Below are 72089 nucleotides of genomic sequence, written 5' to 3' on the forward strand. Positions count from 1 at the left end.
ATGACTTGGCCAACCAACCTGGTTATAGAAACAGCCTTTGGAAAAGAACAATATCCCCGTAATATGCTTTGAGAATTAATCAACGATGCAAACACAATTTCCAGAAAGGAAGATTATATCTTCCAAGTATTCGTTTCAAGATGTTCCCCTTTTAAATGGTATTGGACAAGTTCATCTATTAGACAAAGGGGGAAATTTTGACAGCTACTTACAGCTTATATATCGATCATTTAAAGAGAAATCTTATTCTTTCCGGTTGGCATTGGAAACTAACTCGGGCAAACAATAGATTGAAGAATCACAAAAAAGCTTCAAAGAATTTACCACCACGGCACCTGAAACAAATTGAGGGACGCATTAGCATCAGAACCTGAAAGACAGAAAAAGAGTTGACGCATTACCGTTGAGAGAGTGCAGAAATATCAAGCACGGAAGATCCCATCATGTTACTATGAATCTGATGAGGGCGGATTTGGCCCTCCAGTAACATTGTGACACTTGGCACCTCATGCCAATTAAGTGCAGCATCTTGACAACCAGGCAGCTTGCCACAAGCAGCTCGCCACAGATAACTCGCCATAGGCAGCTTGCCACAGGCAGTTCGCCACAGGTAGCTCACCACTAGGCAGCTCACCCTCATGTAGCCTGACGCCTCAGAACAACTAGGTGACACTCGGACCACTTTGGCAACAACTTGCCTTTGCTAAGTTGATGGTGTCCCCCTAGGCGTAGCCCGGCACATGCACGGCCTGGCACAGGCGCAGCCCGGCACAGGCGTGGCCCGGCACAGGCGTGGCCCGGCACAGGCGCGGCTTGGCACAGGCGTGGCCTGGCGTAGGCACGACTTGGTGGCCTGACCCTGGCGCGACCTGGCCTTGGCACAAGCTGGCAGCCTGGCCCTGGCATGACCTGGCCTTGGCACGAACTGGCAGCCTGGCCCTTGCGGCGGCCTGGCCCAGGCGCGACCTGCCGGCCTGGCCTTGGCACGAGCTAGCAGCCTGGCCTTGGTGCGACTTGGCCCTAGCGCGAGCTGGCGGCCTGGGCCATGCGCCAACCTGACAACCCCGAGTAGCTGACCACCGTACCCCACATTTTATGGGATTGTGACTCATAACGGCTATATTAGCTCACCCACTCCCCGAGTCAGGCGAAAATGGGCAACCTTACCAGTTGATGGCTTTATCCCCACCTAACATGAAAGCATGTCCCATCACAACGGGAATCCAAGAACTGCTTCACCTAACCCACGAGGACTCCAATGTATAAAGACCTCACACCCCAGGGGTGAAGGTATGCAAAAAAGGAGATGGTAACCCCTGCTCTCTAGCTCTCCCATTCTCTAATATCATTTTCAGCTCGCTACTAAGTGCTGACTTATCCATCGGAGTGACCTCGCCGGGTAAACACCCCTGGGTTCTCTGATTCAGTTCTCGCAGGTCCCTCAGCTCCTGCCGCCTACAAAGATGAGCAAATCATCACCAACAGGGAGTAGCCAGTTCAGTTCCCGTCGCTGCAGGTAGCCAGATCATCTCCAACAGGGAGCAGCTAGGTTGCGCTACGCTAGGGAGCTCCACTTCAGCCCCTAAGTCACAGGCCACTTGGGAGTAGACGAGCTGACGAGGTACTTAGCCAAAGAAAAATGATACGTGACCGGAATCCATTCCATCAGAACCTAAGCAGAAAACGAAGAACAATGAGAAATGAAAAATCAGCATTTACTCAGGATTTAAGGAAAGAAAAGAGCTGATAAAGATCTTACTCTTCTTTTAGTTGTTTGTGGGGATTGAAGAACATTTGAGGAGGATCGATGGATGGAAGGATATAAAGACTCCTGACAAGAACTGATTGGCAAAAGAATCAAGAGAAGAACTGAGGGCGTAAATACACGCCCTAAAGCCACAATCTACTCTGTGAGGGAAAACTAGCAGTTTAACTATTTGGCACTTAAAAAAATTAGGCCGTATTTGATTTCACTTCTAAAAAGTAAGAAAGTACTTCTTTTAAGTGCAAGGACCACACATTAATTGATAAAAAAGTATTTATGTGTGTTTGGTAAAAAAGTCATAAAGAAGTACTTTTTTTTAAAAGAAGTACTTATAGAAAAAGTGACCTTTGGCTTTTTTTGAAGCTTTGTTTGATAATTAAGTAAATAAGTACTTATTTAACCACTTAAGGCTGTTTGGTAACCCACTTTTCAAATCATTTATTATTTTTTAAACATTTATTGGGGTGGGGATGTTTGGTAAGCTACTTTCCCCATAAGTGCTTATATTGGCACAAATGACAATTTTACCCTCCATTGTAGATTACTCAGGTCTCTCCCTCTCCCTCTCATTTTCTTCACCAGAACTGCCGGAACCACCGAAACTGTAGATTGGACAATAGAAAGACTCCTTTGATTAACAACCTTCACAAAATTCTCAAATTCCCATTTCCGCCTCCCAAGTCTCTCTTGAATCCCTGTCCTTCTTCCATTGTCTTCTAGCTCTATCCCTAGTTAGTCCATTTGATATCTTAGTATCTGGTTTGCCTCCAATTTCATGCCTGGGAGGATTCCGTTGCTTTCATTTCCGCTCTTGTTGAAGTGCACTAGCTTCGAAGGAGAAACCTGGAAAGTCCAACCTTGTATCCTACTATCCAAACGTCCTCTTGACCCTGCTATCAATATTCTCTAAAGCTAAACTTTCTATAAACTGAAGGCTCTCTACAACTTTTTATCATGAAATCGTAAGATGGACAAAAGAAATACGCTATAGAGAATCGTTCCACTTGTCTATTTGCCATGACTCGGTATTGGACACTCTTATAAAGACCATTGCTCCATGCCTGCATCGCAAGAACATCTGGGTTCAACAACTGGGATTGTATGATATTCAGTATTACAATAATGAAAGCGAATTGGAGTACCTCAAATAAGTTGCCAATATTGATAACTATAGCTTCCGGATTGGGTTTTATAGTGATCCATCATCTCCCATATTTCACTAGCTGCAGTCCTCCAACTTGATCATGACACAAAATTGTGAGGAAGTCATTGTCCGTATGTGGCATCAACCCAAAGATCTCAGTAGAGATTGGGTATGGAGGATATTTGTGCAATCAAAGATAACAAGTGCTAAGCAAGCAATTTTCCACAAAAAAAATGGATTTAGCACCCAAATTCGCTGATGGACCTGCAACTAAATGTCGTCGTTGCCTGTTATTGTAGGGTTTTGAATGGAAGAAGAAGATGATAAACTCGAGTGGGGGTAGTTGTCATTAAAGAAAAAAACAGGGACAGGTTTGTCCCATTCGAATGAAGAAGGACTTCTTCAAAAAGTGCTGAAAAAAAAGCCACATCCATGTCACTTTTTTAAGTATTTTTTTTAATAATAAGTACTTCTTACCCTCTTTTTTATCAAACACCCATAAGTACTTAAAAATCACTTAATGTGTGGTCCCATGTTTTAAAATAAGTACTTGTTTAAATAAGTACTTCTTTTAAGTGTTCTCAAACACTACTTGAGTACTTCTTGGAGAAGTGCTATTTTAAAACGTATGGGACGATTTTGTCCCTAAATAATTTATTTAATACCCAGTTTGCCCCTACGTGAGGGTTTTCTTCCCTCTCCTCTTATTCGAACCTAACAAGCAGAGGGCAATGATTCCAATTGCAGGTCCACTGGTGACGATCGACAGTGCGAAAATACGGCCAGTAAACCTACCGTTTTTCCCTTTGTTTCTTTTTTCTTTTTTGCTTATTTCATTCGATTTGAAGCATTTTTCTTCAGTTTTTTAACGCCGGAAAAGGCATTCTTCTCTTTGTTTGTAGATTTATGATTGGGCAAGTTTACTGGTGACACCCAACCATTCAGCCACCGACTAATGAAGGTGAGTTCGCCCAAACTCCTCCCCTCCATGTTTGGTGTTATTTTCTTGTTTTTTTGGGTGAATATTTGTCTAGATTCGTTTTTTCAGATTATTCATCAAGTGAGAAATCGAAATACTTGCTTGTTTTATTTTGCATTGTCTATGTGTGATTCCTATGCATGAATAGATTTTTTTTTGCACTTTTTTTGTTAATGATGCAAAACATATGCTGAAATATGTGGGTTACAGATTTTTTTTTCTTGATTTTTTGTATGAATAATTAGTTAAACGAATTGTGATTGCATTTTTTTATTTTTGATATGTATAGTTGTGATGTTTTTTATATTTTGTTGTGATTAATATTTAGTTAAATGTTTACATGTATTTTTGATTTGTGATTGCATTTTTTTTATTTTTATATGAATATTATTATGTTTTGTATATGTTATTGTGATTAATAATTGGTTAAATGAATGAATTATTTTTTGAAAACTTGTGATTGCATTTTTTATTTATTAAGTGTAATGGTGAAGCTTTCTTAGTAAATATCATTTGGTGATGTTAAATTCACATTGTATTTTTTCATGAAATTTTTTTGTTCATATTTTAATATTTTTTGAATAATTTAAATTTTCCTATTTTACCTTTTTAAATTCTCATTGGTATTCGTGTTTTTTTATTAATATGTTAGTTTATTTTTCAATATTTGTTAAATTATTATTATTATTTATTATATTATTATTATTATTTATCACGTCAGTGTAAATATAGCTTGTAGCTATAGCCTGCTGCAACCTGTAGCTTTAGCCTTACCTGAGCCTGCTACCAACTATAGCTTGTAGCAGACGCATCATTGCTCACTGGCTCTTTCCTCCACGCTTCTCTTTCACAGTTTGCTTGTTCTACTACAACACCAAATGAGAGAGAGAGAGAGAGAAGTGGAATGAAGAACCAGAAAAAATGGTGGAGGCATACAGGATGACACAGGAGGGCGTGAAGGCTGCCGGGGCAGAGGCGTCTAAGAGGTCGTTCAAGTAGCAAGCAAGAGGCGTGGCTGACCAACGGTGCACTTTACACTTCTCTTTGACAATTTAGTGGTTGTTGTCACTTACTTCATCTTGTATGCTAAAAAGAAGCCTGAAAACTTCCATTGTTGATGTGGCCAAGGTTGCCGCCGCGAAGGCCAACCTTGCCACCACCCAAGTGAGAGAGAGATCTGAGAGTGGTGCCGGCAATTGAGATAGAGTGAGAAGAATTTTACTTTGATGTTAGAAAGGGTAAGTTTTACATCGATAATTCGATGTATTTTTTATATCAATTATCAGTGTAAAGATATTTCAAAATAGAGTTTTAAATCGATTTATGGTGTAAATATATACACTCTATTCAAACATTTGCAAAATTGAACCAGGACGTAAAAATTTACCCTATTTCGATTTTACACCTAAAACAAACGCGGCATTAGATGGATTATGGAGGAGTCTAAGCATTTGATTAGAAAGACAACATTTTGGTGGATGTTGTTCTAATTCACAAGTATATCCTAGTAAAAATTAAATATTTCCCCCTAATCAGGAAAGCTGGCTTGTGGCATGTTTGTATGTTGAAAAATAAAAGGAAAAAGGTTTATTTCTAGTTGGAATTTCAAAATGTTTTGCTTGATTCAAATCTATGTGATTTACCGTATGTTTTTCTAGGGGCTTTAAGTATGACCTTTGTCTAGACATTGAAGATAATTTGACTATTATTGACTATGGCCGAAATTCTGCTTTTGCAAAAAAAAAAAAAAAAAATATTAATCATTTGCAATTGTAAGAAATAAATCTTTGCAAGGGGGTGACTTTACTTCGGACAAATGATCTAAAAGTTTTAGGTAGAATGTGCAAATGCCCATATAGAATTTTAGTAGTGTCTATCAATTTTCTGAGTATCTTTTTTCTGTCCAAGGTTTAGTGGGTCAAAGATCTGGATCTGATCATAAATCATTAAGATTAATAACAAATGGTTCCCAATTTTCCAAACCAGTCCCTTTTAGATTTTTCGGTAGTTGGATTTTGGAGGAAAATGTGTGAAAATTATTATGGATGGGATGTTAGTTTTCCAAGCTATGCTAGATTTAGAATTGGTGCCAAATGGGATATGATGATAAAAAAGAGCTAAAGAAACGGAGAAGATCAAGTGTGGGAGACATTGAGGCCTGATTGGATTGGGTTAGTAAGTAGAGATTACTGGAATTAGATTCCAAAGAGTAAAATTGGATTAGAGAAGGGGATCGAAACATCAGGTTTTTTCATAATTTTGTTAATTTTAGGAGACAGAGCAATCAATTTTTTTGGGTCAAAGAATAACAAGGGGTTTGGACTAAGGATCACTCCAATATAGCTTGGATTTTTGTTAACTCTTTCAAGGTGTAATTTTAATCTAGAAGAGAGCTAGTTTTGTATGTATTCTTAGATTGTTTGGCTATCATTTATATGTCCGATAATGAGATGCTAACTACCCTTCCTATTAGGGAGGAAGTTCAAGATGTTGTTATGTCCTCAGGATCACTAAAAGCTCTTGGTCCAGATGGTATCTTATTGTTTTTGTATCAAGAATTTTGGGGCATAATGAGGTAAGGCATTTTTGAGTTTGTCATCGAACTTTTTAGGCCTATTAGCCTTTGCAATGTGTTGTATAAGATAGTTATTGAACTTTTGGAAAATAGATTAAAATTCCTTCTTCATATATAAGTGTATCTCCCCTTTCTAAGGTGTTTTTGTTTTGGGTAGGCAATCATAGGATAATGTTATTAATTTTTGATGAATAATAATAAATTTATTGATTCAGAAGCAAATTTAGAGTGAGTTCATACATCATCCCAACGAGAGGCATGAGCTGCAGCCCCTCCTTGAATCTTACAAGTAAACTAGGAAAAAAAACAAGAATCACAACTGAGCCCAAAATAATTCTTCCCTATTTACCTCTTGCTTAGCTAATATATCTGACAAAGTATTTGTTAATCTCCCCACCCATTGTACAGTGACCAACATATTCCTTGTCAACCAATTAAATTTCTTTATTTCATTATTTTATCGCCACATAGCCTCTTCAGAATTTTTCAACCAACCCACCACCACTTTGGAATCCCCCTCGATTATTAGTTGTTGTACCCCCAACTGGTTTGCAAATTGCACCCCTTGTACACCAGTTAAAAGTTTTGCCCTGATGGAGTTCCCAAATCCCAAGGGACCTGAGTAAAGCAACAAAATCTCTCCCTTCGCATTTCTCAAAGCACCCCCCATTCCGAATAAACCTGGATTACCAATGCTACTTCCATCAAAGTTCAACTTTAGTGAGCCTTCGGATGGAGGACACTAGCTTGTAATTGATTTGTCCTTTAGAGATGAACACCTCGCTACTGCTGACCAACTTCTCCAAAGGTCATTAAAGGAGAGCTGATGAAAGATTTCCAAGGTTTTCAACCAATGTATTGCCCTATTTAACACAGTCTTTCAAATCCTAGTTGCTCCTTTCCTTTTCTTGAAAGATTCTAATATTTATTTCTTCCCAAAGAGTCCAAATCAAGGCAGTACAAGCACATCTCCACATAATTCTCCCTATTTTTGTAGGCCAATAAAAGGTAGAATGGTTGAAGAGCATGTGAACTTCTACTGGTAAACTCCAACTATCCCCAAACAATGAAAGTAGCCAAGCCCAAAGGTGTGCAGAAAAGTGACAAGATATTAATAGATGGTAACAATTCTCACCGTGAGCTTTACAGAGGATACACCAATTAGGAGAAATACAGAGGAAAGGTCTTCTCTTTTGTAGGTTATCTAAAGTGTTTACTTTCCCATAGAATACTTCCCAACAAAATGCCATAATTTTTGGGGGAACTGGCCTATACCAAATTTCTTTTGACGGAAAGGGCTGGTGAGTAGAAAGTTGAGAGATGGACTTGAAGAAAGAAGCACAAGTGAAGGTTCCATTGGGTCTAGGAGTCCAAACCCTCTTATCTGGCTTGAAGGGATCCAAACAAACCTGATTAAGACTACCAAGCAAAGCAAAAAGAGAATCAATTTCATCATCCCTAAGTCCTCTACGAAATCCAAAATCCCAAGTAGGACCTAAGGGTGTTCCCAAAGGTGAGATAAATTTTGAGACCACCTCTTTTTTGTACAAAGAAGTAGAAAATAGCGAAGGGAACAAATCCTTTAACAGTGTGTCTCCTACCCAAATATCCTCCCAAAAATGGGCAGAGTTGTCAGAACAAACTTCATACCTGATAAAATTTAGGAAAGGGTGTTGTGAATAGCCTTCCAAGGTGATGCTAGGTTAGCTTGCCTTGATACATCAACATCCCATCCATTCTCTGACCTCCCATGAATGCTTCCCACCACCTCATGCCACAATTTCTCTCTTTTCAAAGGCCATTGCCATAACCATTTCCCTAACAGAGTTTGATTTTTTCTAGTTACCCTCCCAAGTCCCAAACCCCCTTCTTTACTTCTGCACACAATTTCTCAATTAACCAAGTGATCATTTTTTTCTTGTCCCGGCTCTCATAAGAAATCCCTCATCAACTTTTTCAGTTTCCTAACCTCCCTAATTGGTATCTTAAAAGCAGACAAATAATAGGTAGGTAAGTTAGCTAAGGTAGATCTTATTAGGGTAATTCTCCCCCCTAAAGCGATATAATTCCTCTTCCATGAGGCTAATCTCTTCTCAAACTTTTCTATCACTAGGGTCCAAAATCTATTCTCCCTAGGATTTGCCCCTAAAGGAAGCCCTAAATATGACATAGGCCAAGTAGAGGTGGAACACTCAAGACACTCCTCAACAGTCTCGACCTCCCCTACCTCCAAATTTATACCCGGTATGCAACTCTTTTCCAGATTTATTCGCAAATTAGAGATACTTTCAGAACCTTTTATTAGCTTCTTTAGGTTTGCTACCTTTTCGCTAAGACCTCATTCACAAAAGATCATTAGGTCATCTGCAAACTGAAGGTGAGTAATGGAAACTTGGTGTCTCCCTATTCTCCAACCCCTAATGGCATCTTCGCTGCCAGCCTTAGTAATGATCCTACTAATCACATCAGTTATTAAGGTAAAAAGGAAGGGTGAGAGTGAATCTCCTTGCCTGACACCCCTGCAAGCTAGAAAAAAGTTCTTCACCATACCATTTACCAGAATAGAGTAGTGATAAGTACTGATACACCCAAAAATCCAATTACCCCACTTGTCCCCAAACCCACAATTTTGCATAACCTCTAATAGAAACTTCCAGTCCACCAAATCATAGACCTTTTCAAGATCCAATTTACAAATGAATCCTCTCTTACTAGACCTTTTCATTTCCTCCACACACTCATTCGCAATTAAGATCTGATCTGTTATTTGTTGCCCTTGAATGAAAGCCCCCTATGTTTCACTAATGATAGAAGGGAGGACTATTTTGATCTTCAATTAGAGCACTTTAGCCAGAATTTTATATATGCTTGTCACCAAACTAATAGGCCTAAAATCTTTTGGGTGGTTGGCATCAATCTTCTTATGTATCAGGGCCAAAAAGGTGGCATTAATTCCAGGGATTATAGTGTGATTGTTTGCAAATTCCTAAAAGACTTCAACTAAATCATCTTTCACCACCTCCCACCAGTCTTGATAAAAGCCCATAGTAAAGCCATCTGGACCCGGAGCCTTGGATCTATCCATTAGGAAGACAGTTTTCTTAATATCTTCTTCCTCGAAATCTCTTTCCAGCCACCTTGCCACTCCGTCATCAATTCTTGGCCAATCCACCATTTCCATGATTGCTCTCTCACTCAAAGGTCTTCTATAAATCGATTTGAAGTGGTCCACAAATTTTTTGGCTATGTCATCCTAGTTGGTAATTACCTCCTCTCCTATCTCTAGCTTGGTCACAAGATTCTTTCTTCGTCTCCCATTTGCCAAATCATAAAAGAATCTAGTGTTTCCATCGCCTTCCTTAATTCACTTGTGTTTAGATTTTTGTCTGCAACTGATTTCTTCCCTCAATAACACCTCTTCCAAATCCTTTTTCAATTGTCTCCTTAACACTCTGTCCTCTTTGGTTAGTCCATTTTGAGATTCCTTTACATCCAAGTTCTCTATGCGAGAAATTAGGCACAGTTTTTGCTCCTTAATTCTACCAAACTGATCTCTATTCCACTCTTTTATTTTGGCTCTCAGCCTTTTTAATTTCTTATGGAACTTGATCCCCTTCCATCTTACCCCCCTTTCCTCCTCATCCCACCATTCCTTCACTTTTTTCACAAAATCTGGATGGGTGAGCCACATATTTTCGAATCTAAAATGTTTGGGTCCTATAGAAAATGAAGCAGTACCTATTTGGATAGCACAGTGATCGGAGGTGCCCTTGGGTAACGCTCTAACAACCAAGTTTTCCAAACTATTCTCCCAGGCAAGGTTAAATAAGAACATGTTCAGCTTCAAACACAAAGGGGTTTCATGAAGGTTGGACTAAGTGTAACTGGCTTGCAGTAGAGGTATTTCCTTCAGTTCACATTCTTCAATAAAACTATTAAATTTCCTCATGCTTGTTGAAATTACTTGTTGGGGATTACTGGTTTCATCAGAGAATCTAATGACATTAAAATCCCCGCCCAGGCACCAAGGACCATCCCATATCCCCTTGATTGCATATAGTTCCTCCCACATCTCATTCATCTCTCTCTATAAGAATTAGGGCCATAAACATTGGTTAAGACCCATACACACCCATTTTCTACATTCTTACACTTAATGGAAACTGAGAATCTGCCTATCAATTCTTCCACTACTTCCACTACATCCTCCCTCCATAGTGTTACGATCCCCCTCGAGGCTCCCCAAGAAGGAGACAAGCTCCAACCTAAACCTCTAGATCTCCAAAAAGTCCTCACCCATCTCCCATCTAATTCCATCATTTTGGATTCTTGTAACATCACAATATCTAGTTTTTCCCTTTGGAGTAGGTCTTTGATCACCTTTCTCTTTCTTGCACTCCCTAACCCTCTTACATTCTAGCTAATAATTTTCATCGAGACAAAATAGCAAAAAACCCATGAAAAGGCCATAGTCTCCTCATTTTAGGCCCTTCCTCCTATCCTCTCTACCACTGAATTCTAAATCTCCCTTAATGTCTGAAATTAGCCTTTCCACTTTAGATCTTTTTTTCTTATTTATTCCTCCCCCCCCTTCCTAATACAACAATCATCATTTTTCTTTTCTCCATCCTTTCTAGCCAATGCTTGAGGAAGAGTTTTACCCTGCTCACACTTATTTTGGCTACAACATCTTTCTAAGAGTCCTTCCTTCTTTTTTTCTTTCATCATTTTACAAATCAGCTCCCAAATTCTGTCTGCCTCCCCCTTACTACCTTCCAACACCCTCTCTCCTTCTTCCACTATCACCCTCTCTCTTGCATAAGAACCTCCTGGATGGGAAGCTGGGATATCTGTTACAGGCATAGCAAACAAGTCAGTACCTATAAAAGAATTGACACCCATACCTGGTAGGACGGGGGTAGGACTAGAATCACCAGAATTGAAGTGTTGATAGGCGGCAAATGGTTTTAAGGCCTTTCCCCTTTTTGGACAAGGTTGTGAAGTAGACATAGTAAAAGAATCACTTCTGATGACCTACCCACTTGGAAAACCTTTCTCTGTGTTTCCGACACTGGAATACCCACATCCATCCTCACGGCCGATTCTTGTCCCTCTCCACCAACATCCTGTAATTCATTAGACTCAGGGTCAGCTCCCTCGACGAAGGGAGGAGGAGTTTTCACAACTTTAGTACCATTTTCTTCACCATTTCTAGTCTTCCCGCCACCTACCTCTTTAGTCTCTTCCTCTAAAAACAACAACTCTGTATGCAAACTTTCTATTTCAAGTAACTCATTGTTGCTTTTCGAAGACAAACTTCCCAAACTTAACGTTTTGTCTCTATCAGAATCGTCACTGCTGTTTTGTTCACACAACCAATCTTCAAACCCTGTTATGTTCAAATCACTAGGCTTCAGGTATCTCGGGTTGTGCCTATCTGGTGAAAGACGGTTCGCCAGGTTGGATGGAACCCACTATAGAGAGCCTCGAGACTGAGAGTCTTGAGATTTTGCGCCTAATCTGTTCGATCGAAAGGAGGGATTCGGGGTAGAAGAAGATAGACGCTTAGTCTCATCTATCAGCTCATCCCTCCTCCCAGTCGCGTGTTTACTTAAAGTGTCCCTCGGCCCATCTATCTTGTAATGGGCCTTGGGCTCAAGACTATAGGAACCCAACTTTAAAACCTTTACTTGAGTTAACTTCTCCGGACCACCACAAAAGGGATCCACTCGATTGGGCCCATTTTCTAAGTCTTTTCGTCCCACGTGACCCCTTAAAAAGTCACGCCCCCTATTTTAATGGTCGAGCCAGCAACCTTCCCTGTCTGAGGTTGTTGGTTCAACCCTCTCCCTTTCGCCACTGGTAAGTTTTTGTCTGTTTCCCCTGACACCACCTACGCAAAGGATCTGCCATTTGTCATATCCTTATCTTTCTTTCTCCAGGTTTGACCTTCTAACTGCCCCAAAGCTTTTTGGCTTCCCATAACTTGTTGGCCCTTTTTAGTGAAACATTCCTTCCCATTTGAATTAACCAATCTCACAAGTCTACGTAATGCTTCTTCTTCCTCCTTCTCCCCTCCTACCATACGAACCTCCTTCCACAACCTTGCTTCAATGGAGGAAGCTAACAACACAGAGACAAAAGCTCCCCTTTGTTCGTACCTCTATCTTTCGTGGAATGTCTTCTTGCTTCACACCACTTAGTAGGATTGCTACTGAGTCAAGATCACCCCAAAAAGCTCATTTCAAGATTCCTCCACACAATACTGTGAGACAGTTTTGTATGCCCTTAGCTTCAATCAAAATGATGTACTTTATGAGTTTATTGTAAATGAATAAAAGTGCATATTTGATTCATGTTCCCTTGGTATGTTTCTGTGTAATACCCTTAAACTAGACACTTAATGAGACTCGTGCTAGTTTAGAATGTTCATAGCCAGTGGGTCGGTCTGGGGAGATCTATCCTGACAAGGCTGACACTGTGGTGCCACCAAGTCGGTTGGGGTGGCTTGTCTCAGCTACCGGGGTGAGACCCTAGGCACATATAGTGTGGGATTAATTGAATCTTTGAACTGGATCAGATTTCCAGCATTGCCATGGACCTTGGAGATTGATGGGCAAAACTGGAAAGTTACACCCGACCCCTAGACTCGATTATGATACTGCACTAGGTGTCGAATTAGGCTGTCTTTGATATACCAATCAGTGAGATCCTTAGCGGGGGTCAAAACCTGGGTATATTGGGACAGTCTAAGAATTCATCTGAGTGGGTGATCATAGTGACAGGATCAGCCCCTTTGTCGGACAAAGGTAATGATCGGGGATGCACTCTCACCGATGGAAACCAAGACTGCCGGCAACCGATTTCAATCGTTGAGATTTGTTTTGCAAAATATATTTTATATGAGATATAAAAGTATATATATATTATGGTTTCGAAATGTTTGCAAAAGTTTTTAATTCCTGGGATCCATACTTAAGAGAGTGCAACACTGTTCCTTGCAGCCGAGGGAGAGGTCCTCTCTTGTCGGGCAGTGTATGATCATTATAGGCTGAGAGGTTGAGTGTAAGGCCATTGAGGATAATACCTGATGGGCTAATCTTGCATCTGCCCACAGTCCCTGGGTGTTACAAGGTGGTTTGGCCCAGGGACCACTTAGGGTAAGTGTTGGGCCTATAGAGCCCATCTGATGGGTTTCGGGGGGTACACTGTCCATAACAGTGTATTCGGACAGGCCTTGTAACAAAGGCTGGGCTGAACCCATGTGGCTGATGTGTAGATCAATGTTTGGGTCCCACGCCATACAAGAAAGCCCAACTAGGCAGCAGTTTGGAAGGTTTAATGAATACATAACCCTAAATGGGCCTTAAGCCCATTTCGAACTGGGCTAATTTGATTAGTTTTTAAGGGGCGAATTCTGAGATAAGATCAGCTGATAGGATTGGGCCCACACCCTATCCACTCAGAGAGACCAAGATCTAAATGAGATTTAGATTTGGAAACTTCCTAATTAGATTAGGAACTGGCTGATCTAATCTACAGATATATCCCTTATCTTAAAGGGACTTCTAATCCAGATATGATTTGGGTTAGCAACTCCTAATGGTATTAGGAGCTGATCCCTTTAAGTCTATAAAAGGAAGAGGGGGCGGCAGCCTTTAGACACACAATCACCAGCAACAATCTTGTCTTCAGAGCTGAGATCACAAAGGAGAGAATTCTGCACCCTGCAAATTCTCTAGCCGCCTCCTTCCTGCAGCCGCCGCCTATAGCAGTTCGATCTCCATTGCTTGGGAGAAATCAATATCAGATTTTGATTCCAATCTTTTGGAGAAAAGATTGGTAGGAGTTGTATTCACAAGCTGTCCAGGTGATTCTTGGGAAGAATCAAATTCTTAGGAAGGACACTGCTGATTCTGCTCCACCTTGCACTACGCCATGTTCAGTGGGAGCAGATTTTGGTTTCTACCTTGGGCGTGAACACCTCCGTTAAGAGATATTATTTCTTTGTATCAGGTATTATCTCTCTCTCTCTTCCTTTTGGTTCAGATCTGGTTCAGTTTATGGTTCAAGAATGATCATTGAAAATATGATTTTCTAAATAGGGAATTCGATTCCCAATTGAAGGGAAAGAAAAATTTTTTGAAATTCGCCCCCCTTTATTCCGCAATCTTGGGCGTCCATTGATGGATTTCCTATCCCTTCAGTGGTATCAGAGCCATGGTTCAAATCTTGAACCATTCTGTTTCTAATCTGAACCTGCGCAAATAGGGAGAAGGCGGTCTACCCAATTTGCGCAGATATGGGTTTTGGGAAATTTGTTCCCAAAACAGATGGGCAAATAATCTGAAATTATTTTTAAATAAATCTGATTATTATTTAGAATAGTTCTTTATAATTTTCTTGATTTATGGGTTGTTCGTACGAGAGGAGATCGAAATCTTGGTTTGCGCAGGGAGAACTGCAAGATTTGCAGTTTATTGAATTTATTTATTACATTTGGTCTGTAAATATTTTTTTTTTATTTTTTAGACTCAATGTATAGGCATTCAATCTGATGTAATAATTAATAGAAATAAGATTTCTATTTATTTCTAATTTTGGATCGAAGATGGCGGCGCAGAGAAGGAGATTTCGTAGATGGGAGATTCACTATCTGCGATTTGCAGTTTGAGAAACTGCAATCTGTGATCTAACCTCTGTTTTGTAGGTTGGAGTGTGCGAACAACCCTGATTAACTGATTTATGTTTTTCTTTTATCAGTTATTTAATTTCAGATTATTTAATTGAATTAAGGATTTAATTAAAAATCAAACCCTAGACCCATTCGAACCAAGATTGGTTCAAACTGTTTGGACCAATTCTAGGGTTTAATCAAGGCTGAAAGTCAGGCCTAATTTTCCCACTAATGGGCCTAAGGATTGATATTTAATTAAATGGTTAATTCGGCCCAGCCTGTAAAGGCCCAATTTTAAATAGTTAAAACTACAAAAGCCCATTTTAAAGGATAAAGCTATATGGGCCGAACTGGGTAACCCTGATTCAGCCCATATACCTAGATAATATTAATGGTTAATATTATGGAATTTTAACGGGCTTCCAACGAGCCTTACAGATAATTAATTGATTGGATCAATTTATCCCTGCATGAGATGTATGGATGTGTGATGTGCTGCGTACATGGGCCATAAGTACTTGGCCCATGCTCATTCGGCAGTGGCGCTTGCGCTGGCGCTTGCGCACATCATGGCTGAATGCACATCATTGCCATGGTGTCCCTTTTTGGTCATCAAGAGGTCACGTGCGGAACCCTAGCCGATTTAAGGACCACCGAAATCTGGCTTTATGAAAGTCAGTGGGAGCCACTTTGGTTTGACCTAAATCAAACTAGGGCGTAATTTTATTCCCTTTAGCTAATATGAGTGCATGTGATAGGGAGATTCATATGATGAACTCTCTAAAGGCCTTCCATCATTAGCATGAGGATGGGTCCTTCAGTAATGAGGAAACACACCAGAAAATGGGTTATCCATTTGTTGTTGGGCTTGTCTGAATGTTTCATAAGATGATAGAGGCGTCATAGACCGATATGGGAGGGGCTTCACCAGAAAATGGGAACTCTCTCACGGTACCTTGGCGTTCACGAATATGATGGGTAAGCACTCACTGGATAGAAAGGTTTACCTGAAAACAGTTCTGAACCTTGTCTGATAGAGGCCAAAGGGAAACTCATATGATGAGTGGATATGATCCTTCATAGAAAGGTGGTGGGGTTATGCAGCTGAAACAATTGGCTCCATGCACCCTATGTGATTTCCCACATTTCCAGAGACAACCCGTAGTCTCCGTCACTGAGAAATGAGGGAAATCTCAGAGATGAATAAATGGAAGTGGATCGTAGATTAAAATCCATATCTATGAAATGAACATGAATCAAATTAGGTTGTGGACTGATGTTTTCTCTTTAATCAGAAAATGGCAAACGGATCTTTTGCAAAGCTTCTTGATGACAACAAGCTTAAGGGCCCAAACTACACCGACTGGTACATGAACCTTATGCTGGTCCTAGTTTCAAAAAAGCTAGACAAAGTGGCAAAGAATCCTGCTCTGGAGCATCCGGGAGACAGGGCTTCTGAGGCCCGAAGGAGAGACTATCAGGAATGAGAGGAGAAAAACTCCCTAGCTTAGTGTTATATCATTGCTTCCTTGGACAACCTGATACAGAGGCAGTTCGATCAGATAGAATTTGCCAAGGACATATTGGACAGCCTGAGGACGATGTATGAAGAGTAGAATTGTTCTACTCGGCAAAAGGTCTTGAAGCAGTTCATGACCACTCAAATGTCCAAGGGCCAACAAGTTCACGACCATTGTCTTCGGATGATGGGTTACATCAACGAACTAGAGGCTCTTGGATCTGGACTAGACCTCGCAACCCAGATAGACGCTATCCTTAATTCTTTGCCTCATTCCTTTAATCCGTTCATCATGAACTATAACATGAACAAGCTGAATGTCAGCTTGCAAGAGCTCAGCAATATGTTGCAAAGAGCTGAAGAACTGATTAAAAAGGATGAGCCTGTAGTTATGCTTGTTGAAGCTAGCAAAACGGGCAAGAGAAAGAGGAAGGCAAAGAAGCCTCAGAAGAAAGCCACCAAGGGCAAAAGGCAGAAGAAAGACAAAGCATCAGATGCATGTCACTTCTGCAAGAAGACCGACCACTGGAAACGGAATTGTCCTACCTACCTGGAATCCAAGAAAGGTAATTTCGAAACTTGTGTTATAGAAACCAATTTATTGATAGCTTCTGCATCCTGGTGTATTGACTCCGGGGCTTCAACTCATGCGTGTAACTCACTGCAGGGGTTCATAGTAAGCAGAAGGCTGAGTGAAGGAGAAGTCACTCTCTATTTGGGGACTACTGCAACTGTTGCAGCCGCAGCAATAGGAACCGTGGAGTTAATTTTTAGAGAAGGAAAAATTGTACTCAAAGATTGTCTTTATGTACAAAACTTAAGAAGAAATTTGATTTCTGTTTCAAAACTGTGTGCAGATGGTTATTCTGTCTTCTTTAGTAATACGATTATTATTAAAAGAAATAGCAGATTCATCGCATACGGGGAACTGGAGAACGGTCTCTATGTTCTACATCATTCTCTAGAAACTAACATAACCGAAACTACGTCGGCTGAAATCCCCAAGAAAAGAGCCCGTGATACAGTTAATCCCACGTGTCTGTGGCACTACCGACTTGGCCACATCGGTGTTGACCGAATCACAAGGTTGGTAAAGGATGGTCCTTTGGATTTTCTAACTGTAGAAGATCTTCTCACCTGTGAGCCTTGCCTGCAAGGCAAGATGACGAAGCGGCCATTTAACGGTAAGCCTGAAAGATGTACAGGCACACTTGACCTACTACATACTGATGTATGTGGTCCCCTGAGTGTTAGGACACGAAATCAACACGTGTATTTCATCACCTTCATAGATGATTTCTCACGATATGGTTACATGTACCTAATGAGACACAAGTCTGAATCCTTTGAAAAGTTCAAAGAGTTTAGACAAGAGGTCGAGAAACAGTTGGGGAGAGAAATTAAAGCCCTTCGATCAGATCGAGGTGGCAAGTATCTCTCTGACGAGTTCAGGGACTACTTAAAGGGCAATGGGATAGTATCACAATTAGCTCATCCTGCTACACCACAACTTAACGGTATTTCAGAGAGGAGGAATAGGACCTTATTGGATATGGTCCGATCACTTCTCATACACTCAGAGTTACCCACATCCTTTTGGGGTTACGCATTAGAGACTACGATCTACGTGCTGAATCGGGTTCCAACCAAATCGGTTCTGAATACTCCATATGAACTTTGGACCAGAAAGAAACCAAGTGTCAGACACTTGAAGATTTGGGGTTGTCCAGCACACGTTAAAAGAACGAGTGCGGACAAGTTGGAATCCAAGACCAGCCGTTGCCTATTTGTAGGCTACCCAAAAGGCTCTGTAGGCTACATTTTCTATGACCCAAGTGAGTAGAAAGTGTTCTGCAGTCGAAATGCCCAGTTCTTGGAGACCGTTTATATCCTGGACACCCATCGTCAAGAAATTGTTCTTGATGAGGAGAGCTCAGGAGCAGTGGGAGATGTCCCACAAGTTCCAGGTAGTGACCAACCTAGAAGATCCACTCGGGTATCCAGGCCACCAGTCCGTTATGGTTATGACCAGGATAGTTACCTGGTAGAAACCTTGACTAGTGAGGAGGATCCCGTGACTTACGCGGAAGCTATGTTGGACATAGATTCACAGAAGTGGGTGGAGGCCATGAGAGTAGAGGTGGACTCAATGGAGACCAATGGAGTATAGACTCTAGTAGATCCGCCCTCCGGGGTAAAAGTAATTGGTTGCAAATGGATTTACAAGAGGAAGAAGGGCCCCGATGGTAGGGTTGAGACCTTCAAAGCTCGTCTGGTGACGAAAGGGTACACTTAGAAAGAGGGCATCGATTATGAGGAAACCTTTTCGCCTGTGGCCATGCTTAAATCCATTAGGATCCTGCTAGCTGTAGCAGCATACCATGATTATGAGATTTGGCAAATGGATGTCAAAACTGCATTCCTGAATGGAGATCTTACTGAAGATATCTATATGCAGCAGCCATGGTATGTAAACTTAATAGATCCATTTATGGACTTAAGCAAGCTTCTAGAAGTTGGAACATCCGTTTTGACTCTGCCGTCAAATCGTTTGACTTCGAGTAGAATCCGGATGAACCCTGTGTTTACAGGAAAACTCCAAGAAAGATCAAAGCGGATAATAGGATTATCCCAATCTGCCTACATTGACAAAATAGTCAAAAGATACAGCATGGAAAACTCCAAGAAAGGAAATGTTCCTTTCAGGCACGGAGTCACTCTCTCCAAGAAGATGTCTCCCAAGACTTCTGAGGAGATTGATGGCATGAAGGACGTTCCCTATGCCTCTATCGTAGGGAGCATCATGTATGCCATGATGTGCACTCGCCCTGACATTGCTCAGGCAGTGAGTGTAGTAAGCAGATTTCAGGCCAACCCAGGGCAGGAGCATTGGACTGCTGTGAAAAACATACTTAAGTACCTTCGAAGGACAAAAGAGTTTTGTCTAGTATTCGATGGTAGCTCACTACAGATCCAAGGGTATACAGATGTCGATTTCCAGTCGGATCCAGATGATAGAAAGTCTACATCTGGGTATATTTTCATGATAGGATCGTGTGTTGTTTCCTGAGTGTCAGCAAATAGGGGTCCTAAGTTGCAAATTAATAGTCCACAACCCAAGCCGAGTGCATTTTCGTAAGTGAGGTTGCCTTTTGAATGAAGGTGTTCATTCCAGAATTTGGAATTCAGCACGTCACCCATTCCACTGTTGTATGACAACACTGGACCTACGGGAGGATGACAGTAAGAGGCAGCATCAGCGGAGAATATGGTAGACCCATTGTCTAAGCCACTTTCACAGAAAGTGTTTGAGAAACACATGGAAAGCATGGGACTCCGGCTAGTACCTGATTTGACCTAAGTGCAAGTGGGAGCTGTTAGATAGTTTTGTATGCCCTTAGCTTCAATCAAAATGATGTACTTTATGAGTTTATTGTAAATGAATAAAAGTGCATATTTGATTCATGTTCCCTTGGTATGTTTCTGTGTAATACCCTTAAACTGGACACTTAATGAGACTCATGTTAGTTTCGAATGTTCACAGCCAGTGGGTCGGTCTGGGGAGACCTATTCTAACAAGGCTGACACTGTGGTGTCACCAAGTCGGTTGGGGTGGCTTGTCTCAGCTACCGGGGTGAGACCCTAAGCACATACAGTGTGGGATTATTTGAATCTTTGAACTGGACCAGATTACCAGTATTGCCTTGGACCTTAGAGATTGATGGGCAAAACTGGAAAGTTACACCCGACCCCTAGACTCGATTATGATACTGCACTAGGTGTCGGATTAGACTGTCTTCGATATACCAATCAGTGAGATCCTTAGCGGGGGTCAAAACTTGAGTATATTGGGACAGTCTGAGAATTCATCTGAGTGGGTGATCATAGTGACAGGATCAGCCCCTTTGTTGGACAAGGGTAATGATCGGGGATGCACTCTCACTGATGGAAACCAAGACTGCCGGCAGCCGATTTCAATCGTTGAGATTTGTTTTGCAAAATATATTTTATATGAGATATAAAAGTATATATATTATGGTTTTGAAATGTTTGCAAAAGGTTTTAATTCCCGGGATCCATACTTGAGAGAGTGCAACACTGTTCCTTGCAGCCGAGGGAGAGGTCCTCTCTTGTCGGGCAGTGTATGATCATTATGGGCTGAGAGGTTGAGTGTAAGGCCATTGAGGATAATACCTGATGGGCTAATCTTGCATCTGCCCACAGTCCCTGGGTATTACAAGGTGGCTTGGCCCAGGGACCACTTAGGGTAAGTGTTGGGCCCATAGAGCCCATTTGATGGGTTTTAGGGGGTGCACTGTCCATAACAGTGTATTCGGACAGGCCTTGTAACAAAGGCTGGGCTGAACCCATGTGGCTGGTGTGTAGATCAATGTTTGGGTCCCACGCCATACAAGAAAGCCCAACTAGGCAGCAGGTTGGAAGGTTTAATGAATACATAACCCTAAATGGGCCTTAAGCCCATTTCGAACTGGGCTAATTTGATTAGTCTTTAAGGGGCGAATTCTGAGATAAGATCAGCTGATAGGATTGGGCCCACACCCTATCCACTCAGAGAGACCAAGATCTAAATGAGATTTAGATTTGGAAACTTCCTAATTAGATTAGGAACTGGCTGATCTAATCTGCAGATAAGATAAGTTTTATCCCTTATCTTAAAGGGACTTCTAATCCAGATATGATTTGGGTTAGCAACTCCTAATGGTATTAGGAGTTGATCCCTTTAAGTCTATAAAAGGAAGAGGGGGCGGCAGCCTTTAGACACACAATCACCAGCAACAGTCTTGTCTTTAGAGCTGAGATCACAGATGAGAGAATTCTGCACCCTGCAAATTCTCTCTAGCCGCCTCCTTCCTGCAGCCGCCACCTATAGCAGTTCGATCTCCATTGCTTGGGAGAAATCAATATCAGATCTTGATTCCAATCTTTTGGAGAAAAGATTGGTAGGAGTTGTATTCACAAGCCGTCCAGGTGATTCTTGGGAAGAATCAAATTCTTAGGAAGGACACTGCTGATTCTGCTCCACCTTGCACTGCGCCATCTTCAGTGGGAGTAGATTTTGGTTTCTACCTTGGGTGTGAACACCTCCGTTGAGAGATATTATTTCTCTGTATCAGGTATTATCTCTCTCTCCTCCTTTTGATTCAGATCTGGTTCAGTTTATGGTTCAAGAATGATCATTGAAAATATGATTTTCTAAATAGGGAATTCGATTCCCAGTTGAAGGGAAAGAAAAAATTTTTGAAATTCGCCCCCCTTTATTCCGCAATCTTGGGCGTCCATTTGATGGATTTCCTATCCCTTCAAATACCGCTATAGACTCTGCTATTTCTTGTTTTAATAGATGAAATGGCAAGCCTATTACACGCACCACCACATCATCTTTGACAAAAAAATCCTTGGAGTTGGATCTTGGATTCCATTTAAAGACTGTGAATGATCTGAAATCCGCCTAAACATTGATAGTTGATATTTCCAAATCGTTCTCTATTGGATCTAGGATGGCTTTACAACTACCGAAGGGGGTTACTATGAAGACACTCTTCAGCTTTAACCTGGTTGCTAGTAAATCAGCTACCCTCTTTTAATCATTAACCTTTTCCTTGGCTTGTATCACAAACTTACTATCCCACTCCTCTCTCTCTAGACCTCCCACCATTCTGCATTGGCCTTTTGTTTTTGCCATGACCACTGGCCGTTGTTCTACCTTGTAGTTGCTGAGATATGCCTTCTCCTCCCTTATGGAGGATTTTTTATCATTTGCTACTCTTTGAGCAACCAGTCAACTTTCCCCCAATCTTGGTTCTATTTTCCTGCTGGTAGACACACCAGTTGCCTTCATCCCTTACCAAAAAATTCAGCCAAAGCTATGAATAAACCTTTTCTATTCCTCTTACATTCAACAACATATCTTCTCCCTTCTAATGTACTAAAATCCTGCCAGTTTATCTGCTTACCTTTTGAACAGTCTCCAACTATGAGCTCTCTTAGCCACTCGATCACTTCTAATCCTTCCAGCAATATTGTACCATTTTCACTTCCCTTACCTTCAGGTTTACCTTCCCCTTGATTCTCATCTCTTCGAACATGAGATATTTTGCTTCTATCTTCAAGGATCTCCTCCACTGACCTGCCTGCACGAACTCCATGGATCTCAAAGCCTTGCTTCACATTCCCTCAGGATAATGTTATTATTACCTAGGAATTAATTCATCATATAAAAGTTAAGAGATCTGGGGGTTGGTTAATGGCTAGCAAACTTAACATTTCTAAGGTCTACAATTCCTTAGAATGGAATTAGCTAATGTAGGTTGTGAAATTAAGGAGGATGTCACCCAAAGAATTAGAACAAGTTGGGCAAAATGGAGTGGTGCATTTGAACTTTTGTGTGATAGGTAAATACCACTTAGATTAAGAGGAAATTTATGTAAAATAGTTGTAAAGCCAGTTATGTTGTATGGAGCAGAGTGTATTGTGGTCAAGAAACATGTCAAAAAAATGAGTGGAAAAATGTGAGTGCAAAGATGGATAAGTGAAAAAGCTAGAAATGATAGGATTAGGAAGGAAATCATTTATAGAAACTTGGGAGTATCTCCAATAGGTGATAAAATGAGAGAGAGAGAGAGAGAGAGAGAGAGAGTTTAGAGTACTAAGATGGTTTGGTCAAGTGCATAGAAGACCACCAATAGATCTAGTTAGAAGAAGCGAATATGTTAGATGCATATATTTTACTATTAAATAATAAAAAATTAAAAAGCAAATTATACTAAATTGTAAGAAATACAAAAAATTTTGTATAAAAGTTATGAGCACAACTTTAATATTTTATGTTCAGCATATTGAAAAATATATGTGATAAATAAAAATTATTTGTATTAATGATGGAAATGGAATAAATAAATTAGGAAAATTGAGAATTAATGTCAAACCTATTACCCACTAAATCAATTAAATGGTTTAACGCTTAATTAGTCAGGTCATATTTTATTGACTAAGTGAATGGTTGTCTATAAACAAGTAGTTTAGTGGTAAATAGATCCAAAATTTTAGTCATGATTATAAGTCAGTCAATATGACAAGTCGATTTGACCTTAAGACTAAAAAACACTAATAAAAAACAATGTTCTAAACTACCCCTAAGTTTTAAGAAATTGACTAATCTTACCCCTATTATTTAAAAAAATCCTTTAAAGTACCCCAAAGTTTTAAGACAAATGACAATCATCAGTAACCATTAATGGAAAGATGGAAAAGACTATTTACCCTTCATTCTTCTTTAAATTTTCAAAATGCAAATAGTTAAATAAACAATGCAGAATGATGCATGATAGTAATGAAGCTTCACCCCTAATGGTTTGATGAATAATAAAATTTTCTCCAATGAGAAGAATGTTCAGCATCATTATGAGTGCTGATGATCATGGTAATGTAGCATCATGAGTAGGATCTGAAATGGCATATAAATAAAAGAAAACAAATGAACAAAATATGAAGATTTGTGATGGATGGAAGAACAAATCTAGTGACATTGGTGATTTTAGTAAAGACCATGGTTTGGAGGTATAAGAGGTCACCTATGGATGTCAAGATACAACTATATATGGAAACTAATTATTGTAAATGAGGAATTCAATGGCATGGTAATAATTCACAAAATCCCATTTACAAGTACAACAATTTGTGTCGGGATTCCAAGATGCCAAGGTGGGAAGTTCATCTCCATGGAATCAACAACATCTAAAGAGCCCTACATGAGGAATATGGGAAATTTCTGGCCTAATTTCATAATCTACACTATCATTCATCTATCGGTGGGAATTGCTTGCTATAACCAAGGATACATACTAGAATATGGTAACTTTCCATGGGGTTTTTAACACTCCCAAAATCAGCCAAATATGATAGAACCACCTCCAAATTTGGAGAGACCTCCTCCATCTTCGCTTCCCCTCTCATACATACTACTACATTTTCTTCTCTACATTACCATAGAGGTGAGCCTTATTATGAAATTCCTATACAATGGTACATATAGCCATATCTGACAAACAAGATGAAGTTAGGCAAGGTGCGAGGTCTCAATAGTTCTTTTCTTTTTGGCTTGTTGAATTTTTTTCGCCCTATATATCTATACTACTAATAAAAGCATGAATTTATCTCTTTTCTGGACTTTTCATTGGTCTAATTCTACCCTCGTTTGTCTAGCATTCATTGAGCAATATTGAAGGTATATTTGTCATTTTATGTCATTGTATCCCAAATGGAGAGACAAAGACCAGTTTCTTCCCTATCAGAGCCCAGAGGTAATCCACTACTCCTTAGAAACCGAGAAACAAGGCGTAAGGTGTCTGATGGGACTTCTCAGTAGAAACAAAGAAACAAGGTCTCTGCTGCACTTCTCAATAGAAACCGAAAGTCCTGTCTCCCACAACATTCAACTTTCTCTCGCATAATGTTGTATCCACTTCTTCCTTTTAGACGGGTTAATGTCTCACAACCTTCGACTTTCTTTGGATGTAATCCACTTCTGTAGGAACAAACTCTTGAAATAATGCCCTCTCTCCCACAAAGTCCACAACATCATCCACGTTTTGATTTAGTTGGTTGCTTTCTCGGGTCACGATTGTGGAAGAAAGTCTTTCAATTACATTTGAAAATCTATAAATGGAGGTTCATATTCTCTTCGGCTACGTACAAGTCCAAGAAAGCAATTGGAGCAATGAATATTCAAAGAGGAGAACAACAAGAGGACTCATTATTCAAAGATAAGAGCAATCCCAGGTAATCTTCTTTTTTCAATTTTGGTGTGGGTTCATTGAAAAATGCTAGATTTAATCGATGGCTGAATTGAAAAATGCTGGTTTCAACCCATTGAAAATTGATGTGATGTGATTTATTCATTTTATATGTTGGTTTGAAACCAATGTCTAAATTCACAACTTCAAGTGATCGGATGTAGAAATTATATTGTCACCCATTTTCTTGAAATTAGGACTGCTCTTGTTAAGTTTTATTGTTTTTTATTTAATCATTTTGTTTTTTTTATGCTTTTTGTTAAATTTTTATTTATTTTTTCAGAATGATCTTGAAGTATAACATTTTGTTTCCTCTCTATTGATTGTAGTTATATATTGTTTCTTTCCTCTCAACCATAATGAAATTACAGTTAATGTATCAATTTATTTTTGATATTTCATTTAACACACTGGTGACAACTCTTAATGAGATGAGTATTTACTTCAAGAATGTACCTAATAAGCTATGCTCCACATGGGAAGGATTTCAAGGCTTCCATTCTTATCACAATCGGAGCCGATAATTGAAAATTCTATGGAAAGAGATTTATTTCTAAAAAGGAGATAGAACAAGATGTAGCTAGGAAGGCGGTCAAAAAAATAGTAGAATACTTATGAAGACTTACACTACTATAAACAAAAATGCTCAAAATTGGAAATGTACATTGATGATTTGAAAATAGAGCTACTAAAACTAAAAAATAATCTTAATGAGACCGGAGTTGTGAGAAATGAATGCACTGATGATGAAGAACCAGAGGAAGACGGTGAATATGTTATAGGGGGAATTTAGTTTATCTTGTGTTTAGTTTATGGATGATGTTAAAGTGAATCATAGTAAGGGTGTTTGTTTTTAGTGTCATGTTTTAAGTTTCATTAACAAGGTTATTTATGTTTTAAGATAGTTTATAATAGATTTCTATGTACAAGGTTGTTCATGTTATTTTTATATAAAGTATAAATATTATCTTCAGTTATTGTTCTTCTTTCTTTCATGTTGTGTTCTCTCAACACATTGTGCATGGGTATTGTTCTAAAGGGGTATCATGCAGCGTAAGATACAATTCATCTTATAGTTGAGCCCAAAATTTAGATTTCTTAAAACCCCCTTGTTTAGCTAAAGAACTACTTGGAAGAGATTGATAGTTGATAATTGGTATCAGTACATATGATAGTTATACATTTCATATTTCAATATAGAACCAAAGGTAAAAAAGATTTCACCATCATATATACTCATTTACATATCTGAAGCCTAAAATCCACATTGTTTTTAATTATATGCACAAATATTTATAACTTAATCGTATTCAGAAAGTGATAGACTATTCTTTAGATTATACATAGCTTTTTGCACCCCATAAAAATGACCCAAATGCAACTGCCCTCAAAACTAGAAATAGCATTGTCAGTCCCGAAAAGGTAAGCTTAATAACTTGATCATGTGTCAAATAAGCATCCTTTGCAATTTTGATATCTGGCCTATCAAAACATCTCTTTTCTAATGCTATATTACTAATTTAACAACAATCATAGAAGCAACAATTGCAATCAACTCTACCAAATTTAAATACAATTTCATCAATCTTAATGAATTTACTAGATACATCAAAAGTAAAGACCTTTTTGATAAGTAATAGCATTACCATAACTATATTTTTAAATCCTTTCAAATATTAACAATAAAGTAAAGACATTAACAAACCTCATTTTTTTTACAGATGTACTTATAGTTGTTATTGATGTTGACAGATTGCATAAATTTCAATATAAAGAACATTCCATAAAGAGAGATATTACTATATCAACACCTCAGTATGCTCAATCATCTATATATAAAAAATTATAATTCATCATTTCAATACTAATTACTTAACATTTTTTTTATAGTGCAACTCATTTCTTTTGACATTATGGGGAGAGTATGCTAAAGAACAAGATGGATTCTTATTACAAGAACTTCACCAAAAGCTAGTGGTAGCGTTTACATGCTTAATTGCAACAAATATGGAGGTAATAAATTTTTAATTTTTTTATGCAAATTTAAATAACTTTTCTACACCCCCTAATAAAACTTAATAACAATGCAGGTGATTCGATTTCCACAATGGTAATCTCAACAATTCAAATTAATCCACCAATTCCAGAAGCAGAAGCCATGAATGAAGTGTATATACTTTTGTTATAATTAAACATTTATACAACTTCATATTAATTACAAATATTTCAATTTATAAGTTCAAAAAGTCATTTGATTTTGAAAATGATATACTACCAAATGTTAAATCAAACTTGACAAATTAATTGGAGGAACTTAAAATAAAAGGCTTGATAGAGAGTCAAACCTTTCAAGTAAATATAACATTATATAACTACTAAATTTTTAAATCTTAACAAATTATATTATTACTATCATTCTTATATATTGTCATAATATATTATGCAGAAAAATTATTGCTCAATTAAGGCAATCATCACAGGCATAATCAATATAGACGAACAATAGTATAATGTTTGCAATGATTGTAATAAGAAAATAGATATCACAATAACAGGAACATATTGTAATAAATACAAGAATAAAAAATCCACTTACTTTGAAAAGTAAACTATAGCACAAATTAAAAATTTCATTGAAAATTTTTTACTTATTCTTTGCTAATGATAATACATTCTACATGAAATGGAAACATGTTAAAGTTAAATATATTGGATGACATTGGAAAAACCACTGTGACATTATTTGAGCCCGCAAAAACCAACATTGGATGCATTGTATCTGAATTCATCAAGGCACAAAAAGTACTTCAAGAAATATCACATACATTTTCTTTATATGCATTATAGTTTTAAAAATCATTTTATGATAAATTTACAAGGTCTAAAAGGAAAGATATACTCCTTTATCACACAGATAGACAATAGAAACAATGCAAGTCAGACTACTGGAAAAGTCATAGCAATAGACATGTTCAAATTAGACCACTCAGAAGCCATGTCGATAGAAGACGTTGAAGAGAAAAAATAGCATAAAGATGAAAAAAATCAAAATCGAAAAAGATTGAAAATCATCTAAGTCGATCCATGGAGGGGTCGACGCCTTTATATAGCTGAGTTATTGCAGGTTTCTCGGAACAGTTATGAGATCTACGGCCTGAATGAGTGAGATCCGTTCCCGCTTTAGTCAGGGAGTAACGTATCAATCAATGAACTTCATTATTGCCGCCTGATTTGGATGGAGAGAAGATAAGGCTTGCCGTTATGCGGTATGATCCCGCAATATCCGAAGTTTGCTGGGAAGCTACTAGGATTTATTACGTGTCACTCTTGTTCTTGGGCCCCGAACTCGATTAGCAGTCGAGGTGAATTGTTGCCGATGTGACTTTATGCTAAAGCAACTTTACGCTGATTCCCGCATAGCATTGACTAGGTTCCCCTTGTTGAATTGTCATCCTACATGCATATTGCATTCATGTGACTTTTATTTACCAGGTCGTGTCAAATTACTCCCCATCATACATTATGCTTCAATTATTTGTCTTTATTATATATGTTTTAATAAGAATTCTGAAAGTATCATTACTACCACCATCATTATGATCATCATTTCAAATTGCCATAATAGTACTAGTTGTAATGATAAAAATGATAATAATGCAACAAAAATGAATATCAATACAATGATGACGATCACAGTTATTTTGTAGAGCAAATTCACCAAGTGAAAATTGCCATGTTCATCATTAATTGATATGATGGAGTTGCATCATGTTCACTTGTTTGATGCATTTATCTTACTATTAAATAATAAAAATTTAGAAAACAAATAGAAATATAATAAGTTGTAAGAAATATAGAAATTTTGTAATGAAAGTTATGTACACATCTCTAATAATATATAATCGATAAAATGAAGATTTGTATAATCATCATACTAAAACAATATCCATAGTAAATAAAAATTGTTTGAATTAATAATGAAAATGGAATAAAAAAATAGGAAAAATGAGAATTAATGCTAAATTTGTGACATACTAAAAAGATTAAATGGTTTAATGCTTAATTGGTTAGGTCAACATTTTGTAGTTCAAGTCAATGGTTTTCTACAAGCAAGCTGTTTAATGGTTAATAGACCAAAAATCTTGGTCAAGGTGATAAGTCGACCAATTTGACAAGTCAACTTGACCATAAGAGTAAAAAACATCCATAAAAAACCAATATTTTAAAAATCAATTGGAATTACAATTCTCTTTTAGTTAAACAAACCCAAATTGTGATGTCATAAATTATATGCTAAAATGAATATATTATAAAACTTATAGAATATCTGAGCATATACATAAAACAAAAATGTGTAAAAAATTGAAAATAATTGTTATTAATGATGGAAAATGGCTAAAGTACAAAAGAAAACATAAAATTAATGTCTTATAAATGGCTCATTTACATGGTCAAATAAGTCAACAGTTCACAATTAGGTCATTTGCTTGTTGACTAAGCTAGTAATTTTAATAATATAAAATCCTATATTTGTAATGGATAAAAGAACCGGATATTAAGTGGCAGATAAACAATCTAATTATTTAGGTCAAACAAGTGAACCCATGATGCCATAATTATATACTAAAAAATAGAATATAGATAAAAAAGAAAAAAATAAAGAGAAATTGTATAAAATTTTAAACAAATCTTTTTTGTCCAATCATCCATCCACCTATTACAACATTTATACAACTCCTACAGAAAAAATAGATTTTCCATCTTAAGCCATTACTACAACCACATGACTACTTATCTTAGAAGGAAAACGGAAAACATAGAACTAGATAATATTTATGCCTAAATCTAGAATAGCCCCACCCATCCATCAACAATCCTCTATTCTTTAGTCCTTGTTGGCAATGTTGTTGGAAAGCCAGTAGTCCAGCCCCTCATAAAGGTCCTCTCCAGAGGTTGCACAAGTGTTCTAGATGTACCAGTGGCATTGACGGAGAAAGTAAAGACCAAGCTTATCAGTAATCTCAATAGCATTCATTGCATTGGGAAGATTTTGTTCTTTAGGTTGTGTTTGATTGCATTTTGAATTTATTTGCACTGATGCAAAATCTGGGTAGTTTAAATTATGATTTATTTTTATTTGAAAATTTATCTTATTTTGTTTGATTGCCGTACAAATTAAGTAAAATAAGACCTGAAAGTAGAATAAAGTAAACCTCAAAACAAAATTAAATCAAACTTTGCATTCTTTTCATTTGTACTCCCAAGCATTTGTATTAATGTAAATAAAATTGTACTGCAACCAAACATAACCTTAGACTCAGTTTGGATAGAGTACAAATACATACAAAATAAAACAAAATACAAATATTTGCAATCTTTCCAAAATGAACCTTCGCAAATACAAACAAGACAACATCTCGCAATTCATTCTCATTCAGTATCCTATGTACTCATCCCTCGCTATATCCACCACAAAAATAAGACCTTGAGTGTTTTGGAAATAGTAAGTCCACAATGGACGGATCTTATCTTGGCCACCAATTAACATCGCAAATAATGAATCTATAATTAATGTTCTTGTATTCCACTCTCTCCACATTGAATCCAATGATAGGAATTGTTGTGACAATTTAGCCAAGCTTGAGCTTACCATCAAGACTGACCATCACAATACCCATCTCTTTCTTGGCAAAAAGCTGGCTGAATAGTTTTGTGAGAGTTAGCCCCATCGTCTTTGTGTCCATGGGGTCCTTCTGAGGCTTTCGGAAGGTGTGTAGATGGATCCAATTCACAATGTCGAGAGCAAAAACAAGAGAGAATTTTAAGTATATCTTTAACATTATTTATTTATTATATTAAACAAAAACAAATATGACAAATAAGAGGTATTTTTATTATTGATGGAAATAGAAATACAAAATCTAAAACCAACCTAGAAGGGTTAATCCATTCAAGTCAAAAGGGTTAATCCATGATGTCATAGTTAAATAATAAATGTCTATAAATAGAAAAATACAAAGAATTATGAAAAATAAAAATAGAAAAATTTAGGCACCTCTAATATTATATATTAATCATATTAGATCATTTACCAAAAAAACATATTAAATAAAAAATAAAGTGTGATAGAAAAAAATTAATTTTAGCAATGATGTAAATGAAATACAAATTTTAAAATAAATATTTAAAAAAGTTAGAAACACAAAAGTACAAAAAAAAGAGTATAGATATTTTGTAGAAAAGAATTGGACACATCTTTAGTATTATTCATTCATCATATTAACAAAAAATACGTATGAAAAATAAGAGTTGTTTTTACTAATGATGGAAATAAAATAAAAAATTAAAATTGACCCAAAAGCATAATGATTTTTCTATCTAGGTTGTGAGTGAATTGTTCAACCATTTAGTTCAAGTGGGTCAATCCATTATATCAATATATAAATAATAAAATTTAAAAAATAGATAGAAATACAATAAGCTGTAAAAACATAGAAATTTTGTAGAAAATATAGGCACATCTATAGTAATATGTATTCTTTAAATTAAAAAAATAATGTGAAAAATAAGAAACATTTTTTTACTAATGCTGAAAATGAAATATTAGAATTAGGAAAAAAGAACGTTATTTCTAACCTGTAACCACACTAACCAGGTCAAACATTTATTCAATGGTTTTTTACAGTGAAGTAGTTTTGTACTAAATGAACTCACAAAATTACCATTTTTTTTCTTTTTTTTTTCTTTCTTGGGAAAAGATAACAAGGTGTTAAATGATTCAGGGCAGTGTCTCTGCTTATTACAGACTTGTGATGAACTTCATGATTACTTAAGGTCTATTCGCTTCCTTGTCCTTATCTTGATAAATTGCTTCCTCATCCTTATCTTAATAAACTTTATCTAATGGAGTTTTGTTGTAACATAAACTAATCTCTTAACTTTGAGTGTTGTACACAAACTCAAACTCTAACAGTTGTACTCAATCTTTTCATCTATATATAGTTCAAGGTTCGATCAAATCATTATTGAACCGGTTACCCATTCATCTTGAGCTCTCTCTACTATGTCTTCTTATTTCTTTATGTTGGTATCAGAGCCACGACTCCATGGCTTCCAATGGTGACACAAGCTCAGTTCAAAATTTGGCACAAAGCTCTCAGTCCAATACTTCTCAATCCTGTGGTACGGGCTCTTCTTCAATTTCGACTTTGTCACACTATCTCCTGATCAAACTAACAGGAGAAAACTATTTGTTATGGAAAGCGCAACTACTTCCAGTCTTCTATACTCACAAGGTCATGGGTATTGTTGATGGAACGATCAATGCTCCTCCAAGAGAAATTGTTGATCTGGATCAACCTAACAATATCATACCAAATCTTGCCTTTGTCGAGTGGTTTCAGCAAGACCAACTTGTTCTTAGTTGGATTATCTCCACACTCACGAAGGGAATTTTCTCTCAAGTAGTAGGCCTTTGTTCTTCTAATGAGGTATGGACTGCATTTGCAAAATGTTTTTCTACACATTCCCGTTCTCGCATACTTCAGATGCCCAGACAACTGCAGAGTCATAAGAATGGTACTCTCTCTATTATTGAATACATTAATCGAGCCAAATGTCTTTCTAATAATTTATCTGCTGTATCCAATCCTGTTAACACTACAGAACTTATACTTTATGTATTAGCCGGACTAGGTCCAGAATTTGAATAGTTGTTACCACTATCGCCAATCAGCCCGATATGGACCAACTAGGCATCGATGATGTCTGAGGCATTCTACTCAATCATGAAGCTTGGTTGGAACAACATCATATCCAATCTCTGGATACTGCACCTGCAACCTTGGACATAGAGCACCCGCGGTCGGGACGGTAGTCATTTCAATGATAATGGAGGCAGAGGTCGTGGTTGTTCCACTATTATTTGTCAAGTTTGCAACACCCTTGGGCATGGAGCACTGAAATGTCGTAGACGGTATGATCTCAACTTTAACAATGTACAAACTGAAGAATTTACTCTGCTATCACACATCACATGTCACCCAGTGTTGAAAATTTGCAAAATTGGTATGAATATGGTGGTTCGAATCAAGTCAAATTAGGCAACATAATAGGTCTGCCAATTGCTCACATCAGTTCTTCTATTGCCTCTCATAACTCTCATTCTTTTCAATTGAATGATTTAATGCATGTACCTACTATTTCAAAAAAATTGTTATCTGTTAGCAAGTTCACTCACGATAATGATATCTATTTTGAATTCCATCGTGATTATTTTTTTTGAAGGATTATATGGGGAGAACAATACTTTGAGGACCTAGTAGAGACGGGCTTTATTGCTTCCCGAGTAGTCTCGGCATCAAGAACACTTCTCCAGTTGCTTTTGTCAGTGAATGCACTACAATAAATGGTTGGCATCAAAGGTTAGGACATCCTGCCATTCGCATCATAAGGCAAGTCATATCCAAGTTTGGGTTACCATTCTCAACCATCAATGTTTCTTTTGTCTGTGAGGCATGTCAGTTAGGTAAAAGTCATAGGTTACACCTTCCTTCTTCAAATAGTGAGTCTAGTAGTCCCTTAGAATTAATTAATTCAGATGTTTGGGGTCCTGCCCCGGTTCAGTCAAATAATGGTTACAAATATTATGTAATTTTTGTTGATGATTATAGTAAGTTGGTTGTTCTTGATGCGAAATAAATCCGATGTTTATGAGATTTTTCTTAAATTTAAGAGTCATGTAGAGGTTTTGTTTGAAAGAAAAATTAAATGTTTACAATCTGATTAGGGAGGAGAGTATCGACATGTGTCTGGCTGCTCACAATATCATTCATCGACTTGCTTGTCCTCACACTCATGAATAGAACGGTGTTGCTAAACAAAAACATAGACACATAATCGAGTCTACCTTATCTCTACTGGCTTCCTCCAATCTCTTGTATTCCTTTTGGGACGGTGCTACCTCCACTACCATCTACTTGATTAATCAGCTTCCTACATCGTTGTTAAAAGGAGCTTCTTCCTTCACCATCCTGTTTGGTAAGACACTTGAATATAATTTACTTCGCACATTTGGCAGCTCTTGCTACCCTCTTCTCCGGCCATACAACCACAACAAATTTTCTTACAGATCTCTTCGATGCATATTCGTCAGCTACAGTGACTCCTACAAAGGATATAAGTGCTTCCATCCTTCCTTTTGATGGTTATATATTGCTCACCATGTGGTGTTCGATGAGAGCTTCTTCCTCGGCATAACCCCCTCTCCACCGGTTGGTTCACTAAATTATACTGGTGTGACTATTCATGTGTCTTTGAGCTCATCTTCGTAGGAAGCATGACCAACTGATCCATCGGATCCACCTTCTCTAGCACCATTATCGGCTCCTTTTTCTTCGTCCCCGACACCATCGCCGGCCCCTCCATCAACTACTTTGACGTCATCGCCTTCTCCTCCGCCACCGTATGGCACTCGTCTAATATAAGATTTACTTGATGCCACCGCACTGACTACCCGTTAACACCATATGCTTACTTGATCTCAAACCAATTCTCTTCCCTTACAATCCAACGGTGCATCTCGTTATCCCATTCCTAGAGCTCTCCTAGCCGAACTATCAAATACTGCTACTGAACCATCCTGTTTCTCTAAGGCATATAATGATCTCGCTTGGTGCGAAGCTACTCGTGAAGTCAACACTCTTGTAAATAACCAAACTTGGATGCTCGTCCCACATCAATCACACATGAATGTCATAGTCACCAAATGGTTTTATAGAGTAAAACGATGGGTTGATGGTTCTGTTAATCATTACAAATCTCGTCTTGTTGCACAAGGGTTCAACTAGGTTCTAGGCGTTGACTTCACTGACACCTTTAGTCCGATGGTTAAACCAATCACCATTTGCACCATTCTTGCTCTCGTCGTTTCTTTTGATTGGCCACTTTGGCAATTGGACTTTGATAATGCCTTCCTCAATGGTTATGTATCAGAGGAGATCTATGTTCGTCAACCTAAGGGTTTTGAAAATCTGGATTCCCCCTTGTATGTTTACAAACATAACAAGGCTCTCTAAGGCCTTCGACAAGCCCCACGTTCATGGTACTCTCGCCTCAATACTCATCTTGTTCAGCTTGGCTTTCATATATCAGCAGCTGATCCTTCATTGTTTATTTATCACAAGGATTTAGTCACTCTATATATGTTGGTCTATGTCGATGACATTCTTCTCACTAGTTCCTCCTCCTCTACTCTTGATGATCTGATTACCACATTGGGCCATGCTTTCTCCTTAAAGGATCTTGGTCCAGCTTGATACTTCCTTGGCATGGAGATTACACCTCAGTCTAATGGCACCATCCTTACTCAACAATGGTACATCTTGGACCTTTTATATCGCACCAACTTGGCTGAAGCTAAACCTCTCACTTCTCCTATGGCTATCACTACTAAGCTCTCCAGATTTATTGGTGATCCTCTGCCTGATCCTTCTGAGTATCGAACCATTGTTGGCACTCTTCAATATGTTACCATCACAAGGCCCGACATTTCTTTCTCTATGAACAAGGTGTGTTAGTTTCTCCACTCTCCAAACGATAGAACCCTAGATTGTTGTCAAGCGGATACTTCGATATCTTAAGCATACTGCTCATCATGATTTGCATTTTTATTCCACATCGGCTTTGCTAACCCTTCAAGCTTTCTTCGATGCTGATTGGGCTAGCTGTCCTGATGACAAACGTTCTACTGGGGGCTATCTCATTTATCTGGGCTGCAATCTAGTTGCTTGGAGCTCCAAGAAGCAAGCCACTATTGCTCGCTCCAGCACGGAGTCAGAATTTCGAGCTTGTGCCAATGCTGCAACCGAGCTTCTTTGGATACACTTCTTATTGCTTGATCTAAGACAACTTCCTACATGCATTCCTATGGTTTGGTGTGACAACATTGGCGCCACATATCTTGCTGCGTACTTAGTCTTTCATGCTCGTACTAGACATGTTGAATTTGATTTTCACTTCTTATGAGATCTTGTTCTCAAGCGGTCCTTTTTTGTTCAATTTATTTCCTCAAATGATCAAGTGTCAGACATACTAACTAAACCACTCAGCAGAACTCGATTTACTTCTCTTCGATCCAAGCTTCATGTCCTTCCTAGACATTTCACTTGAGGGGGCGTGTTAGAGACTTGCGATGAACTTCATGATAAAATTCACTGCATGGTCCTGATAAACTCTATCTGAAGGAGTTTTGTTGTAACTTAAACTAACCTCTTAAGCTTGAGTGTTGTACACAAACTCAAACTTTAACAGTTGTACTCAATCTTTTCATCTATAAATAATTCAAGGTTCGATCAAACCATTATCAAACCGTTTACCCATTCATCTTGAGCTTTCTCTACTGTGTCTTCTTATTTTCTTTATAGTCTCGTGAAATCTAATTAAAACTCACATGGAGCTGTCTAGCAAAGTTCCTTGCCTCCGAAAGCAAGTGATTCAAGATCCACAGTCCTTCCCTCTCACGACACAGCCAATGTATGGTTTTAATTTATTAGTTACCAACCACATGAAAATGATAGCATCCGAGCCGCTGGGCTAATTTTAAAGCTCTGAGAGCTGTGAGAGTTCTGCTTTAGTGGATGGCCTCCGTTATTGGTCATCGGTAAACCCAAGTAATATTGCCCATCAGAGAAGAGAAAATTTCTCCAATTCCAGCTGGGCGTGGGTTGCCTAGAGAATTGCCATCAAACTTGAGGGTTAAATCAAAGTGGATTTTGCACTATACTCTGCAACCCAAGAATTCTATTCAGAGATGGGGATGAATAGATGAGAAATCTAAAGTTTCTTCTGATGTCATTAGAAGTGAAACCTGTAAACTAAGCAATCACAGATGCTTATCTCCGAAGTCATTTTGTTATTTTTAGGTTTTCATTTTTTCTAGACAGGCCAAAAGTGAAACTATCAAGTCATAGATGAAGAAGAGATATTACTTGACAGGGAGACAGGGAGAGGCAGAGTTATATATTCATCTATGGGCGGCACTATTCATTGATAGTGACAAACACAGTATCTGCAATATAAAGAATTAATGCTAGGGGATAATTGAAAGAGCATATAAGCATATGCCATGCTTATATCACAAAGTATAATATCTAATAGCGAACATGACACAAGCAAGTTTGATGCATTAAATTTACACGCAGCCAACGTGGCATGAGCTTACATGAGGAAATCATCAAAAGACAGATTCGTTGGAGGGGTCAAAATTAAATGAGTCACGTCTTATATATTGCTCCAACTGGATTATTCTATTATTTTCGCTGACTATCATGGTGCCATCCCCAAGCTAACGTAGCTCTAGCGCCCTCTTCTCCCCCCCTTCTTCACCATTGAAAGAGAGAGAGAGAGAGACAGAGAGATTTAGCTCTCTGCTCTCCCTATATATTGGTTATTATATGATTTTCCAGGTGGCTTTAATTAGCTTATATATAACTTATAAATAATCATTTTCCAAAATCCCATAAGCCATCCAAACAAGTATAAAAACCTTTTTTCTTCTTTTGTTTTCATTGTATATATGATCCTTACGTAATAATCTCAATGAATTGACCTAACCTAAGCACATGAAATGATCAAAACGGTGAAACTGTTAGATGTGGCAATTCGTTTCCATCCTGTTCTGGTTAATTAGAATCAGATTGGGTGGCTGAGATCGTCAGATTCTTCCATATATTCTCTCTTAACTGAACGAAATCTGCCAAACTATATCCCTACATCCTCTGTTATGTGCCCAACCAAACAAGTAAAAGAAATTGCCTAAAAACGAGACTCTTAACTTACAAAACTCTTCTCATCTCTCTTCTCTTCTTACTTCCCTTCTACGCTTCGTTTTCTGCGTCACAAAAACGTCTTTAAATACTGCTCAAGCTACTCTTCATCTTCATCCATTTCCCACCATTCAACAACAAGAAGCCTAAACCCAACGAAATAGAAGCCAAACCATGCCTTCCGAAGCCACCAGGCCCTGTCCCATCAAAACCGTGGTGGTTTTGGTCCAAGAAAACCGTTCCTTGGATCATATTCTGGGATGGATGAAGATCCTTAACCCAGAAATTAATGGCGTTTCATCAGGAGACGAATTCTATAACTCACTCTCCACGACCGATCCCAATTCAAAGAAGGTTTACTTTGGGGACCAGTCTGAGTACGTAGACCCTGACCCAGGTCACTCGTTCCAGGACATTTACGAACAGGTCTTTGGCATACCTTGGGGACAGTCTTCTTCGGGTGAGCAGGCTGTGAAGATGAATGGGTTTGGTCAGAATGCAGAGAGCACACAGAAGGGTATGTCGGACACAGTCATGAATGGTTTTAGACCCGAAGCCGTACCAGTTTACAGGGAACTGGTTTCGCAGTTTGCTGTGTGTGACCACTGGTTCGCTTCAGTCCCCTCTTCAACACAGCCAAACAGGCTTTTTGTGCATTCTGCAACTTCGCATGGTTTAATCAGCAATGACACGAAGAGGCTGATCGAAGGTTCCCCACAGAAGACGATATTTGAGTCACTGGATGAGGCTGGGTTCTCTTTCGGGATATATTATCAGTATCCTCCTTCTACTCTTTTCTACAGGTGAGAGCCTACTTTCCATTTTAATCTGTTTGGCCTCTGAGCTTAGCTTCTTTCACCAGTTTGATCACCTTTTGGATTTTAATGCATCATGGGTCCCTTCACTTCGCTCATGGAAGCTTCCTCTCTTTCAATATTTATCTTCCTCTTTGTTCGTTGGTTTGTTTGTTATATACAATAGAATGGAATCTAGTTTACCTAATTCCCAATGGTTTGGCGAAGTCTCATCATGTGAAGGTTCCTGTGGTATGTAGATAGATATAAACCACCCAAGGATTCCTTGAGAGTTGAACAAAGTAGGAAGTCTAAAAGAGATTGCGTGTTAGCAAAGGGGCAAGCCATATGTCCAAATTCAAGCAAGTGGAAACCTGAAATTTCTTCTAGAAAATATAGAAGTGTGTTAACTTTATTTATTAAAAAGTGGATATCTAGGGTGTCAAAATATATTCTTTTCTGTTTTATTATTTATTAATTGTTTTGATTTAGATATATCAATATTTATATATATACATAAATTTGCAAATCATACAACAAATTACAAACAAAATGGGTTTTTTTTTTTCATCCTGAAATTCTTAGCCATGTGCCTAATTGCTAAGATTAGTGATGACAACCAAAAGCAGATAAAAATAGCAATAGTGCTCCAGACCACAATCCATGTTTTGCCATTGCTTTAAGAATTTAAGAGATTCTCTTAAGAATACTAAGTCCAATTATCTAATGAGCTCGTATCTACTACCCACACACTACACACAAGAAACAACAACCACTCATTGGGAATATTTCTTATGTACTTGATATGTTGTTTTTCATGCGAAATGTTCTTAATGAAGTTAGATTTGTTATTGGTGAAGATTCAAACCACACATACCCACGAGACACAACAGATGGACATCAAGAACATCTGGCAGGCTTGTGTGTATCAGATTTCGACTCGTTCCCAATGTACAGCTGTAGAGTCTTGTGAATAGGCTTGTGGATAGAAGATCGGATCTCAATATGTTGTTGTAGTGTCTTGTGGGTAGATAGGGTGTGGGACTAGATCCAGACTTTTGTCTAATTGCTTAAAATGATGCTTTGATTAAAAGCCATATTTGGTTGGCTGCTCTGAGCTTCATTATTTTAATTCTTACTTGTTACAAAATTCTTTCCATGGGTGTCATTCCTTTTCGAATGAAAATCAGCCCATAGTATAAAAGTTGAGGTATCTTGCAGCATGAAAAATAATCATGTCTCATGTTGTTTATTTTCATTCTTTAAAAGAAGTTTATGCCAGTAATCATAAACTGCCAGTATAGGTCTATAAAACTATCACCATAAATATTTATTGGTGGACTGCCATAGAAAGTTATGCCAACGGGCATTGACTGTCGGCCATCCACTAGTAAACATCTATGCTAACGACTTTGGAGACCTAGGCCAGTGTTTTATGAACACTAAAATAGTTTTTTTTATTCTTTTCGAATAAAAATTAGCAACATAGGGCACTTGCGATTTGAAAATAATTTATTTTTTAGGAAAAAAGTGTTTGGTTCATAGCAATATTTTCTCATTCTACCCATTTTTACCCATCTTGTCCATTTTAATTAGAACATCATCTTGGGTAAGAATGAGTATGAGAGTTAACCAAACATGGCCTTAAACTTATTTCATATCTATGGAAATTGAAATCCACATTCACAGATATGTGCAGCCCTGCATTTGGAACATCTCTGTACTGCTATGTTTCTATTCATGGGCATATATTCTCAATGCACGAATGCAATGACTGTGAGGATGAAATAGGAATTCCACTAGGATGGAAGCATCCTCAGAATGAAATAAAATTAACAAATAAAAATTAAAAGAATTAATTCTATGTATAAGAAAAATTAAGAAATTTCCAAACGATGAGTTATAATTCATTTCCCCAGTGGGGTAATGGAAAGCATTTTTGTTCAATTTCAATTTCTTAGATGCCTTGACACGAATCGTAGCTATGGCTCAAATGAGATTTTAACTCAATTTCTTATTTTGTGTTTTAGTAATCAAATATTAATTAGTTCATAGTTGACACTTGACAGGAACCTTAGAAAACTGAAGTACATAAAGAATTTCCACCAGTTTGATCTGAATTTCAAGAGTCACTGCAAAGAGGGGAAGTTGCCCAACTATGTGGTGGTAGAACAACGATATTTTGATTTAAAATTGTTGCCAGGGAATGATGATCATCCCTCACACGATGTATCAGAGGGACAGAAATTTGTGAAGGAGGTTTATGAGGCACTGAGAGCAAGTCCACAGTGGAATGAAATCTTATTCATAATCACATACGACGAGCATGGCGGATTCTATGACCATGTCCCAACTCCTACTGGAGTCCCAAGCCCAGATGACATTGCAAGTCCTGGGCCATTTTACTTTAAGTTTGATCGCCTCGGCGTTCGGGTGCCTGCCATCTTCATTTCTCCATGGATTGAGCGAGGAACAGGTGGTATATAAGAGAAACTTTGCTTAAATTTGAAGCAAATGCATGGATTATTAGTTGTATTTAAAACACAATTAACTGATCTCTTGGCGATGTAATTGCAGTGTTGCACAGACCTTCAGGACCATATCCTTCTTCAGAGTTCGAACACTCTTCCATTCCAGCAACAGTGAAGAAGATTTTCAATCTGAAAGAGTTTCTGACAAAGCGTGATGCATGGGCTGGAACTTTTGAGACTGTATTGACGAGGGAGAGTCCAAGAACAGACTGCCCAGGTGAACTTATTCCACTGATGATCTACTTACATCCATACTACATAATGTAGAAACACATTAATGCTTTTTTTCCCAAGTAATCCTAAACTAAATGTGTTAGAGAATATCAACCTATGCAAGGACTTCAACCTAAAAGCTTAAGCTGTTAGGTGAGGAAACTGGATCTCCTGCCCACACCTACCCACAATACACTATCCCCCCCCCCGGTGAATTAGAAACATCTCCCCCTGCATATACTATTGCAGAGAATGAGGTGTTCTCCATGTATGGCTGCAATAAATGTGGGCAGGAAATCCAGACTCTTAGGTGAAGTCCTTGAATAGGTTGTTCTCTAACACGCCCCCTCACACAAAAGACCATTGGGCTTGAAGTGTGAACAAGCATAGGCCCACCCGTATTTTGTGTTAAAACTTAATTAACTATAATGAGATAACGAGGAGTGGTTCTGACTATCTCAAAGAACCATTCAACCTAAAAGCTTAATCTATTAGGTGATGTCCTTGAATAGGTTGATATTATCTAACAAAATGCATGCAATATGCAGTGACTCTGCCACAGCCCCGGAAATTGCGATCAGGTGATGCAAATGAAGGAGCAAAGCTAAGTGAGTTTCAAGTGGAGTTGGTGCAGTTGGCAGCTGCACTGAAAGGGGACCATAGAAAGGACATTTATCCAAACAAGCTTGTCGAGAAGATGACGGTTAAAGATGCCGTCAGTTACTGCGAAGACGCCTTCAAGAAATTCTTAGAAGGATGTGAGAATGCCGAGAAGAATGGGGCTGATGAATCTGAGATTATTGTGTTACCTTCACTACCGCCTTCGAAGAATTCAACTCCAGTAGTCGAACAACCACCTCCCAAGTCAAAGTCTTTCGTCCACAAAATGTTTGCTTGTTTTGCTTCCAATAACTAAAGAAGTGTTCAATTCATGGAATACCTTCCATTAATTCTCTGTATTTATTAGAATCTACAGCTAGACTGAGTGGGTTCTATTAGAAATCACCTTGTCATGTACAAACTTCCTTCCTTGACATACAATCAATTGATTGTAGAAAGAACAAAGTTGTGTTTGATATCAGTGCCGTTTCTTCATCAAGCGTTTGTGTGTTTGGGTAATCTCTTAAGAAAAATTTGGATTCACTCTGTTTTTGCTATGGTCTCTCAATAAAATTCCACTCTGTCAAGCATATAAGTATTAAATTATTGTGGATATAGCTTTAAGTAGAATGGATTGGTGAAACACAATTCATGTAGCCAACCATATAGTTGGGATAAGGTGGGTTATCTCAGATTGAGTTGACTCTCTCTCCCTTGATTTCATCGTTCTATTATGCTTAAATCTAATTAGTCGCAGGAAAAAAATGATGATGATAATAATAATAAACGAGAAATAATATTTTAGTCAACATTGACACATACATTATTTTTCCTTAGGCAGCATGAACTAATTAACTACACAAGACCAGTCCACTTCATGGTGCTTAGTTCACTGGGCCCTTGGTTTATCCCAAAATTGTTTTGTTCAAATAAAACATGTATGTTCAATGTTCATGTGCCCTTTTTTAGAGATAAGGACCTCACGCAACTCACACATCAAAGTCCAGATTCTCATAAGATTGCCACATATTATATATTATATATATATATATATATATGATAAATATATTCTGTTGTAGCCTCTTTTTAAATTTTCAAATTGTTGTATTTATCCCTTTATCATGTACATAAAATTATTATAAATACAAAGAGAATCAGTACGTAGACTTTCAAGGCTGAATTCATATTCATCCATAACCGTTTATGGCATCAGAGCACCGGATATATCCCTCTCTTTTAGAAAACTCTAGCAGTACTGAGACTCAAATTGAGTCGTCTTCATCAGCCGGCCCCAACAATTGTTGTTTCACTCTCTAGTTTTATGAATCTTATTGCTGTGCGGCTTGACAGTCACAATTATCTTTTGTGAACACTTCAAACTGTTTCAGCATTGAAGGGGCACAAGTTACTTGGATAAATTGATGAAAAACTACAAGAAAAATGGTATCTAGCAACAGAAAAAACCGTTGCCAAAAACCTTTTGCAACAGTTGGCCACGGTTTTTTTGTTCGTAGGGGATATTTCCGTGGCTAAAGATTTTAGCAACGGATTATGTACACCGTGACCTAAAATATAGATATAACCACTGATTTGACCGTTGCTAATTGCGAAAGCAATTGCAACTGTACAATATGCACCATTGCTGTAGGTTTATATAGCCACAGTATAAACCGTAGTTAAAAATCCTATGGAGCAATTGATTAATCAACAAAAGCAATGGTTTCAAATAAAAACCGTTGCTAAATGTTTTTATAGTGCCACAGTTTTTTTGGCAGTAATTTCATCGTATTTTTAGCAACGTTTGGAACAAAAACTGTTGCTATTTTGACTGTTATGGCAATGATTGGAATAGACAAACGTGGCTATATGGCTTTTATAGCAACGGTTTTACTATGCAATTGCTAAAAGCTTATTATGCTCAAAAGTATTTCTATTTTGTGCCTTTTAGTGATGATTATTTTGGAAATAAACCATTGAAATCGTAGAAATAGCTTTCACCTATACAAAGAAACAATGTACAAATAATATATTTGAAATGATATAACGATTTTCAAATAAAGATCATCTTTTATTAAATACAAAATATTCATATTTAATTTTGGTTCAATAGTCAACATCAAGTGTTTTCATTAGATGGTTAAAAAAATACAAAAGAAAATAAATATATAGTAAAATATCTCCATCTTTGTATCTGAAAAACTACTTATATACATCATACATGTATGTTGCACTCCCAAGACCTTTTCTTTGGATCGAAAACCTTCACCTGTCAAAACCAACAAAAAAAAAAAAAAACTAAATAAGTTTTGATTTCCATAACTAAGCATATTAATTAATTAATATAAAAGTTCTATATGCATTATAACTTACCATTGAATTAATCCAAACGATGTGAGATCCGAACTGCAAGAGTAATCATGCTTCTCATTTCCTCAATCATACCAACTCATGTGAAGTTCTAACAGCATACTTGGGTAAGAGTTGCTGGATGCTTTAGGCTTCAAAAGGTTTAGGATTTAGTTGAATGGGCTGGTTGATTTAGGCTTTCAGCAGGTCTGGGACCTGGGCAAGAGTAGTGGACTTGGTCTGATTAGGTTTCAAGATGTACAAAAAACTTAGGTGAGTGGACTGGTTGGTTTAAATTTGGAGTTTAGGACTTGGATAACAGTGGACTTGTTGATGTAGGTTTCAAGAAGTTTAGGACTTGGCTGAAAATAGGTTAGTTTGTAGAGGTTCTAGGTTACAAGAGGCATAGGTGGGTTCTTAAGCTTCCATGGGTTGGATAAACTATAATACATTGAAGCTTCTGTATAATGAAAGGCTGTAAAGAAGGAAACAACTATCCACGAACTGTCAAACCTCAAAAAATACCAAAAAATTATAAATTCCATACAAATAGGAAATCCGAATAAAAAAAAGGAAGACATATCTACACGTTTAGTTTTGTAGGTGGTGGTCATGGGAGCAACGCCACCTTTGTTGTCACTGGGACCATATTATTCAAAGAAAATTAAATAAACCAATTCTTGGGAAATATTACTACAAAAACAATATCGTCAATATAGCTCAATTTTCTTCTAAAATGTTAATCAGATAACTTTTCTTTTGAGAATGATGAATGAAATAGTTATACATCAAAGAAAAAAAATCAATTAAAAATTAGCTCTAACCAATAGGCAATAAATAACCCCGACTTCCTAGACAGTACTACTAAATATCAATTCCTCCATTCCAGATAAACAATATTCCATAGGCTATATATAAATGTATTTCTTTTTCTACTTCACATAGATAAACAAAATTGCTAATGAAGAATGAAATCTACATGGAAACTTTCTTAGTTTTCTCAATGGAACAAACTTTTCTACAGCTGCCAAAGTAATAGGTACACCAAATATAAAATCTCCAAGCTTTTGATCCCTGTGAAAATAAAAGAAAAATCTTCAACTATAGGAACACGTAATAATTTGTTCATGATGTCATTATTTTAGTTAAGAATCTATAATGTGTGATAGAGTTCCACCAAGAACGTGATAATTATCCAAGATGTCATAAAATCAGATAAGAAGGGACTGAATTCTTCATATTCCATTTGTCTTTGTTTCCAAGTATGTCCTATGGATCTATACAACAGTTACTCGATCCCATTTTGTTATTTGTAATAGTTTGCTTTTTATTGTTATGCTACTAATAGCTCCTTCCCTAAACCTAACTAAAATCAAATGCATCAAGGAGGCCCATAAAAGGCTTCCAAGGTCCTAACCCTACCCAAGAACTATTCTAAATTTGACTCTTTTAATTGGGTATCATCACATGATGGTATCAAAGTGTGAAATCCCCTATTCAGAAGAGCTCTAATTGATTAGGTGGTGTCTCAACTTATGGATTTAATGCAAAAGTTGTGTTTGGCTAGTCCCAATTAGCACACCATTAAGTTGTGTTCTCGGTTAAATCCTTTTCTAAGAACCTGATTCGAGTTAGTGTAGAATAATCTAATGATTCTCTAAATGTATGAAGCCCATATCACCTCCTAAAAGATGGAATTTACATATGCATTATTAATGGTAGAGAAAGACTCAAACTTACCCATATGCATCAACAATCTCTTGAAAAGCATAAATAAATTTATTTGTTTGGAAATATGTTAGTGTAGATACCTTCATATTCAAGTCCTAGAATATGGATCCAACTTCTGAGTTGCTGTCAAATGCTACTACTGTAAGGCATCCTGAATCTGCATAAAACAAAGAATGATATATTAAGGGTTTAGTAAAATATTTTGACTTATAGATGATTTATTAAGGTATATGTTGAACTAGAGAAGTATTGAACATCTAAAGGAAGAATACCTGATTTGTAGCAAAAAGAAAAATAAAAGTATTAAACATGAATTCAACTAATAAATACCACTATTAGCTTTCTATTTCTTTTAGCTTAATGGAAAAAAATGATATAGATGGGAAGAAGAAAATTTCATGGAAGAAATTCCCACATTATAACCCTTAAGAAGCAAGAGACTCCATTTAATAGAATAAGTTTGGACTGACCAAAAAGCTCCACCGTTTGTATTCATAGCTGATAATCTTTAACAAATTTTCTTGATGATGCATCAGCCCAAAACCAATAGTAGTCTTTAGCTCAGAAATTTTCCCAGATACATAGAAGTTGAAATTTTCACAGATTTTCATATTATGCCATAGCAGAAGTTTTCTTTTGATAATAAAATAAAAATTCAATAAGAAAATAAGTATACAATATATAAGCAGACCCAATTAGGCTTGTATTTTTAAACTATGGATTGAGATTGGATTAGAAAACTTAGGCTTTGACCTTAGGTTGGGCTAGGCCCGAATCCAATGCCCAAGTTGGGTTGGTCCTAAACCCAACCCAACATGACTAAGTGATATCCCTGCTCATATGTGCATCTTTGCTTAATAAAAAGATTTTGGCATAATGAAATTCTACCTTGAAGCTTGCAATATATAAGCCTTCATGAATCTGCAATTACAGAATGAAAGCAAAATCAATGGACCCCAAGAGAAACCAATTCAATTCCATAAATATGATTGAAAACTTAGAAATGTTGGCTACCTCAACATTGGCAAACCTTTGCTTATCAATAATCTAGAGGACCAGGGGGTCTGAAATAGAGCACAACCAAGTAATCACCACTTGGTAGCTTAATTCTAGTATCAAACCATTCAAGCCCAATGAGAAGGTTAGTTTTGATCCTTGAAGAAACTCCACCAGTTCTTCCTTGAGGGATATACTGCCGACCCAGTATTGCTACTATCATCTCCAAACTCCATCTACACTAAAAGTCACGTATAAGCTCAGGTTAGGTCAACCTCAATTCATGTCAATAAATTACATAATTGATAATATTACTAATAAGTTGCTTATTTTGTATGTGTGATGAAAACATGATAAACTTGACTGTAAATAGCTAGGCACCTTTATTTTTTTGTATAGTTATATAATTGGGTTGGTGAGATTGGACATGAAACTATTTAAATCCCTGCCCAGGCCTGTAGTTTTCAGTCTAACCATCTCCCAACCCAATTGGTCTGTATGCTTTACTCTAAATTAACTAATTGCTATTCTCTATACATGATTAAGACACTCCTTTGGCTTTATATATGTATATTACTTAACTGTAATATTAGTATAATGAAAATATAAAAAAAGGATGGAAACAAATGTTATAATATTGTCGTAGAAACAATAGTTGACCAAGGGCCGATGGATATCATCACCATTAGAGTTACCTAAAGTCCAAGCACTAGACTTTTATATAGATGACATTATCTAGGGATGGACCCACCAAGTAGGACACCTCGCCCTCAAGTTGTGAAACTAAACTTTGATAAAATACATTAAAAAATCCAGGTCTCCAGAGAAAAGAATTTTTAATAGTATTTAAGAGAGATCTTATTGGCTATTTTTAGGCCCAATTGGTTTGGGTTTTTCCATTTGAGAGCTTTTTTTTTCTAGCCACTATCTGGTTCTAGACATGATTGTATATTTTTAAAGCTTTGTTTAGTTACTAACAAGCTCTTCTGATCTTATAAATTATCCAAAAAATCATGGAATGATACCCCATGGATCATATCCAAAATATGCAAACATATAATCTTCATCTGTTTAGATCAATACATTCATACGATTATTGAAGTAAATGAACAAAATATATATTAAGGAAATTATAAGGGTAAATGAAAAATTCCTAAAACATCAGAGCATAATTGTTCAGCTAATTCCTACACTTTCTCAGCCATGAACATTGTAAGGACATGCATTGGCTCAAAATATGAAAATCTGTTTCATTTTCATATCTTTTGATTTTCCATTATTTATTCTGGTTTCATCTGGATTGACCTTCCAAACACATCTTGGTGCACCTTTATAGGGCTCAATTGTGCCTCCGGAAGACGACAATAGAATATGGAAAACAAATCACAATAGTGAATCTTCATAGAATACCTTCTAATAACTCTTTTGATGAACCTTATACCATCATTTAAGAAACACGTGATTAGTTTAAAGTTTATCCATCATGGTAAACTAGAAGGACCCGTGTGATGCACGGGAAAATCTGAAAGATTTAATAATTTTATTTTTCATTTAATGTTGATTTATAAAAAATAATTATTTTTAATTGAATATGAACAAATACTTTTAATAAATTTATTTTTATTAATAATTTATAGTAATTTTAATAATTGTTATTTTTTTATTATTTTTAATTGGAATTTTGATTAATTTTAAATAAATAAAAATAATTATAAAAGCTAGCATATTTATTAATTCCACTAATGATTAAAAATTATATAGGAATGACAACAGGGTGGGTTTAGGGTAGGGCACCCAATCCCTTTCCCTGTCCCATAGTCAAGACACTCTACCCCGTCCCTAGTGTCACGCGGGTTTAGGGCAAGGTAACCACTCCTCAATGTCGAGCAAGTTCAGGGCAAAGGCACCCCACTCCTCATCAAGGATAGAGAATCTTCGAATTTCCCTGTCCCGTCCCCAGTATTGGGCGGGTTCAAGTAGATGTGTAACTTGGGTCGTGCTGGGTTGGCATGACACGACCCACATGTGGCTCGCACAAAGTGTGTCATGCCGTACTGGCCCATGAGATATCCTGGACCGTGCCTACCTCCTCTAGGATAATTTGGGGGGTCGATTCGGCACAGCCCACGGCTCGAGCCTACACATGCCTGTGCCATGGGTCGGGTTGGTCCATGGGCCAGGCCATGCCACACACCAAGCCAAGCTCAAGGCAAGGCACCCACTCTCCGTCCAAGGTTTTTAAAATTGGATCGGATAGGGAACCGTTCTAGGGTTGAATAGTTTGACTGTTCAGTCCAAACGGATGACCCGCTCTAACAAAAAAAAATTAGAAAAACAAAAAATGGCCAAAAACTATTGTCCGGGTTGACAGTTCTACCACTCAGGCCAGCGGTTCGCTAACCAAATAAAAGGTTTTTGGACAAAAAGCGGTTTTGAGGTGAAACAATGTTCGGTTCCCATTTTTCGGTCTAATCATCTGGTCTGATCCAGTTTTGAAAACACTGTCCCCGTCAACCCAATATTCAATTTGATGATAGAAATGATCAAAATGATATATTGAGTATCAACCACATGGTAAATTTCTAAAAGTACACTAAATTGTCTTTAATATTAAAAAATGTAATATAATGAAAGTTTTGGAAAATTTATTGTACTTGTATGATTTTGAAAATTTATTCAAATTTAATTAAATTTTTATTAAATAATGTATTTTTTTAAAGTGTTTTACTTATAGAATTATACTAATTTATCTTATATTTATAATATAAACTAACCAATAATTCATTTTTCCAATATTATACTAATTTATCTTAATAATTTGTGTAATTATTTGTTCAAATTATAGTTTTTCATTTCCCATAGTCATTTATCTTTAATAATTTTCAATAATTTGCAATGAAAATTACATAAATTTTCAATGGTATTCCAAAATCTATCAAATGTAATAAATTTTCCTAAAATTTCCAAAATATTTTAATAATTCTTAATAATTATTTAACGCATTTTAAATAAACTTTCAAATATTTTATATCTTTTAATTTCAAAAATGTTTTTTTTTTACAAAAATGCAATTTTATGAAAATTTTTGAAAAATTTATTAAATTTGTGTAACTATGGGGATTTATTGATTTTTTTTTAAATTGTTATTAAATATATTTTTTATTTGGTAGCTTATTAACAAATTATACTAATTTATCTTTAATTTCTCAATATAAATTAATTAATAATTTCATTTTTTAACATTATAATATTTTGTTCACCCATTTGTATTTGGTTATTAATTATAATAATAACAATAACTAAAATTTTATACTTTTTGATAATTGTTACATATAATTCTCAATTTTATAGAAATTAGTTAAAGAGTTTTCAATTTCTATAAAATGTTGTTAATGAGTTAATTAATAATAATATTTATTAATTTTTGGTAATTTACTAACCGTACTAATAAGAATATTTAATTTTTGGTAAGTTACTAACTATATTCATTAATTTTGGGATTAAATATTAACGTTGTTTAACTATTTATTAATTAATGTGAATATTTTAAATGAGGAAGAGTGGATATAGATTGGAGGGGATGCATTTTATGAATTGATTAGGGAGTGAGGCAACATGATACTTTCCTATTGATTTAAATGAGATACCTTAGGAGAGAGATTATAAGAATATTTTTAGGAGTTGGGTGATATGGCTTAATGGGAGTGGTGGGAAGTTCTCATAGGTTCCTCAAGCTCCCGCCACCTACAAAGAGGTGGAAAGATGGAGTTCTTGCAGGTTCCTCCGCTCACGCTGCCTACAGAGAGGAGGAAAAGATGGAGTTCTCGTAGGTCCCTCTACTCCTGCCGCCTACAAAGGAGAGGAGATCACCTCATTAAGTGGGTAGTGGGGTTGCGCTACACCAGGGAGCTCCACCATCCTCTGAGTTACAGGCCACCTAGGAGCAGGTCAAATGATGAGTCCACCAAGGTAGCTCACCACCAGGGAGCTTAGCATAGCTCTCCCCCAGGCAGTTAGCCATCAGGGAGCTCGGCATAGCTCAGGCAGCTTGGCATAGCTCTCCCCAGCTCAGCATAGCTCGGGCGGTTCAGCATAGCTCTCCCCCAGACAGCTATCAGGGAGCTCGGCATAGCTCTCCCCAACTCGGCATAGCTCGAGCAGCTCGGCATAGCTCTCCCCCAAGCAGTTCACCACTAGGGAGCTCCACCATCCTCTCCTGGGAATAGGTTTAATGACAAGGTACTTAGCCAAAAAAATAAAAAGAATTGGTATGTGACCAGAAACGGTTACACCAATTGGCGTTGTCTGTGGGAACACGCTACAAAAAGCTAAGTTCTCATCTTACCCAAGCTAAGTTCTCATCCAACGAAAGCTAAGTCCTCTTCTCCCAGAAAGCTAAGTCCTCAATTTTTAGAAATTGAAACTACCGCTTTATAGTTTACATTTTTTATGAACTCAAAGACTATGCAGGGAACTAACAGACTAAGTAGCTCTACCAACCTTACTTTCAATTCAGATAAAACCTCATCAATCCTCTCCGCAAGGTCCCTTCTACAAAGATGAACTTTTCGTGCCTTCCGTGGAAGTTGGTGGCCAACGGACTACATAGGAACCCTTATTGGTCGAGCCTTCCAAGGCTCCCATGTGAGTTAGTGACCTAAAGTTAGTAGTGCTGCCCTCGAAGGTCGAGCTCCTAGTAGCTTCTTGTAGGAGTGGGTGACTGACATTACGAGGCTGATTCAGCGCAATCACAGGTAGCTTGGCACCCGGTCAGCCCGTCACCTGGTCAGCTCGGTAGCTCACAGGTAGCTCGGCACCTGGTCAGCCCGACACCTCACAGGCAGCTCAGAACCTAGTCAGCTCGGCACCTGGTTAGCCCGACACCTCACAGGTATCTCGGCATCTCACAAGCAAAGCGTACGAGCCACATTACTGCTTAAGACCCAGTCGCCTCTTCGGCATGGGCAAAGTCAAGAAGAGTGGACTACAATTTGCTCCCAAAGCCTACGGGCCACATTATTGCTAAATACATAGTTGCTTCCTCAGCATGGGCAAAATTAGCAAAAGTGAAATATAAGTTGCCCCCAGAGCCTAAGGAATACACCATGAATTGGCGGATACCTCCTCACCTTATAGGTAGCTCGCTACTTGTAGGCAGCTCGCCACATACAAACGACTCCCAAGGCCTAAGGAATTAGATCGGCACTTACTAGCTCGTCGACTTACAGGCCAAAAGAAGAATACTCCCTTCACCGAGTTACTCTAGGTACGAGAGTGGGTGGCAAATGATGTGCGCAGATTTGGCCCTCCAGTTGGTGTCACACCTGGGCACCGTCCTAATAGCGGCCTGCGCGCTGCCAATCGCACGGCCTGCATGCGGCCTGTAAACTGCCTGGCGCATGGCCTGCATGTGGCTTGCGCGACCTGCTCGACCTGGATCAGCTTGGCACATGATCCGCCCTGGCCGACCTAGCTGACCTGGATCAACTCGGCATATGATCCGACCTGGCTGACCTAGCTAACCTGGATCAGCCCGACACATGATCCGACCAGGCCGACCTAGCCGACCTGGATCAACCTGGCACATGCATACCCCACGATCCATGGAGGCCAGCCCACGTTCTGGAAGTTGGTCAACATGCACGGCGGTTACCTCCAAGGATCTCGGTAGCTCACCAAGGAGCTCGCCATGGAGCTCGGTAGCTCACCAAGAAGCTTGCCAAGGAGCTCGGTAGCTCACCAAAGAGCTCGCCAAGGAGCTAGGCAGCTCTCTAAGGAGCTCGCCAAGGACCACCATGGAGCCAGGCAGCTCAGTAGAGCTCGCCACAAGCAGCTCGGCATAGCCCAAGGAGCTCGGCATAGCTCCCTTGGGCAGCTTGCTACTTATAGGGTAGCTCGGTACAAAAGAGCAGTTTGGCGTATCGTAGGAAGATCTCCTACCTGACAACCATACCTGATAGATCTGGAGACCTATGCCCACGTCTCTCGCCAGGCGGTGCCTTGCCTGGAAGAGCAGTACTCTGCAACAGCTGCCTACACCCGCTGCCTCAGCTTTGACAGCGACAACTACGGTAGAGAGACAGAGGCGGTTATGCCTAACTTGATAGAGGTGGTCACGCCTGATTTGAAAGGACATCACTATATAATGACTCCAAACCCCAAAGGCAAGGGGAGAAAATGAAAAAATGGAGGTAATCCCTGCTCTCTAGCTCTCTCATTCCTCTAATATCATCTTCAAGCTCTCTACAATCAGAGTGCTAACTTAGCCATCGGAGAGTCCCCGTTGGGTAAATATCCTCGGGCCCCCTGGTTCAGTTCTCACAGGTTCCTCAAAATCCCGCCACCTACAAAAAGGTGGAAAGATGGAGTTCTCGCAAGTTCCTCAGCTCCCGCTGCCTACAAAGAGGAGGAAAAGATTAAGTTCTCGCAGGTCCCTCTGCTCCTGCTACCTACAAAGGAGAGGAGATCACCTCATGCAAAGGGCAGTGGGGTTGCGCTACACCAGGGAGCTTCACCATCCTCTGAGTTATAGGCCGCCTAGGAGCAGGTCAAATGACGAGTCCACCAAGGTAGCTCACGACCAGGGAGCTTAGCATAGCTCTCCCCCAGGCAGTTAGCCATCAGGGAGCTCAGCATAGCTCGGGCAACTCAGTATAGCTCTCCCTAGCTCAGCATAGCTCTCCCCTAGACAGCTATCAGGGAGCTCAGCATAGCTCCCCCCAACTCGGCATAGCTCAAGCAGCTCGACATAGCTCTCCCCTAGGTAGTTCACCACCAGGGAGCTCCACCATCCTCTCTTGGGAGCAGGTTTAATGACAAGGTACTTAGCCAACAAAATAAAAAAATTGGTACATGACCAGAAACGGTTACATCAATTGGCGCCATCTATGGGAACACGCTACAAAAAGCTAAGTTCTCATCCTACAAAAGCTAAGTTCTCATCTTACCAAAGCTAAGTTCTTATCCTACGAAAGCTAGGTCCTCTTCTCCTAGAAAACTAAGTCCTCACATTTTAGAAATTGAAGCTTTCGCTTTATAGTTTACATTTTTTATGAACTGAAAGACTATGCAGGGAGCTAACTGACTAAGTAGCTCTACCAACCATACTTTCAATTCAGATAAAACCTCATCAGTCCTCTCCACAAGGTCCCTTCTACAAAGATGAGCTCTTCGTGGCTTCCGCAGGAGTTGGTGGCCAATGGACTACATAGGCACCCTTGTTGGTCGAGCCTTCCAAGGCTCTAATGTGAGTTGGTGACCTAAAGTTAGTAGTACTACCCCCGAAGGTCGAGCTCCTAGTAGCTTCTTGTAGGAGAGGGTGACCGGCATTATGAGGCTGATTCAGCGCAATCACAGGTAGCTCAGCACCTGGTCAGCACGACACCTTAGGTAGCTCGGCACCTAGTCAGCTCGGTGCCTAGTCAGCCCGACACCTCACAGGCAGCTCAACACCTAGTCAGCTCGGCACCTGGTCAGCCCGATACCTCACAGGTAGCTCGACATCTCAGAGGCAAAGCCTACGAGCCACATTACTACTTAAGACCAAATCGCCTCTTCGACATGGGCAAAGTCAAGAAAAGTGGACTACAAGTCACTCCCAAAGCCTACAGGCCACATTATTGCTAAATACTTAGTTGTTTCCTCAGCATTGGCAAAATTAGCAAAAGTGAAATATAAGTTGCCCCTAGAGCCTATGGGCTACACGACTGAATTGGCGAATACCTCCTCACCTTATAGGCAGCTCGCTACTTGTAGGCAGCTCGCCACATACAAACGACTCCCAAGGACTAAGGAATTGGATCGGCATTTACAAGCTCATCGACTTACAGGCCAAAAGAAGAATACTCCCTTCATTGAGTTACTCTCATCTCGGGAGTGGGCGGCAAATGATGAGGGCAGATTTGGCCCTCTAGTGAAATTGTGACATGTCGCACCTCGTGACAACTAGGAGACACCCAGGCAGCAACTTACCAAGTTGGTGTCACACCCGGGCACTACCCTGGCGAGCAGCCTGCACATGGCCTGCACGTTGCCAAGCGCGTGGCCTGCACACTACCTGGCGCGCAGCCTGCACGCAGCCTGTGCGACCTGGCCGACCTGGATCAGCTTGGCACATGATCCGCCTTGGTCGACCTAGCCAACCTGGATCAACCCGACATATGATCCGACCTGGCCGACCTAGTTGACCTGGATCTGCCCGACACAAGATCTGACCTGGCCAACCTAGCCGACCTGGACCAGCCTGGCACACGACCCGACCTAGCAGACCTGGCAACCCATAAGACATGCCCACCGATAAACTTGACATGCATACCCCACAACCCGTGGAGGCCAGCCCATGATTCGGAAGTTGGTCAACGTGCATGGTGGTTACCTCCATGGAGCTCGCTAGCTCACCAAGGATCTCGCCATGGAGCTCGGTAGCTCACCAAGGAGCTTGCCAAGGAGCTCGGTAGCTTACCAAAGAGCTCGCCAAGGAGCTAGGCAGCTCTCTAAGGAGCTCGCCAAGGTGCTCACCATCAAGGAGCCAGGCAGCTCGGCAGAGCTCGCCACAAGATATTCGGCATAGCCCTAGGAGCTTGGCATAGCTCCCCCGGGCAGCTCGCCACTTGTAGGGTAGCTCAGTAAAGAAGTGCAGTTTGGCGTATTGCAGGAAGATCTCCTGCCTGACAACCATACCTGACAGATCTAGAGGCCTACGCCCACGTCTCTCGCCAGGCGACCCCTTGCCTGGTAGAGCCGTACTCTGCAACAGCTGCCTGCACCTGTTGCCTCAGCTTTGACAGCGATGACTGCGGCAGAGAGACAGAGGCGGTTATGCCTGTCTTGACAAAGGCGGTCATGCCTGATTTGACAAGACACCGCTATATAAAGACTCCAACCCCCAAAGGCAAGGGGAGAGAATGAAAAAATGGAGGTAATCCCTGCTCTAGCTCTCTCATTCCTCTAATATCATCTTCAAGCTCTCTACAATAGAGTGCTAACTTAGCCATCGGAGAGTCCCCATCGGGTAAATATCCCCAGGCCCCCTGGTTCAGTTCTCACAGATTCCTCAAGCTCCTACCACCTACAAAGAGGTGGAAAGATGGAGTTCTCGCAGGTTCCTCAGCTCTCGCCACCTACAAAGAGGAGGAAAAGATGGAGTTCTCGTTGGTCCCTCTGCTCCTGCTACCTACAAAGGAGAGGAGATCACCTCATGCAAAGGGCAGTGGGGTTGCGCTACACCAGGGAGCTCCACCATCCTCTGAGTTATAGGCCGCCTAGGAGCAGGTCAAATGATGAATCCACCAAGGTAGCTCACCACCAGGGAGCTTAGCATAGCTCTCCCCTAGGTAGTTAGCCATCAAGGAGCTCGGCATAGCTTGGGTAGCTCAGCATAGCTCTCCCCAGCCCACCATAGCTCGGGCAGTTCGGCATAACTCTCCCCCAGACAGCTATCAGGGAGCTCGGCATAGCTCTCCCCAACTCGGCAAAGCTCGAGAAGTTCGGCATAGCTCTCCCCCAGGCAGTTCACCACCAGGGAGCTCCACCATCCTCTCTTGGGAGCATGTCTATTGACAAGGTACTTAGCCAAAAAAATAAAAAAAATTGGTATGTGACCAGAAACGGTTACATCAATTGGCACCATCTGTGGGAACACGCTACAAAAAGCTAAGTTCTCATCCTACAACATCTAAGTTCTCATCTTATCAAAGCTAAGTTCTTATCCTATGAAAGCTAGGTCCTCTTCTCCCAGAAAGCTAAGTCCTCACTTTTCAGAAATTGAAGCTATCGCTTTATAATTTACATTTTTTATGAACTCAAAGACTATGCAGGGAGCTAATAGACTAAGTAGCTCTACCAACCATACTTTCAATTCAGATAAAACCTCATCAGTGCTCTCCACAAGGTCCCTTCTACAAAGATGAGCTCTTCATGGCTTCCGCTGGAATTGGTGGCCAACGGACTACATAGGCACCCTTGTTGGTCGAGCCTTCCAAGGCTCCCATGTGAGTTGGTGACGTAAAGTTAGTAGTGCTGCCCCCGAAGGTCGAGCTCCTAGTAGCTTCTTGTAGGAGGGGGTGATCGGCATTACGAGGCTGAGCGCAATCACAGGTAGCTCGGCACCTGGTCAGCCCGACACCTCAGGTAGCTCGACACCCGGTTAGCCCGACACCTCAGATAGCTCGGCACCTGGTCAGCTCGGCACCTCACAGGTAGCTCAGCACCTAGTCAGCTCGGCACCTGGTCAGCCCGACACCTCACAGGCAAAGCCTATGAGCCACATTACTGCTTAAGACCCAGTCGCCTCTTCGGCATGGGCAAAGTCAAGAAGAGTAAACTACAAGTCGCTCCCAAAGCCTATGGGCCACATTATTGCTAAATACCCAATTGCTTCCTCAGAATGGGCAAAATTAGCAAAAGTGAAATATAAGTTGCCCCCAGAGCCTAAGGGCTGCACCACTGAATTGGCGAAGACCTCCTCACCTTATAGGCAACTCGCTACTTGTAGGTAGCTCGCCACATACAGATGGCTCCCAAGGCCTAAGGAATTGGATCTGCACTTACTAGCTCATCGATTTACAGGCCAAAAGAAGAATAGTCCCTTCACTGAGTTACTCTTAGCTCGGGAGTGGGGGGCAAATGATGAGGGTAGATTTGGCCCTCCAGTGAAATTGTGACACATGGCACCTCGTGAAAACTAGGTGACACCCAGGCAACAACTTACCAAGTTGGTGTCCCACCCGGGCACCGACCTGGCGCGGCCTACGCGTGGCTTACGCGTGGCCTACAGGCGGCCTGCGCACTGCTTGGCGCGGCCTGTGCGCTGCCTAGCGTGGCTGCACAGCCTGCGTGACCTGTCCGACCTGGATCAGCCTATTACATGATCTGACCTGGCATGGCCCGCGCGCTGCATGGCACACGGGCTGCACACTGCCTGGCGTGCAGCCTACACGCGGCTTGCGCGACCTGGCCGACCTGGATCAGCTTGGCACATGATCCGCCCTAGCCGACCTAGCTGACCTAGATTAGCTCGGCACAGGATCCGACCTGGCCGACCTAGTCAACCTGGATCATCCCGACACATGATCCAACCTGGCCGACCTAGTCGACCTAGATCAGCTTGGCACATGACCCGACCTGGCCGACCTAGGAACCCATAAGATGTGCCCACCGATAAACTCGACATGCATACCCCATGATCCGTGGAGGCCGACCCACGTTCCAGAAGTTGGTCAACGTGCATGAAGGCTTCCTCCAAGGAACTCGGTAGCTCACCAAGGAGCTCGCCAAGGAGCTCGGTAGCTCACCAAAGAGCTCGCCAAGGAGCTAGGCAACTCTCCAAGGAGCTCGCCACCAAGGAGCCAGGCAGCTCGGCAGAGCTCGCCACAAGCAGCTCGGTAGAGCTCGCCACAAGCAGCTCGGCATAGCCCAAGGAGTTTGGCATAACTACCCCAAGCAGCTCGCCACTTGTAGGGTAGCTCGGTATAGAAGAACAGTTTGGAGTATCATAAGAAGATCTCCTGCCTGACCACCATACCTAACAGATCTGGAGACCTGCACCCACGTCTCTCGCCAAGCGTCGCCTTGCCTGGCAGAGCCATACTCTGCAACAGCTGCCTGCAATCGCCGTCTTGCCTGATTTGTTAGGACATCGCTATATAAGGACTCCAACCCCCAAAGGCAAGGGGAGAGAATGAAAAAATGGAGGTAATCCCTATTCTCTAGCTCTCTCATTCCTCTAATATCATCTTTAAGTTCTCTATAATCATAGTGCTAACTTAGGCATCAGAGAGTCCCCAGCGGGTAAATACCCCCAGACCCCCTGGGTCATTTCTCACAAGTTCCTCAAGCTCTCGTCGCTTACAAAGAAGAGGAAAGATGGAGTTCTCGCAGGTTCCTCAGCTCCCGCCGCCTACAAAGAGGAGGAAAAGATGGAGTTCTCGCAGGTCCCTCAGCTCCCGTCGCCTACAAAGGAGAGGAGATCACCTCACGCAGAGGGCAGTTGGGTTGCGCTACACCAGGGAGCTCCACCATCCTCTGAGTTACAGGCCGCCTAGGAGTAGGTCAAATGACGAGTCCACCAAGGTAGCTCACCACCAGGGAGCTCAGCATAGCTCTCCCCCAGGCAGTTAGCCATCAGGGAGCTCGGCATAGCTCATGCAGCTCGGCATAGCTCTCCCCTAGATAGCCATCAGGGAGCTCGGCATAGCTGTCCCTAGCTCAGCATAGCTCGGGCAGCTCGGCATAGCACTCCCCCAGGTAGTTCACCACTAGGGAGCTCCACCATCCTCTCTTGGGAGCATGTCAAATGACAAGGTACTTAGCTAAAAAAATAAAAAAAAAGTTGGTACGTGACCAGAAACGGTTACATCAGTAACAATGTCTCATTTACTTCTAATGGTTGTTTGATACAGGACTGGCAAGCTAACAAGGTGAAGGGGAATGAGCGTAGACTAGGAAGACCCTTTGCTCTAGAATTTGAGAAGAATAAAATTGTGCCTACTTCTACTTCATGTTTGATTTTTACTACTTCTAGTTTTGAATATGTTAATTGTAATAAAGATTGGCAGTTGTGGCATAAACGATCGGGCCTTCCTTTCTCTAAGAAACTTGACTAATTGTTTTTTTCTGGTTGTTTACCTGTTTCTAATGTTTCTTTTAAGAATGTGAATAAAGATTGCATTACTTGTGGCTTATGTAAGAGACATATTTTGCCTTTTCCTTTTCATTCTGAACATGCAACAACCTTTTTATTTAATACAGAGTGATGTTTGGTTGTCTCCAGTTGTTTTATGGATGAGTTTTAAATATTTTGTAGCCTTTATTGATGACTGCACTCATTTCACTTGGGCTTATTTTCTTTGAAAGAAATTTGAAGTGTACACCATATTTCAACATTTCTTTCACACTTATGTTACCATTCAATTTGATGCCCAATTTTGTGTGCTAGGACCGGATTCAGGGAGAGAGTATACTGATGGGGATTTCCAAAACTATTTAAAATAACATGGAATTCAAACCCAAAAGTCCTGTCTAGGCACCCACAACAAAACGGGGTTGTAGAAAGGAAAAATGGGCATGTCTTGAGTGTAGTCAGAACTCTTCTACAGGATTCCCACTTACCCTCTTGGTTTTGGGTGAAGGCGGCCAGCACTGTTGTGTATCTCATAAATTGTCTTCCGTCATCAGTTTTGAATAACTCATCTCCATTTCAATCCCTAGACCTATCTATGCTCAGAGTATTTGGATGTGCTTGTTTTGTTCACCTTCCTCCCCATGAGCGCACAAAGTTAACTACACAAGCAGCTTTGTGTGCTTTTATGGGGTACAACTCTAAACATAAAGGGTATCTTTGCTATGACCCTTTGGTTCGTCGTCTTCGAATTTCTCATAATATATTTTTTCTTGAAAGTGTGTCATTTTTTGAACATATTGTGAAATTTCCAGCTCCTTTTATTTCCTTGTTGCACAGTTTTGATTCTACAAATACCTCGGATACTCCATTGTCACCTTCGCAACAACTTTAGACCAACTTTTGGAAGCAACTGCCTTCTTCAATCTCCATCCCCACCTTTGCTCTACCTCTAGTTGTTGGTTCGATCACTCTAGCTGCCTCAGTAAGTGTTGAAGACCTTCCTTCTAAACCCATTGCTCATACTTTATGTCGTTCCTCTAGAATTTCTCATCCACCTAACCGTTATGGTTATTCACCAAACCATAGCTCATTTTCTTTCATTTTATCTACCATAGACATTCCCAGATCTTATCCACACTAGAAAGATGCAATGGATTTTCAGATTCGAGCTCTTCTTGAGAATGATACTTGGGACCTAGTCAAAGCTCCACTTGAGACATCTCTCATAGGAAGTCGATGGGTATATTCTATGAAACTAAAATCTAATGGAAGCCTAGACAGATACAAAGCTGGGCTTGTTGTACAAGGCTACAAACAGGAATATGGGATAAACTATGAGGAGACCTTTGGTCTTGTAGCTAAGATGACCACTATACGACTTTTGATGGTTGTGTCTACAATCAAACAATAGACAATTCATCAGATGGATGTCAAGAATGATTTTCTCCATGGGGAGTTGAAAGATAATCTACATGAAGCCTCCTCTGGGATATTGTACAGATCTGCAACTTGTTTGTCATTTGAAGAAGTAACTTTATGGCCTGAATCAAGCTCCTAGGGCCTGGTTTGAGAAGTTCAAATCTGTCATCACTGATGTTGGCTTTATCTAGATTTTTTCTGATTTCTCCTTATTCACCCTAAGGTAGAAGCAAGGAGTAACGATATTACTCCTTTATGTGGATGATATACACATTACAAGGGATGACATAGAAGGAATTGTTAGGCTACAACAATTACTTAGTAAGTCCTTTAAGATGAAGGACTTGGGGCCTTTGACATACTTATTAGGCCTTGAAGTGAGCAGAAACTCTCGATACTACTTTGTTAATCAACAAAAGTATGCGATTGATCTTATTAAACTGGAAAATATTAGTGATTCAAAGATTGTGGACACTCCACTAGAACTGAATCTGAAACTCAGCAAAGATGATGGTTCTCCTCTTGAAGATCCTACCCTTATCATCAACTAGTGGGCAGCTTGATCTATCTCATCATGGCTCATCCAGATATATCTTATGCAATTTAGATAGTAAGCCAGTTTGTGTCTTCTCCAAGACAACCTCATTTATCTACAGTTCATCAGATCATTAGATATGTGCTAGGTACCCTATCACATGGTATATTTTTTTTCTCCCCATCCCCTATTAAACTCATACCCTATGCAAATGCTGATTAGGTTGGATGCCCTGACACCCGATGATCCACTACTGGCTGGTGTGTTTTCTTAGGCAATTCTTTTATCTCATGAAGTGCAAGAAGCAAGCTACTGTGTCCAAATCTTCTACTAAAGTTGAATATAAGGCTATGTCTTCCGTGTGTAGTGAGATCATATGGTTTCGGGCTCTTCTATTTGAAACACTTAATGGGCCAACATCATTTGTCCCTCTGTATGCAAACAATATTAGTGCAATTAAAATTGCTTCCAACCCCATCTTCTACAAGCGCACCAAACACATACAAGTTGATTGTCATTTCATCCGCGATCTTCTTCTTGGGGGTATCATATCTCTTCCTCATGTCTACTCCGGACTCCAACTAGCAAACTTGTTAACTAAAGCAATGATTCAAGCTTGACATCTATTTATCATGAGCAAACTGATGCTTATTCCTAGGCATCAGTTTGAGGGGGAGTGTAGAGAACTAGGAAACTAGCTGTAGGGGTAATTTTATACTTCTTCTTTTCCCTTGTTGTATAAATATTATTTATTCTTTTTCTTTTGTATATTAAGGGCAGATTTGTCCTTTTACCTTTTAATATAAATATAACTTTTAAGGTGTCGATTAACACAAGGTGTCACACCCACCATTCGGCTGTATTGTCTCTCTCTCTTTTTCTTTCTCTTTTTCTATTTTTCAGTCTGACTCTGAAATGTTTATTGAAATGAGGCTCTATTGAAATAAAGGTATGCACACCTTTTATTTGCAAATCCATAGTCGAAAGAAAGTGAGAGAGAGATAAAGAGAGGAAAAATAAAGGAGAAAATAGAGAATGATAGAGGAAAAGAAATATAGGTAGAAGAAAGGGGGAGAGAACAGGAGAGAGAAGGAGAAAGGAAGAGAGAAAACAATAGTGGGGAAATGAATGAGGGTTAGAAATAGGTCATTGGGTTAAAAGAGAGAGAATGGAGGGAACGCATGCCAAGAATTTTGGGGAGTGCGCGTTAACCCCCAAGTAGCCACGGTCCTAAGTATTTTATCAAATATTAGCTTCGGTTTGGTTTAGGTACCGTTGCAGTAGGTTAGTTTAAACAACGAATTATGGGACGTGACAAACCCATTGCAAGTAAATCAATTTACAACCACGGGCAAAGAATTCTGTTGCTACAATATAGTGTTTACTCTGTTACTTGTTAGGCCTCTAGAAACAATAAAAAACGTAGAAAAGATTACTCCGCAGAAGCTTGTTGGTACAGCCTATACAACCTCTATTGGTTTACATAGGGACTTGAATTAGTATCCCGATTCATCAGCACCTCTACTATCTTCATCACCCATTTTCACTGAGCCTTCTTCTACTACTAATATGCTTATATTACCATCCATAGTCCATGCATCAACTCATCCCATAGTAACATGTGCCAAGAAAGGGGTATTTCAGCCCAATCCTTGGTATGCCCACACAATCAGCCTCAGCCCACTTTGTGAGACAGAACTCATGTGTTTTACCCAGGCTTCTAAAAACCCTATATGGGTTCTTGCCATGGCCGACGAATTCAAAGTCCTCCTCAATAACAATACTTGGACTTTGGTTCCACCACACTCAAATAAGAATCTTATTGCAATCAATGGGTTTACAAGATCAAGCACAAACCTGACGGGTCTATTGAGCGCTTCAAAGCCCATCTTGTTGCAAAAGGGTACACTCAAGAAGCGGGCCTAGATTATGATGAGACATTTAGTCTAATAGTTAAATCCACTACTATAAAGACTATTCTCTCTCTTATCATTGGCCCATTCATCAACTTGATGTCAATAATGCTTTTCTCAATGACATTTTATATGAGAAAATTTGTATCAAACAGTTAGTGGGTTATATTTACCCTCGCCATCCCTCTTATGTTTGCAAATTGAGCCAACCGTTGTATGGGTTAAAGCAAGCTCCTCATACATGGTTCACACGACTACATCACTATCTACTATCCTTGGGTTTTCATGAGTCTCGAGCTGACACTTGTCTTTTCTTTAAGCATGATAGGGGTGACATTCTTATCTTACTCATCTATGTAGACGACATCTTAGTAATTGGCTCTCAGAGGTCATTGCTTTCTTCTCTCTCACTGCTTAATTGTCCTCTCAATTTGCTTTAAAGGATCTTGGTGAGGCCCATTATTTCATTGGTCTTGAGGTGCACCGTACTATCACTGGACTTCATTTATCTCAGCACAAATATGTGCAACATCTCTTGACATGCACTCATTTACATGAACGCAAAACCCATGCCTACTCCTATGCCTGCTTCTACTAAATTGGTTGTTGACTCTGGTCATCTTCTATAAGATCCTTCCCTCTTTCGTAATGTCATGGGTGCACTGCAATACGTCACCCTTACACGACATGACATAGCTTTTTCTGTTAATAAGCTCTGTTAATTTCTCAAAGCTCCCACATTTGAACACTAGTCAGCTACTAAACGTGTCTTACAGTACCTCAAATGTACCATCGACTATGGCCTTTTTCTCAACCAATGAAGTCCACCTCCATCATTGCTTTCTCTGATGCAGATTGGGTGAACTACTCTCAAGGGGATCATTGTGTTTTTCTTGGTTCCAACTTTGTCTCTTGGAGCTCTAAGAAACAAAGCACCATTTCCTGATCCAACACGGGATTAGGATATCGAAGCCTTGCCTCCACTGCTACTGAAGTTACTTGGTTTCGTATGTTATTGCTTAAACTTGGTTTTTCATTGTCCACCACTCCTGTTATTTGGTGTGAAAACCTGGGAGCTAAACACTTTGCCTCCAATCCACTTCATTACTCCCGTACTAAGCACATCAAACTTGACATTCATTTTGTGCGGGAAAAGGTTGCTAACAACACACTCTTTGTATAGTTCACTCCCACCTCTGAGTAGATAGCTAACGTTTTCACAAAGCCCATTGCTTTACCACGGTTTCTTAAATTTCTTTCCAAGCTCATTGTGTGTACACCCCCCGTTTCACGCATCAGAGTCCAAATTCTCATAGATAGCCACATCAGTTTCTTTGATAGGTATATTTTGTTTTAACCTCCTTTTAAATTTTCAAATTGTTGTATTTATCCCTTTATCATGGACATAGAATTATTATAAATACCAAGAGAATCAGCCACAGACTTTCAAGGTTGAACTCATGTTCATCCAAAACGTTTACCTTACCTTAGTTTGTCAGACTTTGGAGGGAGAAATTTTACATTGACCTACAAACAACAAAGGAAGAAAAAGAAGGCATGAAGTATGCTATCTCCAAACAACAAAGGAGGAAGAAAGGAGATTTTGAGCAGTTTGTTTCACTTTCATGCTTCCATCTTAGGGTGCATGGTTTTCAAATTGTCGTTGACCCAAAGGTAGACCATTCATCTAGGGAGCATGGTTTTCTATTAAACCCCTAACCTAGTCCTTTGCCAAAACCTTGGTGTGAACATCCAAATTGATATTGGGAATCACTTAATGGCTATGAAAGGTGGCTATAGGCTTGGGATAAGGCTTGGGCCTAAGCTTATTTGGCATTGGGGCTCTAAGCTGAAGTGGACTTAGGCCTAGGCCAATTTGGTATTGGATTTGGGTAAGGCTTAATTCTAAGCTGAAATGGTCTTGGGATAAAATGGGCTTGAATAGGGTCTTATCTGGCCTACATTGCCTTAGTTGAATCAGGCTTGGGCTAGAGTGGGTTTGGACTGAGTTTTTCTTGGCCTATGTGGCCTTAGTTGAATTACGCTTGGACTAGGTTTTCCTTGGCCCATATGGCCTAGGCTGAACTAGGCTTGGGTTTGGGCTTGAAAATGTGCTTTAGTTTTGGCTTGTTCTTCACCTATGTAGCCTAGGCTAGATTAGGCTTGAAAATGGCCTTAAGTGTTGGCTTGTTCGTAGCCTATGTAGCCTGGGTTGTAGTAGGCTGGGCCTATGTAATCTTCTAGGTTGAATGGGTTTGAACCTAGGCTTAGTTGGATACTAGAGGAAAATGGGCTTGGGCCTCAGCATATTTGGCCTTGGGTTTAACTTGATTCTAAGATGAAATGGACTTGGGCCTAGGCCTATTTAGTATTGGACCTAGGTTAGGCATAGTTATAAGCTGAAATGGGCTTAGGCTAGGTTTGCTCTAAGCTGAAATAAGTAAGGCCTTAGGCCAAACATGGCCAATATGGCCTTGGCCAAATTGGGCCTGGGATAAAATGGGCTTATATTGGATTTTGCTTGGCCTGTATAGCCTAGGCTGAAGTGGGAATGGGTTAGAATGGACTTGGGTTATTGCTGCACATGGCCAATATGGCCTTAGCTAAATTAGGCTTGAGAGTGGGCTTGATATTTGGCTTGTGCTTGGTCTATGTGGCCTAGGATGAATTGGGCTTGGGTTGTAGATGGGCTTGATCCTAAGGTAGGTTTCTAGGTTGCAATGGGTTTGAGCCTAGGCTGAGTTGAATGCTTAGAGGAAAATGGGCTTGGGCCTAAGCCTATTTGGCTTTGTCCTAGGTTAGGCTTCTAGATGGCCATGGGTTTGGGTCAAGGCTTTCGACAATAAGGATAAATGGGCTTGGGCATAAGCCTATTTGGATTTGGCCTAGGTTTGCCTTCTAGGATGCTATGGGTTCGAGCTTAGGCTTTAGTTATAGACTAAGGGGATATGGGTTTGGGCCTAGGTAAGCTTCTAGGTTACTATGGGCTTAGGTTGGAAATGGGCTCTAAGCTAAAGTGGTCTTGGCCTGGGCCTATCTGGTATTGTTCTTGGTTGGGTTATAGGGTGAATGGATTTGAATTATGAGGCTGTTGGGAGGGTTTGATCATGTTGGGGATGTGTGGATCGTAGGTTTTTAGTTTGAGAATTATCGCAATGTCAAGTTCATCGAAATAGAATCTTTGATGGATAAATAGAGAAATCAAGGGATTTAAGGTTGAAATTTGGTGTGATTAGATGAAAAGCAACTTTGCTTCATGTGATGGAGTTTGATCGGGTAACAGGTGTAGTGGTGTGGCACAATCGGGATCGTCGAAAGGGAATTTTGTGGATTTGACGGTAGACTTGAGGCTATCTGAGTTAAACTAGGGTTTTGTCATATTCTAAAAATGTTGGTAAGGTCCAATCGTGCATTTGGAGTGTGAAAAGTGGGTTACAGAGGGGATCGAGAAAAAAATGGGTGCTAACAACCACCCCTCTTTGTTATAAAGTAGCGACCTAAGGAACTACAAAGACAAAGAGAAGCACGGGAGGATTTTTGCCAGGGACTTTGAGAATCATTCTCTCAAAGGTAGCATTAATTGAAAATCCAAGTTTATTTTTGTACACCTGTCTAGTCTCTATGGAATGGTGCATCCATGGGGAATGAGATAAAGCATACATGAATGCTGGGAAAAAAATTTTAAAACCTAAAAAATCTTAAGGGACCCAAGAATATTTCCACTTGATGAATTATTATGTTTGGATTACTGATATAAGACATGAAAGAGGTCAACGAAAGCCGAACAACTTTTCGAGTCACTTTGTTTGATAATACAAATAGCTTGATAGGGTTGAGTTGCTATGTTTGATGAATGATGGGGTGCGATAAAGTTAAGTTGACTTATTTAGTGAATGAAGATCTTGACAAGGTCGATTTGCTCTGTTTGATGAATATAGTGTTTGATAAGGTCGAGTTGACTTGTTTGATGAATGAAGAGCTTGATAAGGTTAAATTGCTCTGTTTCATGAATGTTGTATACTAGATCCGAGTTAACATTGCTATGGTTTTTCTTTTTTTTCTTTGAGATCAGTTTTCCTCATGTTTGAATGCTATTAATAATATGGTTATTCATTAGCTTTGTTTTCAAATTTACTTTGTTTGTTTTTAGAGATTAGACTATTGAAGCTACAGGATCTATTTCATTTTGTTATCCTTCTTCTAGGTCTCTTATTAGTTTCTGAGGTAGATTATTCATATATTGCCATCAATCCTCCTCTCTTTGACTGTGTTTAAGACTGTAGTTATATGATCTAATGTTGATCTTTCCATGCTATGTGGTTAGTTAGATCTCAGTAATTTAGGTTTGAATTAAAATGGTTTGTAGCTTGTGTTATGAATGGTATGATGAGAGATATGATATTCTCATTAGCATATACGGTAGGAACAAGGTGAACAAATAAAGTAATTGTATAAGAAAAGAAAAGGGGAAGGGGGAATCAGAGGAGTTGATAGAATAGTATTGGTTCACCTCTTTGCAAATTGGGAGAATGAGGATGGAGGCCGGTTACAGATTTGGATATTTAGGTTGATAGGTAGGATATATTGGGGGGGGGGGGGGGTGGAACAAGGTGCTATTAATGAAAATGAAATAAAAAAATTAATTAAAATTAGAAAAAGAGAGAAAAAAGAGAAAAGTAAAAAGAAGAACATAAAAGATATAAAAGATTCAAAAATATAATAATAATAATAATAATAACAATAAATGAAAATATAAAAAATTATTATTATGAAATATATATATATATATATATATATATATATATATATAACTTCCATAAAACAAATGATATCAAATTGGATTCTATAAGGAAATAAAAGATAATAAAAATAAATAAAAATAAAAATATAATTAAGAAAAAATTATGGAATAAATAATTGGAGAATTAAATAAAAATAAAAATAATAAAAAATGATAACATGAAAAGTAGATAAAACAATAATGATAATAAAAATGATAAATAAACAATATAAATAAATAAAAAAGGGAAAAAGGTAATAAATAATAAAAATAAAATAACAATAAAAGGTAAAGATAAAAATTGGTAGTTTAGATTTGTTGATTTGCCCGTTTGTTGCTAGCATGCTTTCATTTGATTAAGTAATTGTTATTGTGCTTGTTTGGGATTACCATGTGGGCCCCACCTATTGGACCTAGGAGAGGGGTGCCTAACCCCTTCCCTCTCCCATCCGAGTCTTACCCGGACTGGTAAGTCGGTGCCTCGGGTTTTGGAGTCACCATTAATCCAAAACGGTTTTTCTAATGCGATTCTCGGAGGTCCTATCACCTCCACTTCCATAAATGATGGGTGGCGATTCCATTTCCAGCCCAAATGAACCCTTTTTTGGCACTCATAGATGTATTTTCTCTTATAACCTCTGCAATTTATTGTTTTAAAGTTTTGAACGGGATTGGTAATGATTTCTATTACGTTTGGCAGGTTACAACTGAATTTATTTTCCATAATCATGAGATGACTATTCAACAACTACTAACAAATGCCCAATCTATTTACTCTTCTCTCCTATCCATTTCAAGTTCACCTCCTACTTGTTTAAGTGCAAGTCTTACCAAATATGGGGTTAATATATATTCCTTTGAATATAAACCTTATTTTTCTTAATTGATAATGCTTCTCAACTTCTTAGTTCCAGTTTGGTTAGCTTTCTCCCTTTCGCACTAGCTGTTGTTGCTTCCCCTTTAATGTCCCTCCATTAATTACGCAATATGTTGTTGTTGTGTTCGTCAGAGACCATCCCTCATCCCTGATGGCTGAAGCTTCGCAAGTAACAGAACAACCACTAAACCAGCAGACCTCACCTCCTATAGATCAACAAATTTCCGAGTTAAGAAAAGAATTGGCACAGTGCACCACCATAGTAGGTTCTCATGTTGAAATAAATGTGGAACTAGTTAAAGAATCCACGGAAGTGGTGGGTAAAACCATAAAAGTTTGGATCTTCCCTCAGATTAAATTTTCGGCAGAGAATATCCAAGAATTTATTAGGACTGTTTGGAATCCAAGCAACTAAGTTGACGTCGGTCATGACGACAGTGGTGGATGGTTTTTTATCTTTAGAAATGAGGAGGACCTTCTACATGTCCTTAATCGTGGTCCGTGGTCTATTAGAGACAGTTGGATGCTTGTAGCTACTTGGCAGAATGGTCGTGCTGGGGAGAAGGTTAAGCTTTGGCACCAAAAAATCTTGCTGCAAATACAAAATATACCATGCAACTACATCTCAGACCATCACTACAAGCTCTTCTTAAGTGCTGCTAAGAAAGTTCTGGAAGACAATGTTGTAGTGGAACCAAGTAAGCCAACCAGGGGCTGCATGGTTCGCATGCATGTAGATATTGATCTCAGGAGACCCTTGTCTTGGGGTTTCTTTCTAACAACAACTATAACCCTGTTTGGGTAAGATTTGCTTATGAAAGTTTAATAAAGCTTTACACGTACTGCAGGTTAGTGGGTCATTCATGGGAGAAGTGCAAGTTGGTCCCAAAATCCACACCGCTGCCAGATCTACTCAAGGAGTTAGTGGAAAGGAAGCTTGACAAACCAAGAGAGTGGTTGTGGCGGAGCACAAACCAGAGAAACATCTTGGCTACCCATTATACAAGAAGACCCAGGAGCCCTCAACCCTCTGTAAACAACTCCAAATTATTCGAAAAGATCAAATTTTGGAAGAAGATTCTGAAGATGAGCTCCTTGAAAAGGGGCAACACATGTCCGATGGGTCCCTACCAGCGGGAAGGAACTCCAACAAAGGCAAGGATAGTTGGTCGAAGGCTAGTCCTGGTGAACCTAGTAAATCGTCGAAGGGGGAATGGCCTAAGTCGAGCTACAATGTAACTCGGAAAAAAGTAAAGCATGGTATAATTTCTATCGACAAGGAAGCCCACTCAATCCAGTTAGCGAAGATCGAGGACCAGCACATGCAAATCTACTTGACTGCTATGGGTGAATTCGGTATAACTAATCCCTCTACAAGAACTAAAAGGAGAGGCAAACTTTTTCATTATGAATCAACTCTAAAGGACTACCTAGGCTCTCAATCCTTGTTAGATAGTTCTCTGAAAGGGAACAAGGGTTGTTCGAGTTTCGAGGCTCCTTTTAGCTCTTTGAGAACCCCAAAGCAATCTGCGGACTTTCTAAGAAGTTGGATCCATGTAGTGAAAAACTCTCTCCCTACCATTTCAAGTGGCCAATCCCTCAGCAACTCCAGCTCAGCTAATCACGTCCCAGTCACCCCAGAGCACTTGAGTATGCAAAACCAAAACTTAGACTATCTGTTGAAGGATTTGGACTCTCTCTCCAATCTTGAGGATTCCTCTTGGATCGAAACATGGGATGGTCTCTCAATAGAATAGTAGCAAAAGGTTGCCTCAATAACAACTTTTGTATTTTAGGTATTCAGTTTTCTTTATTCCTTGTTATTCAACATATTCAGTTTAATATATCTGCATTTCTTTGCTTCGGATTACTTGGTTTGTGTTCTTGGTTTGGTTATCACCAATATGAAAATCTTTGCATTGAATGTGTGGGGGGGTAAAAGTAAGGAGTTACACAGAACTATCAAAAGATGGTGCCAAACTCTAAACCCAAATATACTATTCCCCTCTTAAACAAAAATGATTGTTGATGAAGCTTCGAAATATTCAAAAACTCTTGGCTAATACAACTTTAAATCTGTAGGCTCTATTGGTTTAAGTGGTGGCCTTCTCTGTATTTGGAAAGATAATCTTGATATTATAGTAGTCACTGATGCCACAAAAAGATACATAGAGTTGTCAGTGCAAGCCAGTACCGTGACTGTTAGTTGGACTACTCTCCTCCTCTATGGAAGCCTAAGTCGTAGTGATAGGGCAGCTCTGTGGAAGAGTATCATCACCTCAAAGTCCTATCTCAGAGGTGCACCATGCATGGATCCTCCTTGGGTACCTCAATGACTTAGTTCACATTGAAGACTATGTGGGGCCCAGTCATCGAGCGAGGTTATCTCACCACCTCAAGAACCTAATTGATTTCTTTGCTCTCTTAGACCTGGGGCAT

At 39.3% G+C, this 72089-nt stretch overlaps 1 protein-coding gene, 1 long non-coding RNA gene and 2 pseudogenes across 3 annotated transcripts; 2 read left to right on the top strand and 2 right to left on the bottom strand.

Moving 5' to 3' along the window:
* Positions 1 to 2589: 2589 nt before the first annotated feature.
* Positions 2590 to 3343, bottom strand: LOC148848545 (gibberellin 2-beta-dioxygenase 8 pseudogene; annotated as a pseudogene).
* A 1321-nt stretch (positions 3344 to 4664) lies between these two features.
* LOC148848546 (uncharacterized) lies at positions 4665 to 29059 on the top strand. Its single transcript, XR_016100333.1, has 4 exons — positions 4665 to 5126; positions 25211 to 25458; positions 27363 to 27485; positions 27563 to 29059. It is a non-coding gene; the product is annotated as an uncharacterized LOC148848546 (long non-coding RNA).
* Positions 29060 to 30357: 1298 nt separating this feature from the next.
* LOC148848547 (ADP-ribosylation factor 2 pseudogene) lies at positions 30358 to 31201 on the bottom strand (annotated as a pseudogene).
* A 6563-nt stretch (positions 31202 to 37764) lies between these two features.
* Positions 37765 to 42915, top strand: LOC148848548 (non-specific phospholipase C4-like). Of its 2 annotated transcripts, none has more exons than XM_088948138.1 (4): positions 37765 to 39099; positions 41160 to 41569; positions 41668 to 41838; positions 42383 to 42915. In XM_088948138.1, exons 1-4 carry the CDS (start codon positions 38471 to 38473, stop codon positions 42748 to 42750), a joined length of 1578 nt encoding a protein of 525 aa, XP_088804264.1. In that variant the 5' UTR covers positions 37765 to 38470; the 3' UTR covers positions 42751 to 42915. The 2 variants fall into 2 exon arrangements, with proteins under 2 accessions (XP_088804264.1, XP_088804265.1); XM_088948139.1 differs by having other exon boundaries at positions 41160 to 41566.
* The last annotated feature ends 29174 nt before the right edge of the window (positions 42916 to 72089 follow it).

Source organism: Nelumbo lutea, chromosome 6 (genome assembly GCF_056320005.1).
Source record: "Nelumbo lutea isolate HS-2025 chromosome 6, American lotus-T2T, whole genome shotgun sequence".
NCBI lineage: Eukaryota > Viridiplantae > Streptophyta > Magnoliopsida > Proteales > Nelumbonaceae > Nelumbo > Nelumbo lutea.

What these genes read in the sequence shown, in the direction of transcription:
- LOC148848548 (XM_088948138.1), top strand. Translation starts at nt 38,471, where the DNA reads ATGCCTTCCGAAGCCACCAGGCCCTGTCCCATCAAAACCGTGGTGGTT. An exon ending in GATTGAGCGAGGAACAGGTG is followed by an intron (nt 41,570 to 41,667) that starts GTATATAAGAGA and finishes ATGTAATTGCAG; the next exon opens with TGTTGCACAGACCTTCAGGA. An exon ending in TCCAAGAACAGACTGCCCAG is followed by an intron (nt 41,839 to 42,382) that starts GTGAACTTATTC and finishes TGCAATATGCAG; the next exon opens with TGACTCTGCCACAGCCCCGG.